This window comes from Bos indicus, chromosome 26, assembly GCF_029378745.1.
Source record: "Bos indicus isolate NIAB-ARS_2022 breed Sahiwal x Tharparkar chromosome 26, NIAB-ARS_B.indTharparkar_mat_pri_1.0, whole genome shotgun sequence".
Taxonomy (NCBI): Eukaryota; Metazoa; Chordata; class Mammalia; order Artiodactyla; family Bovidae; genus Bos; species Bos indicus.
Genome location: NC_091785.1, coordinates 28,897,670 through 28,969,758, shown reverse-complemented (window position 1 = coordinate 28,969,758; position 72,089 = coordinate 28,897,670). Strand labels below are relative to the sequence as shown.

The 72,089-nt window shown below is 37.8% G+C and overlaps 1 pseudogene; it reads right to left on the bottom strand.

Annotated features, from left to right (window-relative positions):
* Window positions 1-33,864: 33,864 nt before the first annotated feature.
* LOC139179908 (nucleolar protein 56 pseudogene) lies at window positions 33,865-45,609 on the bottom strand (annotated as a pseudogene).
* Window positions 45,610-72,089: the final 26,480 nt, after the last annotated feature.

Here is a 72,089-nt window from a genome sequence, read left to right as displayed (position 1 = left end):
GACGACCCAGAGGGAGGGTAGGGGAGGGAGGAGGGAGGAGGGTTCAGGATGGGGAACGTGGGTTTACCTGTGGCGGATTCATTTTGATATTTGGCAAAACTAATACATTATTGTAAAGTTTAAAAATAAAATAAAATTAAAAAAAAAACCTCTGTACTACTTCTGATATTCACTGAATCATTAAAAGGATTTGCATTTTTACCACAAGACCTTAACTTTCCTATTGCCTTCTAGATAATCTCATTCACAGACAAAAACAGGTAGTCTAGGGGAATGAGAAGGATAATTACCCATCATAAGAATATTCAAGTACCTTGGTTAAAACAGCTTTTTATTATCACTCACTACTCAGGGAAGACTTTTATTATGCAAAACTAACATCCATAGTATTAGAGTTTAAAATAATTTCAAAAGAAATAGTTGTTGTTCCAACTTCGTGTTATAATACATACCTTAAAATCCATCATGTCTATTGAATCTTTAAAGGAACTGTGTTACTAATTCCACTTTATCCAGATAAGACACTCAAAAATGCCAGATCAGAAAGTTTGTGATTCACCAGCGTTCAATTGTTTCTAAACTCCATGTTTCTTCCATTTTGCTATTTTGTGTCCCACTAATAATATTAGTTTTAAAAATTATGTAATAGTAATAAAAATATAATAATGATATGCCTTAAAGGGTGTTATGCTGACTTTTTTGTCCTGATTTATGCAAAAGACACCTTCCCTTTACCCCTAAAAATAAAGTCCATGTCTTTGATTTCATGATCTAGATTTCTGGTTAAATTTGTACTCAAACAACTCCACTTACCACATGAAATATTTTTCAGTACTGTATTATTGACATTAAATAAAGTTACAGAAGGAAGTGTTCAACCATTATAGCCACATTTTACCCTTAAAAAATTCTGAAAGAGATGGGAATACCAGAGCACATGACCTGCCTCTTGAGAAACCTATATGCAGGTCAGGAAGCAACAGTTAAAACTGGACATGGAACAACAGACTGGTTCCAAATAGGGAAAGGAGTACGTCAAGGCTGTATATTGTCACCCTGATTAGTTAACTTATATGCAGAGTACATCATGAGAAATGCTGGGCTGGAAGAAGCACAAGCTGGAATCAAGATTGCTGGGAGAAATCTCAATAACCTCAGATATGCAGATGACACCACCCTTATGGCAGAAAGTGAAGAGGAACTAAAAAGCCTCTTGATGAAAGTGAAAGTGGAGAGTGAAAAAGTTGGCTTAAAGCTCAACATTTAGAAAACGAAGATCATGGCATCCGGTCCCATCACTTCATGAGAAATAGATGGGGAAACAGTGGAAACAGTGTCCGACTTTATTTTTCTGGGCTCCAAAATCACTGCAGATGGAGACTGCAGCCATGAAATTAAAAGACACTTACTCCTTGGAAGAAAAGTTATGACCAACCTAGATAGCATATTAAAAAGCAGAGACATTACTTTGCCAACAAATGTTCGTCTAGTCAAGGCTATGGTTTTTCCAGTGGTCATGTATGGATGTGAGAGTTGGACTGTGAAGAAAGCTGAGCACCAAAGAATTGATGCTTTTGAATTTGGTGTTGGAGAAGACTCTTGAGAGTCCCTTGGACTGCAAGGAGATCCAAGCAGTCCATCCTGAAGGAGATCAGCCCTGGGATTTCTTTGGAGGGAATGATGCTGAAGCTGAAACTCCAGTACTTTGGCCACATCATGTGAAGAGTTGACTCATTGGAAAAGACTCTGATGCTGGGAGGGATTGGGGGCAGGAGGAGAAGGGGACGACAAAGGATGAGATGGCTGGATGGCATCACTGACTCGATGGATGTGAGTCTGAGTGAACTCTGGAGTTGGTGATGGACAGGGAGGCCTGGCGTGCTGGGATTCATGGGGTTGCAGAGTCGGACACGATTGAGTGACTGAACTGAACTGACCCTTAATATTAGAGGAGTTAGTTGAACCTGGAGAGTCATCAGCTAAAAATTGTGTTTTATGTAAATGGTGAATATAATTTCCTTCATATATAATCCTTTGCAGTAGCGATGCAAATAAGGAGTAAGAAGATAGACTCTAGAGTGAAACTTCAAAGATGATTTCATTCTAATTATCTGTTCTTTTCTCATAGATGAGAAGAAAAACTATTACATTTTAAAATGAAGATATGTGTATATATTCATTTCCTTTCCAATTGAAAGAGGCAAACAGAATTTTTAACAAGACAAATCTGGCAGTATAATCAGGCCCATAGAGAAATGGGCCTCTATTCTTACTAGAATCTTACAGTGAGTTCTTACTAGACATCTTACAGTGACTCTCTACAACATAGAACATGTCTCTATGAGCTATAGGAATGAATTCAGAAGAACTTTACTTTTGCCCTTTAATTTTTATTTTTCTAGCATGTTATACTAATCATCTTTTTCAATAGTAATATTGAGTTATAATCTACATAACCACAGAACATGTCCATTTCAAGTGTAAAGTTCTATGAGTTTTAGTAAATTTAAACAGCTGTGCAACCATTATAAAATGCTGTTTTAGTTTCTATCCCTCCAGAAAGTTCTAATCCTCTTTTTGCTTTCTAATTAATTTTTATTTTATTTTTTTAAATTTTATTTTATTTTTAAACTTTACATAATTGTATTAGTTTTGCTAAATATCAAAATGAATCCGCCACAGGTACACATGTGTTCCCCATCCTGAACCCTCCTCCCTCCCTCCCCATACCATCCCTCTGGGTCGTCCCAGTGCACCAGCCCCAAGCATCCAGTATCGTGCATCGAACCTGGACTGGCAACTCGTTTCATACATGATTTTTTACATGTGGAGTATAGTTTCTTTACAATGTTGTGTTAGTTTCTACTTTACAGCAAAGAGAATCAGCTATATGCATACATATATCCCCTCTTTTTTGGATTTCCTTTCCACTTAGGTCAACACAGAGTACTGAGTAGGGTTCCCTGTATCTATTATATACATGGTATTAATAGTGTATGTCAATCCCAATCTCCCAATTTATCCCACCACCCCCTACCTCCCTTGCTATCCGTACATTTGTTCTCTACATCTGTGTTTCTATTTCTATCTTGCAAATAAGGTCAACTATACTATTTTTCTAGATACAACATGTATGTGTTAATATATGATGTGTTTTTATCTTTCTGACTTACTTCACTCTATATGACAGTCTCTAGGTCCATCCATGACTCTGCAAATGACCCAATTTTGTTCCTTTCTATGACTGAAATAATATTCCATTGTATATACTTCACGGTCCATTCCTATGTTGATGGACATTTAGGTTGCTTCCATGTCCTGGCTGTTGTGAATAGCGCTGCATGTGCATGCACTGAAGTGCATGTGTCTTTTTAAATTTTTTTTTTCTGGATATATGCCTTGTAATGGGATTTCGTTGGGTCACGTGATAGTTCTATTTTAAGTTTTTTTTTTTAAGGAATCTGCATCATGTTCTCCATAGTGGCTGCATCAAATTCTATTTTAAGTTTTTTTTTTTTTAAGGAATCTGCATCATGTTCTCCATAGTGGCTGCATCAAAATTACATTTCCATCAACAGTGCAAGAGGGGTCCCTTTTCTCCAAACCCCCTCCAGCATTTATTGTTTGTAGATTTTTTTTAACAATGGTCATTCTGAGGGGTCTGATACCACACTGTAGTTTTGATTTGCATTTCTCTAATAATTAGTGATGTTGAGCATCTTTTCATGTGTTTGTTAACCATGTATGTCTTCTTTGGAGAAATGTCTGTTGAGATCTTCCACCTATTTTTTTATTGGGTTATTTGTTTTTTTGATATTGAGCTGCATGTGTTGTTTGTATATTTTGGATATTAATTCTTTTTCAGTTGCTTTGTTTGCAAATATTTTCTCCCATTCTGAGGGTTGTCTTTTTGTCTTGGGGGAAAAACACTCTGCTATTCAGATCCCATCGATTTATTACTGACAACTCAGAAAACAGGAACTTGTATATATATGAAAGATGACTTTGGCAAGTATAAAACATCTTTAAACCTCACTTTATCTGTGAAAGTGGTTAAATCTTTGCTTCACTTTACTCATAAAGTTTAAATGTGCTTCTACCATTTTGAGTGAAGTGTAGAAATCTTACTGTTCTTTGGATCTCTGTATTCTCCTCACTCTAATAATATAAGTATTTTATATTATTTATTCTATAATCATATATCCTCTACATAGATTGAGCAATATGTCATATGACATTACATTCTTGTTTCAAGAATCAAATATTATTCAATAAGCTTATGAGAAGTAGATTAGGATATTTACCCTAACTTTTGCCCTTCCTAATGTTCTTTCCTTTCTGAAATTCCATGCCTTCTTCTGTCCCTTCCTCTTTCTTGGAGAACTTCTTTAGCCTTTCACTGAGGGTAGTTATGCTAGCAGCAAATTCTTAGTCTTGTTTTGTCTGAGAATGTGTTAATATTCCCTGCATTTCTGAGATATAGAAATCATGACTGATAGTTTTATTCTTTCAGTACTTAAAAAATATTCTATATCATTCTTGCATATGTGATTTCAGATCTGAAATCCTCTGTTTTTCTAATTAGGGTTTCCCTATACATGATGTGGGGGCTACCCTGGTAACCCAGCTGGTAAAGAGTCTGCCTGCAATGCAAGAGACCCTGGTTCAATTCCTGGGTCAGGAAGATCCCCTCGAGAAGGGATAGGCTACCCACACCAGTATTCTTGGGCTTTCCTGATGACTCAGATGATAAGAATCTGCCTGCAATGTGGGAGACCTGGGTTCGTTTCTTGGGTTGGGAAGACATTCTGGAAGAGGGTATGTCAACCAACTCCAGTATTCTTGCATGGAGAATCCCCATGGTCAGAGGAGCCTGGTGGGCTACAGTCCCTAGGGTCACAAAGAATGGGACATGACTGAGCAACACACACACACATGATGTGCCAGTGTTCTCTGACTTCTTTCAAGAATTTTTTTGTCTTTTGCTTTCAGAGTTTGTTTATTACCTTTGAGTTTATTCTATTTGTAGCTCACTTAGATTCTTAAATCTGTAGGTTTATGTATTTCACTATATTTGCAGTTTTCAGCCATTATTTTTTATAATACATTTTCAGTCTAATTCTCTCTCTCCTCTACTACTGAGACTGATGATTTGAATATTAGCTCTTTCTTTATCCTATATAGGTCCTTTTACTCTATTAATTTTTTATGATCTACTTTCTACTTTTTTACTTTGACTTGGTAAATTCTATTGTTTTATCCTCAAGTTCACTGTTTCTGTCCTTTATCATTTCTACTTTACTTTTGAGCCCATCCAGCAAGTTTTATTTCTTTTTCTTTCTTTTCTTTTTTTTTTTTTGCATTTTTCAATCCTGGGACTTCTATTTGGTTCTCTTTTATAACATGATGTTTGACTGAAATGTTCTACTTATTCATTAATTTCAAGTTAATTGACTGTTGTTCATTGAAGCATTTTTATAATGGCTGCTTTAAAAACAGTCAGATAGTTTTAACATTTGATTCACTTCAATGTTGGCATCTGTTGATGACCTTTTTTCATCTAAGTTGTGATTTTCCTGGACTTTGATGAGTGATTTTTTTATTGTATCATGTATAGTTTGGATATTAGGGGATTCTTAATTTTACATTAACCCTGTTGAGGTGTGGTGTGACGGTAGGTGAACATATGCACACAACTTTCTGCTGCACCCTCCCCCATCCCACTGGCAAAAGTGTGGTGCTGCTTCATTTTAAATGGATTAGGTGGAAATTTAGCTCCTATCTCTATCCACTAGCATCTCCCTGGCAAAAGTGGGTTTCCTATTTAAGCTCTCTGCCATGCCCAGTTGCCAAAAGGGAAGGGGAAAACAGAGAGCTGACTTACATCACTTTACTGCTGCGGGTTGAGGGCTGAAAGTCAGCTGTGCCATACTGAGGCACATGCTGAACCCTCTGCCAGATAGAGGGTTAGGTGGAAACAGGCAAGCTGATTGTAATTCTGAGCCACAGAAGCTAGAACATTACTTCAAATAGATGATTTTCCTAGAGGTTTGGGAATATGCCAGGTACATGAAGAGAATCTTAAGCATAAATAATTCCTCAATTTATAAACATTTTCATGAGTAGAAAAATCTAATTTAGAAAGTCAGCTTTAGGAAATGTAACTTAAGAGAGAAGTATTTAGTAGGTAAGATATATCTAGTTAAGGTGGAGGGAATAAAATTAAATGAAATGTAATATTTCTACAAATTCATATTTTTCCAGTTTGAAAATTCATGAGGTAGGGAATTTGGGGCTGTGACTTACCTAGTCGTGCTCTTGTGTACACTTTTTATGAGCTCTAAAAGCTGATGATGCAACATAGTATTTTATGGGTGAAACAGGAATGTTCAGGATCCTGAAGATGGACTGGAGAAGACCTGTACTATGTTCCTGAAGTTAATATACATCTACTCTAGTAATCAGTTTGCTTTGGAAATCTTCCCTGTGCCCTTCCTGAAGATGAATGGTTTTAGAAGTAGCTACTATAAAGGTTCAACTGCTTTGTCCTCTGTACTGTCAGTTTTTGGGGATTGCATTTCAGGTGAAGTTTCTGGGGACCACAGTAAATATTTGGAAGTTACCCATGATTAAATTTACTATGCACAACACTGAAACAAGTATTACACTTAGTATTCTTCAGTGAATTACTCTGATAACTTTAATAATATTTAACTCATTTTGTGTTAGCTGATGATAGATCTAGTTATCCTGTGGTAGAGAAATAAATTCACACAGAGCATTTTGTACCAAGGGTCTGAGTAAATATCCATCGCAATGGCAGAAATAAGTTTCTTCACTAAAATATTTGTAAACACCTTTAAGCCTTCTTGGAATCTTAGTACTTATTTTTTTTTAATACTTCATGACATTCTTATCACCAACTCCATTATTGCCATCTTCCTTATCACCATAAAAATAGAAAAAATAAAAATACATATTTCATATAAACCAGACACTGACCTAAGCACTTAAATTTTATCTCATTTAATTCTTTTGAACAATACACACATACACACACAGATGAAACAGAGAGTTTAAGTAACTTGCTGAAGACAACTCAGCTAATAGTGCCAAAGTCAGGACTGTCTGGTATTTTGTTGTTGTTATTGTTGTTGTTTGTTTTAATAAGTCTGAGACCTTACTCACATGACTCATCACCTCTAATCTGTAAGCAAACCTGAAATATTTAAAGCTGAGATCTCAGAACCTGTCCCAGACATCAATTAATTTCTTTCTTTGTCTTTCTTTTGATACTTGTATAAGCCTACAGAGGGTAGAACTAATCTTTTAATGCCCAAGTCCTTTTGGTTTCTGCAAAAACTTCTAAGTACAGGGGAAATGAAAGCATTTATTTTAGCACTTGTGATGTACCAGGCGTTTACGTAGATTCTTTTATCCTCAAAGCAACCCTGAAAGGTGGTTATATTTATTTTGGAGATGGTATGACTGGAACTTATAGAGGTAAAGTGGCCTCCCCAGGGACATACTAAAACAGCAAATACTAGATAGAAACCCAATTTTACTGGGTTAACCTCTAACTGATCCTATTTATGACACAGTTGTTGTCAGTCATGACCTTTGGCATGAAACCTGAGATGAGGTCAAGATACAGAGAAATAAAGGGAGGTTTGTGCAGCCAAGAGCAGTGAAAATTTAGTAGGAGAAAAGAAGTGGGGCTCAGGAAGAAGCGCATTGTGAGAGGTCCAGAGGAAGACAGCTGGAATGTGGAGGGTAAGAGGGAGGGGAGAGTGAGAGTAGGGAACAAAGGCAGTGCAAGAAATGCTTTATTATTTGCCTCAGGGTGACTCTAGAAACGAAACCAAGAGGGAAATAAAGAGTGGCGAGATGCAGCGCTGCTTGTCCCAGATGTAGATATGGCTTCTGCTTCTCCATTTAATGGCTGAAGTAAGGCTCATCTTTAACTAGTTGTGGGTATCTCTCAGAATGCCTCTGCTCTTGACTGAAGAATTGGAGAGAAGGGAATGTTATGCAGGTTCTGTTTGGTAGGATGGCGGTAGATTTACTCTTCTGATGTCTTCATTGTTTCTATTGTTGTCATTGCCATTGCTGCTGCTGATAAATCCTTCAGGACAATTTGCTATTTCTAACTGTGTATTTAAATTCATTTCAGTTCAGTCACTCAGTCATGTCTGACTCCTTGCAACCCCATGGACTGTAGCATGCCAGGCTTCCCTGTCCATCACCAACTCCCAGAGCCTACTCAAACTTGTGTCCATTGAGTCAGTGATGCCATCCAAGCATGTCATCTTCTGTTGTCCCCTTCTCCTCCCGCCTTCAATCTTTCCCAGCATCAAGGTCTTCTCCAATGAGTCAGTTCTTTGCATCAGGTGGCCAATTTTTTAGTGTTTCAGCTTCAGCATCTGTCCTTCTAATAATTATTCAGGACTGATTTCCTTTAGAATTGACTGGTTGGATATCCTTCCAGTCCAAGGGACTCTCAAGATTCTTCTCCAACACCATAGTTCAAAAGCATCAATTCTTCGATGTTCAGCTTTCTTTATAGTCCAACTCTCACATCCATACATGACTACTGGAAAAACCATGGCTTTGACTAGATGGACCTTCATTAGTAAAGTAATGTTTGATTTTTAATATGCTGTCTAGGTTGGTCATAGCTTTTCTTCCAAGGAACAAGCTTCTTTTAATTTCATGGCAGAAGTTACCATCTGCAGTGATTTTGCAGCCCAAAAAAAATAAATTCTCTCACTGTTTCCATTTTTTTCCCATCTATGTGCCATGAAGTGATGAGACCAGATGCCATGATCTTGTTTTCTGAATGTTGAGTTTTAAGCCAACATTTTCACTCTCCTCTTTCACTTTCATCAAGGTGCTCTTTAGTTCCTCTATGCTTTTCACCATAAGGGTGGTGTCATCTGAGGTTTTTGACATTTCTCCCAGCAATCTTGATTCCAGTTTGTGCTTCATCCAGCCCAACATTTTGCATGATGTACTCTGCATATGAGTTAAATAAGCAGGGTGACTATATACTCTTTTCCTAATTTGGAACCAGTCTGTTGTTCCATGTCCAGTTCTAACTGTTGCTTTTTGAGTTGCATACAGATTTCTCAGGATGCAGGTCAGGTTAACTGGTATTCCTATCTCTCGATACAGTTCCCTTCTCTTGATACAATACAGTTTGTTGTGATCCACCCACTCCAAGAATTTGGCATAGTCAATAAAGCAGAAGTAGATGTTTTTCTGGAACTCTCTTGCTTTTTTGATGATCCAATGAATGTTGATCTCTGATTTCTCTGCCTTTTCTAAATCCAACTTGAGCATCTGGAAGTTCATGGTTCACATACTACTGAAGCCTGGCTTGGAGAATTTTGAGTATTACTATAATAGAAAAATAAAAATCCCAATAAAGAGGTAAATAAGGAAGCTAGTCAGAAGAAGATACAAAGCATTTGCTCACTAAAGAGCCTTCCATTCCAGAGATGAGTCTGGACACCTTTGATGAGCTTATCTAGTGATGTCTCATGATTCGTTTTTTTTTTTTTTCCTTGACATATGGCTGCTGAATTCACCTTGTCTCTTTTTTGAAGGGATGTATAATACCCAGATTAGTTCTCCCTGGCCACCCAATCATTTTTCATCAGACTTTACCCTGTTTCAGTCACACAAATGTCATATGGAAATGGAAGTGAATTTTATATAATCTGAAATAAGCTCAAATTGGGATAATAAATTTGCTTTAAATAAAGAGATTTGAAACTAAACATGGACAACATTATGATTTATCTGGTATCTGTCCTTTCCACCAAACAAACTTAATCAAACATGGAGTCAATGGATCATTAATCCTATCTACTTCTTGGAAAGAATATAAATGCTGGTTTTCTTAAAATAAGTATTGATCAATTATGTAAAACCATCAGGCTCACTTTAGAATGTTTTTTTCAACTCTATCCTTCATTCAAAATAGTGTGTATATGTATTCTGAACACAAAGTACATACATTTACTTCTGTTATAATTTATGGTTGAAAACAAGATTTTTTTCTAACATGATTGATATATTATAGATCAACTTGAGCATCACACATGCTATGTGTTTGATTATAAACACTTCTGTTTACTAGGTAAACTTAAGAAACTGCACCCAGCTGAACAGAGCTGTGTAGGAACACACACACACACACACACACACACACACACACAAATACCCATGTACACATCCCAAATACATACAGGTACCTCAGTTCACTGTATTTATTTTTCCCTGCATCCAGGCATGCCTGGTAATATAACTTTTGTCTGATCTGAGGCAAAAAATCTACTTACATCACTTTACAATAACTCACAAGCTGCAATCTTTAAATGTCTACCCTTTCAAATAAAGAGTTTGGGCACAACAGAGTGACTAAGCATATACACCCACTTTGTAGGTGAAGTGCTAGATTTATGGGAATATTATGAATTTCTTAACCATTTAATATATGTGAAACTTCCACTGCTTTCTTATGTCTTTATATACATAGTTTTTGCACTCATGAAGTTTATGAATCTTGTGCCTCTAACCCCACTTCCCCCATAAGCCCTGTGGCATTTATTGTGTGATTTTGCATGGTATGGATATTTTTAAGAACACTTAAAAGGAGAGATTAAAGTGGTTCATTAAAAAAGACTCAAAAGGTTACTTTAAGACCCCCAAATGTATGTCATTGTAGATGTGTGGAATATTATTACTTTCAAGAGATGGGAAGCAATGGGGATGATACCAAATCATGGAGGGATTGCTGTGAGATGTTCAGATATTAAGAATGATAAAACACACCAGGCAGTCCACTTCTTTGTTATTCATTGTTTGATTCAAATAAGACATCTACCCACTTAGAAGAAACACTTTATCCTCCACAAATCCTGACAAATCATGATGTTAATATGCAGAAAAGAAACCAGCTATTATTGAGAAGCAGACAAAAGATGAGCCAAGCATAGTTTAGAAGCAGACAAGGTCTAGACATGGAAATAAATTGTTTTGAAAGTAATCTTGTACCTACTGTCTAAGAAACAAAGATCACCACCGTTGTGACCAACAGTAATCATGAAGGACTACATTGGAAAAGGCGTCAATATATATATTTGTTGAAATAAAGTAGAGCAAGGCCTGTTTATTTCATATTCTGGGCTACAATTTACAGATTTTACATATATTTCACAATAATCTTATGAGAAATGTTTTTATGCCCTTTCTAGAAAGGGGGAAGGAGAGTCTTAGAGAACTTAAATAACTTGCCTAAAGACACATAATTAATATGTGAAGATCAGTATCAAACTCTTTTTTCTCTCTAATTCTTAACACTCTCCATGTGCATGTCTGCTAAGTTGCTTCAGTCATGTCTGACTCTTGGTGACCCCATAGACTGTAGCCCACCAGGGTCATTTCTCCCTGAGTTTCTCCAGGTGAGAATACTGGAGTGGGTTGCCATTTCCTTCTCCAGGGAATCTTCCCAACCCAAGGATCAAATCCAGGTCTCCTGGCTCGCAGGCAGATTCTTTACCATCTGAGCCACCAGGTAAGCCCTCAGAACTAACCTAAAAATATAATAAAAAAGACAATTAAGCTATCTGCTTATATGCTTAAATGTCAATGTCTTGGTCAAGCTTCTAGTTTCTTGTCTATCACTCTCTCTTGGTCTCTTATCCTTATTTTATTTCTATTTCTTCTATCTCACCACATATGGACATCTTGTCATTCATTTATCTTTTGGCAAACAGCAGATTGATATGGACCAACTTGAGTAAATAATGTTGCACCATTCGTAATAATTTGTACGCTTGTAAAAATCTTGAAAACAAAGTCCTTGGAAAGGTAAGCTTACTTACCTTCTGAATGAATTGGTTTCAAAGTTGGCTTTTCTGACACAGCTTACAAATACGGATCCTGATATTTTGTCTGATTGGGAGCAAATAAAGCACCAAAGATTAACTTGTGGCTTCTCAGTGAGAGGAAAACTGGGGATTCCTAACAGTACTTGTGCATTATATAATGGATATGATTTGTATAGTAAATATATGATAATCATGCTTACAATGTGAAATAATCTCCCACTTTCTCTTACTGAGCATTGAAAATTGAGTTTCTTTTCTTACCAAGATTTGCACTGACTGTCTGCCTTCTATTAACATTAAGCCAGAGATATCTGGTCTTTTCTTTATCCTTAAATGTATTTTTAGAAAGAGAACTGGCATGGCAGTGACATTATAGAAGATAATGAATTTACTGGTAAAGTCAAAGGAAAATCATCCAAAAGTAGTCTTAAATGCATTATTTATAACTTTATATGATGATAAGAGGGAACAAATTGGGCTTGAGTATGTATGTTGTTTGGAAATCTAAAAATGGTATCTGAATATTATTTTAATAAAGATATAGAAGAGCTAAAAACTGGTCTCCATAGATGTACTTTGCTCTTTCATCTTAGAGTTGAGCAATTTGAGTAACATCCAGCAAATCTTGATTTAAGGAAAAAATACTTAACATCCTTCGATAGTGCTTTAAAAGTGTTTCAAATAAATATGAAACTTCAGTTAATGTCTATGGCTGAAAACAATATACAGTAAATTAACAAACTGAGTGATGGAAGAACATTCAGTAAGTTAATGTAGTAAGAACATGGTTAGACTGTTTTTCAAAAGTTACTTTAATTGTCTCATCTTTTTAATTAACTGTAGAAATATAAACTAATTGTGTTCCTGTAGTGAAATGTATAAAATTAATATACAAGGAAAATAAAGCTTTTTTAAATTTAATAATGGCCATTTATGACTGTAAGCAGACTCTCCAACTGATAATAAATGACTAACCTTGTATTTGCTCATTATTTTCCTCTGTTCCAGACTTTAGTCATTGACATCTAACTGTGTCAAACATTTGTGATTCATTAAGCTCTTGTTTTTCAAGATGCCAGTGCTGATGGTGGCTTTTCTGTGTGTGTGCAAATGCAGTTACAATGTGTGGATGTTCAACTGTATCTTCAGTACTAATCTTATTGACTGTCTACCAATCTCTGGTCAGTGCTGCTGTTTTCAGCAATATGTGAACCGTGAACTTCCAGATGTTCAAGCTGGTTTAGAAAAGGCAGAGGAACCAGAGATCAAATTGCCAACATCCAGCGGATTATCAAAAAAGCAAGAGAGTTCTGGGAAAAAATCTATTTCTGCTTTATTGACTATGCCAAAGCCTTTGACTGTCTGGATCACAATAAACTGTGGAAAATTCTGAAAGACATGGGAATACCAGACCACCTGACCTGCCTTTTGAGAAACCTATATGCAGGTCAGGAAGCAACAGTTAGAACTGGACATAGAACAACAGACTGGTTCCAAACAGGAAAAGGAGTACATCAAGGCTGTATATTGTCACCCTGCTTAGTTAACTTATGTGCAGAGTACATCATGAGAAACTCTGGGCTGGAAGAAGCATAAGCTGGAATCAAAATTGCTGGGAGAAATATCAATAACCTCAGATATGCAGATGACACCACCCAGAAAGTGAAGAGGAACTAAAAAGCCTCTTGATGAAAGTGAGAAAGGAGAGTGAAAAAGTTGGCTTAAAGCTCAACATTCAGAAAACTAAGATCATGGCATCTGGTCCCATCACTTCATCGGAAATAGATGGGGAAACAGTGTCAGACTTTATTTTATTGGGCTCCAAAATCACTGCAGATGGTGATTGCAGCCATGAAATTAAAAGACACTTACTCCTTAGAAGGAAAGCTATGACCAACCTAGATAGCATATTCAAAAGCAGAGATATTACCTTGCCAAAAAAGGTCCATCTAGTCAAGGCCATGGTTTTTCCAGTAGTCATGTATGGGTGTGAGAGTTGGACTATAAAGAAAGCTGAGCATTGAAGAATTGATGCTTTTGAACTGTGGTGTTGGAGAAGACTCTTGAGAGTCCCTTGGACAGCAAGGAGATCCAGTAAGTCCATCTTAAAGGAAATCAGTCCTGAATATTCACTGGAGGGACTGATGCTGAAGCTAAAACTCTAATACTTTGGTCATCTAATTTGAAGAATTGCCTCATTTGAAAAAACCCTGGTGCTGGGAAAGATTGACGATGGGAGGAGAAGGGGCAACAGAGGATGAGATGGTTGGATGGCATCACCGACTCAGTGGACATGAGTTTGAGTAAGCTCTGGCAGTTGGTGATGGTCAGGGAAGCCTGGTGTGCTGCAGTCCAAGGGGTTGCAAGAGTCGGACATGACTGAGCAACTGAACTGAACTGAACTGAAGGAATGTATATGATTTCAACCTCATATACACTTTGATACATTTTTTTGCTTTTTGATTATAACTGTCTTAGTGAATATGAAGTATTATCTTCCATATTGGCTGTTAGTCACAGCTATGGTCCTAGAATCTAAATCATTGTTTTTCCTGTGTTTTCTGATTCAATCAAGACTCTTCTTAAAAAAGTTATATTTCAGCTTTTCTTGACAAGTTCACAGTGACTCATATAAAGAGAAGATTGATTTCAATAATTGCACCAAACTTTAACTGAACATTCTCCCCGGGCCGGGCCCTGCCCTAAAACATATATTATCTCGTTAGATCTTCACAACTACTCTGTCCACCCTGACAGGAAAAAGTGACCGTGATCATCTGTGTTTCTGAAAAATTGTTGAATGAAACACAATGATTTTAAAATCTATTTGTAAATCTCATGTTCCCAACTCTTGTTTTTTCCAGAATTGTTGTTGCATTTCTCCCATGAATGCCCTTCAGATATTTCCTATTACAAAAGGAATTATCTTCCTAAAAGCCTTAGCACATTGCATAAACACATGATAAGTTCAATAAGCTCACAGAACCCCAGAGGGTAATGCAAGGGAGAAAGCAGGAGGTTTTTATATACCACTCAGTGTTGTTAGTCACTCAGTCACGTCTGACTCTTTGCAACCCCATGGGCTGTATAGCCTGCCAGGCTCCTCTGTCTATGGAATTATCTAGGCAAGAATACTGGAGTGGGTTGCTATTTCCTTCTCCAATACAACACTCAAGCTTTCAGCAAATTCTGTCCATATAACTTCTAATCAGTGGGTTTCTCAATAAGAGGTGTCAGGTATTGGTGGGAAATGAGAGAGAGGATTTGATGAAGTAATTTGAGGATTGCACCATCCAAGTTGGAAGGAAAGCTCATGAACTGAGCAGATGAAAGATCCCCTCGCTCCATTAATGAGGACAGATTATCTTCACTCCTGTAAGTTGCACACTAGACAATAATCATCCAAAAATGATTTCTCATTTTATATTTTTAGTTTATAAATGTCCAAAAGTCATTATGTGCAAAACTATTTAGCAAAATGCTACTGTGGTATTCATAGCTTGTAATTTAAAAAGAAAAAAGCAACAACCAAAGGCTGCTGCACCTCATACATTATGCAATAGAGGGTTTTGAGTAAGATTGAAACATAGGAACAAAACCTACACTCCCGGAAGGCAAAATACTGCTTGACATTTTTAACAGTAATGAAACCTAAGACCTCAGTGGTACAAAGCTAAAGCACATTTGCATGTCAAAGAATAGGTTCTATTTAATTTGTTTAGGTTTCTTTGTTAGCTTTTCTGTTTTTTATGGAATAATTTCAAGGTTACAAAGATTATATTAACTGTCTAAATGGTTGAGAGGAGGTATGAATCCAGATGAAAACTGATGGCTGATTTTCTAACTAGACTTTGAAAGGAGAGAAATATGGATGGGAGAAGTACTTCTCCCCTTGGCGTCTCTAATGTGGTTTTGCTTTATCTCCAGAGGCAAAAAAGAAACCGAAGTATTGGTTAGCTTATGTTTATATGATGTCTATTCTCCTGGTTGTGAATAAATTTAAGAGCTTATCCTGTTTGTCATCCTGAGGAGTCTTACACAATTGTCACATTTTTAACTTTTCTCAGGAGAAACACTTGACAACAATATCCCAAATTTTAACACTTTATGGCTTATTCACCAATTGCCATTCATTCTTTCTTCTGTTTAGGAAAGAAAAGCTGGGGTTGTGATTTATAGTAAAATTGGGTTTCACAGGTTCAGATTCAGAATTCAGGAGACATATTATGTAAACTATGGTTAACCTAAAAAGTTTTAAGGTATATTAGAAAAAAACAAAATCTTTATTACAATTTTAAAAAATCAGTCCTTTTTGCTTTATAATTGGTCTTTTATTTCTCACTTAGTAAGATGAAAAGTAGTTTTAATGGCTGGTAAATCAATATAAAGGGACAAAAATGTTTCCTATAGATTTTTCTCATTTAATTAATGCCATAAATCTTTTTTTGGTTGAAAAAGACTTTGAGGCAGACTAATTTGTGCTTAAAAAGTATTTTAATGTATCAGAAATGCATCATGTGGACCCTTGGCTAAATAATTCAGTTGGTTGTAACAATGTGTGAAAGAGAGAACTCAGTTTTTCAAGAGTTCGCACTTTACAGACAAATATTTTCCAAGATTCGGGTTTTGTGGAACTGACCTTTCATGCACAGATGTTTAAATACAGCTTGGAGGCATGTGGGATATGAGCTCTGTGTTTGTCTGGGTCTCTTCTCTTGAATGTTATCCTGCTAAGGTGAGAGATGTTCCTCCAGGGCAAGGGAGAATGTGCCCAAGTGCCTGACATTTACCCAGAACTCAAATATTTGCAAGGATGTATGTGTGAGTGCACATCGGGCTGGATGGAATGAAATGATGACTAACCCTGGTTTCTTGGGAGGAACTGTGTTGATTTCTCCATTGTGATGGCGTTGGTAGAGATTTATGCAGTTGGAAACTCACAGGTAGCAAACTCTAGGTTATGGACCAGAGTTCATTTACAGAATTTGAGTTGACTCATAAGTGAATCAATTTAAAAGGGGAACTTGGGTATCCTTTGTTTTGAGGCAAAGTTATGTGGAATCATTCTTAATCTTCCAGTTTCACCATTTCTCCTAACAATCTCCTTCTCGCGCCTCCACCGTTGAATTTTTTTAGTGCTATGTCCCCAGTAGCGCTTCCCAGGTGGTGCTAGTTGTGAAGAACCCGCCTGCAATGCAGGAGACATAATAAGATGTGGGTTTGATCCCTGGTTCCGGAAGATCCCCTGGCGGAGGGTCCGGCAACCCACTCCAGTATTCTTGCCTGAAGAATCCCATGGACAGAGGAGTCCATAGGGTTGCAAAGAATCAGACACAACTGAAATGACTTAGCACGCACGCATGTTCTCAGTACAGCTGGAGGTTCAATTTTGAATCTACCTCTTACTGTGTTATTTTGGGTAGATTTTCTACTAGTTCCTAGATGAAGTTTTTCATTTTTAAGAGAGTGTGCAAATACCTACTTTTCAGTGTTAGAAGTTTTTCAAGCAGTAATGCATATCTTCTACTGAGTAGAATGTGTAGCAAAAATAAAGTACCTTCAATAGCAGCAGAACTGTTGCCAACGCTGCCAGTAAATAGCAACACATTAAAAGGGCAGTATGCATTAATGTGATAGCCCAATCTAAGTCGGCCAGTGTCTTCTCTGACCACTGGCTGATGCCCCTCAAATAGTAAAATGCCTCAACTAAGGTTTAACTATATATTTACTCAAAAAAACTTTTCAGTGAAGGGAACTGTAAATGTCAGCATTATCTCAAGTCATGTGTTGTTTCTGTGTATTAATATGGCAGTAGAATGTTATTCCATAAGAAAGAAATGTTTTGACTTGATCATGTCAAACCCTCCTAGACAAAATGCGAATCTCTTAATATGTTTGTAAAATATTACTAAATAGCTTTTACTCTTGTACCATTATGAATATCTCCCAAACTATAAAGTCGATTTTTTTTGTTTTGATAAGATTATTTTAATTGGATTATATTTAAATTTAAATATAAGATTTTTAAAGTCTATTAGAAAAAAGCTAGTGTCTGTATAAGGATTAGTTACCAAAGGCATTTTTAAATGTTTTATTAACTAAATGTTTAATGATGTTTTAATATTAAAAAAAGTACTGGAAGGACTGTTAAAAATATAATTTAGAATTTCTTTTGAAGTCTAGGATGTTGAAAAAGAGATCACAGGTGGTACAAATATCCTCTTCGTACCCTTGTCTATCCCTATGTGTCCAATATATAGTTCACCATAGTAAGAAAGTGTATAGAATATATATTTAAAGTAGCAAATAACTTAAATTTAGTAATTTTATAGGTGATTTTTTAATTCATTCTTTTTCTGCTTTATTGAGATTTAAGTGACAAAACTATCAGTTTTAAAATTTCCTCTATTGCTTCTTTCTAAAGTTTTATTATTGGAGTGTAATTGCTTTACAATGTTGTGTTAGTTTTTGCTGTACAACAAAGGGAATCAGTTGTATATATACACATATCCCCTCCCTCTTGTTTCCCTCCCATCCCCCTAGCCCCCTCCATCTAAGTCACCACAGAGCACCAAGCTGTGCGATCTCTGCTATGTAGCAGCTTCCCGCTAGCTATCTATGTTACACATGGTAGGGTATAGTATTGCTTCTTAATCTACTGAAAACAATTTCACAATGTGCACTTTTAAGCAGTTTCTTCATTAACTTCTTTGGTTTCTACCTTTGGCAACAATAGCTCATCATTTTTTTTTTAATTCAGTTATAGTTGACACCCACCATTATATTTCAGGTTTCAGGTGTACAAGATAATGATTAGAAATTTGTATATATTGCAAAATGATCACCATGATGAATCTTGTTAGCATCTACTAACCATACATAATTATAATTTTTTTCTTGTGAGAACTTTTAAGATTTACTCTTAGCAGCTTGCATATATACAATATGGTATTATTAATTGTAGTTTCCATACTTTAATTTACACCCTCATGACTTACTGATATTATAGTTGGAAGTTTGTAACTTTTGATTTCCTTCACCCACTTTGCACACCTGCCACACACACACACCTCACCTCTGGCAAGCATCAATCTGTTCTCTGTATCTATGAGTTTCCTTTTTTAAAATATTTCACATATAAATAAGATCATATGGTGTCTGTCTGTCTTTGTCTGACTTATTTGACTTAGCATAATGCCCCCAAGAGCTTCCCTGGTAGCTTAGTTGGCAAAGAATCTGCCTGCAGTACCGGAGATCCAGGTTTGATCCCTGGGTCAGGAAGATCCTCTGGAACAGGAAATGGCAACCCAATTCAGTATTCTTACCTGGAGAATCCCACGGACTGAGTGAGGAGCCTGGTGGGCTACAGTTCATGGGGTTGCAAGAGTTGGACATGACTTATTGACTAAACCACCACCAATGCCCTCAAGGTCCATCCAGGTTGTATCAAATGGCAAGATTCCGTTTATTTTTTATGGCTGAATAACATTCTATTATGGAAAATACCTCATTTCCTTTATCCATTCATCTAGTGCTGGACAACAATGATTCAGTCATTAGTAACAAACCTTCAGTTGCTGAACTTCTATGAAGAATTTTCCATACCATAAAAGATCGCCAACTCAGCAATCTGTGCCTACAAATTAATTGATAACTACTTGCAGACTGACATCTATCTGGTCACTTGACATATCCAGGTTTGTTATTTTTATCTCAAAAATGTTCTCCCTTTCTTTATCTACCTTAATTTCAAATCCACTTTTTAGGAATTCAAGCATTTTGTGGATGTCACAGCCAACGCAATTCATATCTAAAGGGTTCAAAGTGATGATTTTATATATTAATATATTATGAAAGAATCCCCATTGCCTCATCATTGATTTAATTAACATATCCAATACCTTATTTATTTACATTTTTTGTGTATGAAATATGTAAGTTCTACTCTCTCAGCAAATTTATATTATACAATACAGTGTTCAACTAGGGTCACTGTGTTACCTATTAGATTTGAATAGACCTTATTTATCTTACAACTGAATGTTTGTGCCCTTTCACCCCATTTTCTTTTACCCACCTCATTCCTGAAACCCACCACACTATTCTCTACTTCAGCAAGTTCAACTTTCTAAGACTCTATACATATGAATGACAGCATACAATATTTTCTTCCCCTGTCTGGGTTATTTCATTTGGCATAGTGCAATGCAGGTTCATCTATATTGTTGCAAATAGCAACATTTCCTTCTTTTATAAGACTGAATAATATTTCATTGTATATGTGTGTGTGTGTATTCCATTGTTTGTGTATATATATATTTCATGGTATGTATGTGTGTATATATAAATATCACATATATGTATATTCCACTGCATGTGTGTATATATATGTATATAATCAAATTTTCTTTATCCATTTATTCATTGATAGACACTAAGATTGTCCTTATACCTTGAATATTGTGAATACAACTATAATAAACACAGGAGTACAGATATCTCTTCAAAATAGTAATTATAGTAATTACATTTTTTTGGATATACAGGTAGTAGTGCAGTTGTTGGATTTGTATCATATGGTGTTTCTACTTCTAATTTTTCAAAGAATCTCCATACTGTTTTCAATAGAGACTGTGCCTACCAGTTTACATTCCTACCAATAATGTACAAGGGTGCTCTTTTCCCCACATTCTCACCAGCATTGATTATCTTTTGTCTCTTTTATGATAGATATGCTAACAGGAGAAAATATCTCATTGTGATTCTGATTTGCATTACCCTGATGTACCTTTTTTGTTGTCTTGCAAAAATTCCTTGTCAACAGCAACAGCAAGTAGCCTACTTCTTATATTTTCTCCTAGTAGTTTTATGGTTTCAGGTATTGCAGTTTAGTATTTAAACATATTTTGAGTTGATTTGGGGATATGGTGTAAGACAAGAGTCTAGTTTCATTTTCTTGCATGTAGATATGCAGTTTTGCCAGCATTATTTATTTAAAAGACTATCCTTTTTCTACTGTGTATTCTTGGATTATTTTGGTCAAACTTAATTGACCATATACACGTGGGTTTATTTTTGGGCTCTTGATTCTTCTTTTCCATTGGTTTTTGTGTCTGTTTTCAATGTTAATACCATACTATTTTGAATCTATAGCTTTATAACATAGTTTGAAATCAGGAATTGTGATCCCTATAGCTTTGTTCTTTTTTCTCAAGGTTGCTTTGGCTATTTAGGGTTTTCATGCTTCTATATGAATTTTAGATTGGTTGTTCTATTTCTGTGAAAACATTGTGAGAATTTTGATAATGATTGCATTGAATCTGTACATTGCTTTGGGTAATATGGACATTTTAATAATGTTAATTCTTCTAGTCGATGAACACAGAATATCTTTCCATTTATTTGTGTCTTCTTGAGACACAAATAAATGTTTCATAATTTTCATTATGCAGATATTTTACCTCCTTGGCTAAATTTATCCCTAAATATTGTATTTTTTGGTTGTTGTTGCTCAATAAATGAGATTGTTTTCTGAATTTCTTTTTCTGATAGTTCAGCATTTGTGTATAGAAACACAACTGATTTTTGTAGATTGATTTTGTATGCTCAAACTTTTCTGAATTCTTTTTATTAGTTCAGACAGTGCTACGGTCAAGTCTTTACTGTTTTCTGTATATAAGATTGGATCACCTATAAACAGATAGTTTTACTTCTTTCTTCCTTTCTGATTTAGTTAGTTTTTTGTTTGTTTGTTTGTTTGTTTTTTGCTTGCCTATTTTCCCTGGGTACATGGCTTTTATTGTGTTGAAGTTACGCAATTGAGCTTGGATGTATAGCTATGGTGAGGGATGGGGGGGTGCTTTCTACACCCATTTAAAAACTATTTTTTGTTCACCCTTATCCTGTGGGACTTGAGATTACAAGCCCCATTGCTTATCAGAGTTGGCTGACTAGGGAGGCCGTCACTTTGGTGGCAACCATAAATTTCGGGGATGCTAGATAAGTGGATAATCTCCTTTCAGAGCTGCTGATGACCTGACTTAATGTTGGAGTAATCCTGAGAAAGTGTTGGAATTGCCCACTGGCTCTTTAGAGTGGAGGGAGAATCACAGTGTTTAGATGTATGTAAATTATATGCTGGACCCTGAGGCAGCAGTTTGCAAAATGTGTAGTCATTCCCCTTCCAGGGAAAGACTGGAAGGTGGACTATTTCCACATTAGTCCCTGGGTGGCGACTAATTTTCTCTGCATTAGTCCCTGGGTGGGGATAGCAAGAGTAAATACACTTCTGTTAACAACTGCTTCTCCCTTTGTTAAACTAGTCATTTTAGACTCATGAACGCAAGCCCCATTGGCTTTTAGAACTAGATACTTTGGGGTCTCATCCCTTGGGCGGCAGTCTTAAAAGCTGGAGTGTTAGATGTGTGGTCCATAGCCTTCACTCCTCTGGGGGATGCTAAGAGTTTGGGTGTTCTCTGCTAAATGTATGGTACTGTGTTAGGGATAGGGCTTATGGGGAGAGTGTCTCAGGCTTGCTGACTTACTTCCATGTAGGCATGCTCTCAGTCTCTTGCTTTCTATCAGAAAGCATTGCTCTGTGTGTAGCTGTGTATTTGATGTACTTTTGGGAGGAAGGAAATTTGGAAACTCCTGTGTCACTGTCTTCACCCAGAGTTTCAAAGATACTTGACAAATCAAGTTATTAAATGAAAGAGTATGCTAATTTTTACTGTTGAGTAGATAGATATCAGACACTAGGTATATCCAGTTAGTGCAAAGTTCTAAGAATGAACACTTTGCTTAGAACAACTGAAAATTCTTTATGAGATAAGCCAATGTAAAAAATACATCTCACCTGGTTCATTCCTTAACTCATGTGTGGGTGTGCATTTTTTACTGTTAATTTTACACCAGATGGAAATAATGATCAATTATACCCCTCAGCTTCCTGTCCTTATATAAATGACTTTATAGTTAGGGATAGGAATGGTGCTCTTATGGGGGAATAAAGATATAAACAAGGAAAGACATAGATAACTAAGGCAAATTCAGATCACGGAATATGCTTTGTAGAAAATAAAACTATGACCATGTGAGAGAGGCTTGCCATGGATGCAATTGTGGATTGCATCATCAGGGAAATTTTCCCTGAGGAGGCTAGAGACATGTGTCTTATCTTGAAATGATGGCTAATCTCTCTAATACTGTCCAAGCCCTTCCCAGGAGTAAGGGGTAAAAATGGGGTTACATTCAGAGAAATATTAGCAATGCCCTTTTTGCTTATAACTTGTTTAAAAAAATGACTAAAAATTCAATGCTTTATATGTCATATCAAAATATCCTCATGGGAGAAGAGTCATAAAAAATCATGTAATTATATTACAGAGAGAGAAAAGTTTGGTAAACTTGAGTGCTTTAGAAGGTCAAATGGAGAAAGGGACTCTGTCCATGAAAGAGGGAAACAAACAAACAAACAAAAACAAATAACCAAGGAAAAATTAAAGGGAGAAAAATGACAATCTCCAGCAAAGTTGAGTATGCTGGAGAGGTTCGTGAGAACCCTGTGCTTTTGATTAAGAGGAGGGAGTTGACCCCTGTATCGTATCATTTGGTCTTCAGATGGAAAAATAAGTCACAGTACCTTAAGATGCAGCCAACACCAGAGGGAAGAGGAGAGTAATTTGAATCCTGGCTCAGAAGTTATTCTGTTGCCCTGTGCCCTTTAATATTAATACCTATATCAGTGTCTATGGAATACTGGGAGATCGTAAGTTCTCAAAAATAATCCCAAGGAAAGAAGGAGGATATCAGCTACTCTGGGTTTGGTAAATGGGCTTTACTGACTTTCTCAACATAGGAGGAATCCTATGTTTACAGTCTCTGCAGTTAATATAAAATATCTGATATGTTTTCTAGTAAATTATATTAATTACACAGATTACAATAGTAATCACATATTTTAGATATCTCCATATATTTTAGATATATCTAAAGATATATTTAGATATCTCTAACATAGATATGTAAAGAAAGTATTGCCATGTAACTAATTGCTTGGAGATCCATGATTCAAATAAGGATACAGAAGTTATACTTGGCTTTTTAAGATCTTACAGTCTGGGAAGGCAGGGGCTGTCAGTCATATCTCTTTTTAGATGAGATTTTTATTTCAAGTGGTAAACAGAGAGATATTTATAAGGGAATTCTTTTACCCAAGAATAGTGAAAGATGAAATAAACATTAGATCATCAACTTCTTGAAGACAGGTATATTGTCGACAGTTTTCCCACAGTTTCTCCATGATCAATAATTATTAAAAACATACTTGTTGAATGAATGAATAAATCAATGAACAAATGAATTGAAATGGGGGTTTTAATCCACACACCAAAAAAGAAGCCTGATGAAACTATGAAAGCCTAAGGGCTTGGGCTGTGGGGTATTGTTAGACACATTATGTTTGCCTTTGAGAAATTAATCCAGGAATAGTAAGTTTTAAGCAGAGAATTCAGTCCAATATAAGGAAGAATGTGCTATTGTGATTTTTGGTTTAGTGGCATCTCTTGCTACATATAGGCCCTCTGAGTGTATCCATGTATAACAGGTTCACTGCATAAGCAGAATGTCTGTCAAAAAGTAGCCTTCAAATACTTGTTTATACAAACGCATAAATAAATAATGATTAGAGCTGCCTAGCTGTACGAAAATAATGATCTCCTTATCACTGTAGGCATTCAATAATTGCTGAAATGACTATACCATATGAGTATGCCTAGGGGTTGAACTAGTTATCATAGTGTATCTTTCTGTCTAGTCCAACCTTGATCTTCTAAGATTCCCTTAAATTAGAACACGTGCTTTGCCTGCCTGTGAAGTACCTCTTTATCCAGTTGTTTTACCTTTCCTACATTCAAATTATTTCTCTGAGAAGAAGTCATAATTTCTTGATCAAAGGGGAGGAAAGGCAGTACTGCTGCAGTCAAGTAGGGAAGGGATTGTTTTTAAAATATATTGGAACTGAACCTAAAAGTCTTATCCTTTATTCTTTCTAGATCATTTTTATCTTGACTGCAAAATTCTTACTTAGATTTCAGAAGATTCAGGTTGCTCAGGGAAATAGTAGAAGCCTCATTTGAGAGCATAATTTCATGAAAACTTCTTCCTAAATGATGCCAGGGCATGAGGCTTCTGCAGAAAATTTGCTATGGAACTGATGCCAGGGCATGAGGCTTCTGCAGAAAATTTGCTATGGAATTGTCCAGGTAGATTAAGGAACCTCAAGATTGTTCTTAAATCAGATCTCTTCTGAGTAGAAATGGGGGATCCATGTTCTTTTCTGGGCATGTCTTCCAACTTCAAAATATTTCACGCAGGAAAAAAAAAAATCCAATTACTGTAACTTTGTCCCACAGATAAAAAGCTCTCTGAAAGGATGACAGATGCTAAGGACAGTCACTGTCAGCTTTGTTGATTTTTCTACAATGTCAGCATGTTTACACACAATACAGACATCAAAGCCATGCTTATCTTTTAGATGACACTTAGAAGCAACACTTAAGGAACACGTAACAATATGAATTGTATTAATTGATATTTAATAACATTAGTACTGTTGGAAGACATCCCCAGAGCAAGTACATAGCTTTCCCTTTTTACTCAGGTAAGATTTTCTGCTTTAAGAACAATCCATACTGAAGTTCCTTAATCTACCTGGGGGTTGTGTGTCACCTAGAAAACTGCAGGTAGCTGACTTCTCATTGGAACTCCCATCCAGACATCAATAGGCAGAAATGCAACATTAACTATTTCCATTTATTCCTAACTTACATCTTATTGGATTTTTGGAACATAATAAAAATAGAAATTTATGGAATGCAATGAGTACAGAATACTGAAAGATTGGCATAGAAGACAAATAGTTAAAGCATCAAAGTAGAGGCTCTAAATAACACTGATACAATGGAACTTGTCCTGAAGGCCCCTTGTGAAACTGTATATACAACTATGTAAGCTCTCTCTTCAGGGAAATGAGATAAAGAATGCTCATAACTGTTCAATTTTATATAGCCATTTATTTCATGTAATAGTCATCATTTTAAAAGTGCATCCTTCAAGCATTACATTATTTCTATTTGATAAAACTGTCAAGTAAGTCTCCCAGGGTCACCCAGTACATTTTGAGTAAAGCAGTGATCTTTAGGTTTTTTTTGGGTTCCTTACAACTCATCATATCCACAGCAGATATGCACATTTTAGTAAAAAAAAACATTGCTATTAGTGTCTAGGAATTTTCAGATCCTTAACAAGCTTATCCTTGGATTCCTTGCAAACATCCTTTCTTTACGTGAGGGTCATTTTCAAGTTCAAAGTTTTGATAGTGGTAATTTATTGGCTCAACCAATGCAGCAGCAAAAGTACAGTTCAGGAAAAACAAATTAAAGAATGGAAGCAGAGGGGATGTAATTTAGATACTTTTAATATGTGTTTGAAGGTCATTTGCAGAATGAAATATAAATAGCATCCTTAAAACACCGAGCATGCTTATGCTCTTGTTTTGGAGGTTTTAGAAAGTTAAGTGTAGGTTGAGAATTTAAACTTCCATTTTGCTGATGTCTTGGGATCCAGTGTTCCTGAATGTAGGGCAATGAGTCAGCTCTGGACTTTGACAAACCTTTCACCAGTGAATCAGAATAGCACATTAGTTTCTCGTAAAGTCAAATTAAGGATGTTCTGTAAGAGTGTTTTCCATGATTAATCAATGGCAACCCCATACAGAAATGTAAACATTTACCATAATCAAGGACAGCTTCATTTTGTCACATGACTTGCTTTAAACCCTAAATTGTATAACCTCAGATGTGCTATTTAGGGTCTATGGTTCTTAACTTTCTTCTCTGTAGAATGAGAAGAGTGGTACCTGTTACAGTCACTGCATGGACTTCGCAGCACTGTAATCTGGGGAGGAAAGATCTTATCGTGTTCCTGGGTCATGTTGCTGAAGCACACTTGGGTTCCACTTGCTCACATTCAGTAAAGCCGATCTACCGACACTGGGTTGTAAGGCAGGGAGGTACAGTGTTTATTATTGCAGGGTGTCAAGCAAGGAGAATGTGCATCTCATACTCAAAAGACCTGAACTCCCCCGATGGCTTTCAGCAGAAGGATTTAAAGGACAGTGTAAGGGAGAGGACCACAGGGTGCAGAATCAGCTCCTGCAGAATTCTGGGGTTGGTTGTCCTCAAGGTGAAGTTTCAAGCATCATCAACCTTCTGATTTCAATCAGTCGATTGTCTATGTCCTTGCATCAGCAGTTTTCACCTAGTGGGAGTCTGCTTCCTGTAAAAACAACTTCGGAATGCGTGTCAGGCCTTTATCTGGTTTCTCTCAGAATTGAGAGTGTGGTGACTCTGCTATGTGGCGGATTTATAGTCTAAATTAACAGTTTTCCTGCCCAGCTATTCTTTGTTTCTGTATCTTCACCTTTCCTAACCATTAACTCTTGCATCAGCCTTTTGAGACTCAAAGGAGGCCTGGAAGACTAAACCAAAAGTCTTTTACTTCAAAGGACAGAGATACAAGGGCTTGTATGTTGTTTCAATCTCCCCTGATCTTTGATACTCCCTAATTTTGAGGAGAACAGATTCAGGTAAAGAGAGTAAGGAAAAGAGACTAAAGTTCTGGATAGAGATCTTAATCATACACTCTGCAGAACTTTGTTTTAAGTGATTTAGTTTCAAAAACAATACTCAAAAATAATTATTTTTATGTACATGCCCAATGTTTTTCCAGCATATGTGATTTCTAGCACTTAAAGCACTTTACTTATCCTTTTAAAAAATGGCTCTTATTTTGTGTATCACTCTGGTCATCCTGTTTTCTAATTACCAAGAAGGGCTGACTGAGTTTGGTTAGAGCTTGGCTGGGGAGACTTGAGGAAACTGGTTTGGAACTAGAGGCCTAAGTTTATGACCCCGGATCCACAATTTATTAGCTCTGTTCCTTGAGTGTCAGTTAACTTCTCTAAGCTTTGGTGGTGGTTGTGGTTAAATCACTAAGTTGTGTCCAACTCTTATAATCCCATGGACTGTATCCCATCAGACTCCTCTGTTCATGGGATTTCCCAGGCAAGCATACTGGAGTGGGTGGCAATTTCCTCCTCTAGGGGATTATCCTAACCCAGGAATTGAACCCCTATCTCCTGGATTGCAGGCAGATTCTTTACTGACTGAGCCACCAGGGAACCCTCTAAGATTTAGCTGCCTGAGTCCCTTGGACTGCAAGGAGATCCAACCGGTCCATTCTGAAGGAGATCAGCCCTGGGATTTCTTTGGAAGGAATGATGCTGAAGCTGAAACTCCAGTGCTTTGGCTACCTCATGCGAAGAGTTGACTCACTGGAAAAGACTCTGATGCTGGGAGGGACTGGGGGCAGGAGGAGAAGGGGATGACAGAGGATGAGATGGCTGGATGGCATCACTGACTCGATGGACGTGAGTATGAGTGAACTCCGGGAGTTGGTGATGGACAGGGAGGCCTGGCGTGCTGCGATTCATGGGGTCACAAAGAGTCGGACACGACTGAGTGACTGATCTGATCTGATCTGGTGTAAAGTGTATAAGCAGACCTGCTTCAGAGGGCTGTCAAATGGACTAACTGCAATGCCGTTGGGATGTGGCTGGTGCATTGCCCATCACATGGTAGGTATTCATTAAATGTTAGACTGAATCAAGAGACAGAAGAAGTATCCCCATGTCATATTGTCTACTAATTCTTTGGTAATGTGGACACCTCTTTGAATATGTATCACTCTCCCTTTTCTTTGTGGAATTTAAGATTTAAAATATTTGTGATTTATTACCAATGTTGGCCATCTTAAGGACTTGATTTTCACTGTAATTACACGTGGAATTAGAATTAAACCCTGAGGGTGCTGGTGGTGAAAATAGTCAGGGCTTTCAAATACCATGAACAAGCCCCCCACCTCCCTGCTTCCTGCCCCATGCAATGACAGAGTGTCTTCCCGTAGGGCCTGGGAGATACCTGGCCTTCCAGTGGAGTTTTTGGAGATTAAGAGTTGTTGTTGGGTTGGGTGGGCTGAGTCTTGCTGATAAGGTTATAGGTTCTGAATGAGAACTACCCCCAAATGGTCTATACCAACATTTCCTAAAAGATAATGTTTGGAGCGCTCATTTCAAGAAACATTGACAAGAACTGGCCCATTCCCTGAGACACCACATGACATCACCCTCAGAGGAGTTAGGAGCTCTGAGCTCCAGTACTAATTCATGTAGGGGCTCAGGTTTGATCTGTGTGAAAATCATTGGCCCTTATTTATTTATTTTGTATTATTAAAGGGTGGGGCTAGAAGAGTTGATGTTCCAAATTTTCCCCAACTTTACGTCTTTGCCTCTATGAATATGTTGTTGTTCAGTCACTCAATCATGTCCAACTCTTTGCAACCCCACAGAGTGCAGCATGCCGGGCACCTCTGTCCTCCACTATCTCCTGGTGTTTGCTTGCATTCATGTCCATTGAGTCGGTGATGCTATCTAACCATCTCATCCTCTGCCACCCTCTTCTGCTGTCTTCAGTCTTTCCCACATTCTGGGGCAGATTTTACAATGAGTTGGCTCCCTGAATATATATCCATCTATTTTCTGCTACAAGCAGTAGATAATGCATTGAATTTTACTGGCATGATGTCTATATTAGCATCATCCCAGCAAGGACATATTTAAAAGGCTTCTTTTAATTTTTTCTCCCATAAAACATTCAGTAGTTATTTTCTAAGTCTTCTCTTTCCTAACCTAAGCCTGTGCCTGCTGGAGAAAATACAATAATTAAATATAAAGAGGAAGGATGAAACTACCTTAAAATGTTAATTTTTTGTCTCAGTCATAGCTGATTACTTTTAGATTCTTCCCTTTACTTCTGATTTGTTTTTCCTATAGTAAAAAGGTGTTTTTTTATGCCTTAAAATCAAAATGAATAAATATAAAATTGTTAGTGTTCTGATCATTTATTGTCACGTGTTTCACTGTTGTTTTCTCACAGATGGCATGTTTTTAATCTTTACTGTTTTATCCCATTGATTTCTGTGCTATTTATCTTCTTACAGATTACAAGTTTCTTTAGGGCAGGATGATAGGTAGAAAAAAAGTTAATGCAGTGATGTATTATTGCTCAATTTTTTGCTTGTAAGTTGATGAGAATGAAGTTTCATCATACTTATTTAGCACATACTAAAAGCTCAGCACACTATAAATTTGTCGTTTAACTAAGACAAGGTATAGAATAATGATAGCCTGTTAAATTAGAAGCCATGGCTTGGAGTCACACAGTTTTAACTTGGTTTTGGTTCTATTACTTACAAACTATAGTTTTACAAGCAAGTATCTTTTAGAATTTCAGCAGACCTCAGCAGGGTAGATGTGACAGAATAAAGAAATTATGTACCTAATACCCTTAGCACAGTGTTTGCACTACAGGAAATGCTCAATAAATTGTAGCTGTTAACATTTTTGACATATTCTTACCATCATCATCGACACATCTCATTTCAGCCTGGCTTAATGCTACCTCTATGATATAACCTAAGCTGTGTGTGCAGGAAGTGCCACATTTAATGAGAACCATCTGTGTCAATTAACTCACGTGTGACACAGAGGAGGAAGCAACAACTGGGGGTTAAAGGAATTCAAGCATTCAGGGAAAATGGCATTTCATCAACTTGGCCTCACTTGATTTTCATGGAAATATACGATAAGGGTTGGCATTTTCCTCCAATGTCAACACCCAAATGCATTGGTTGTGACAGACACTAATACCTTATGTTACAGAATATTTTTCTTTTCTTCTAAGAAAATCTTTATTTTCTTTGGTTATTCCTGAAACATGCAGGGCTTCTCCAATGCCATGCTTTTTTGTTAATTTTATCAGTTTGACTTGCTAAAAATAAGAGAACAAAATTTTACTGTTCCAAATTACAGACAGTTCTAGAACTTTCTAGTTTTGAGGAGGAGTGTAATCCAAGGTTTACTTTATGCCCTTAGAACCTAGTCTCTCTCCCTCTAACTCCTGATCCTAAGTTCACACAAGTTTTAGTCTCAGAATTCACCATGTATCATGTTCCTTGACAGAAGCTCTTGATCTATGTGTTTTCAGGTTGAATCCAATGGCATGGAATTTATATTCTAGTCGCTTAAGATCCTCAAAGGCAACAAGTACCACTTCTCATCTTTGAATACCCTGCAGTCTAGCATAGAGTCTTACACTCAGCAAACACATAAAATTCAATTCCCCAAGCAGATGTATAAGCATCTAGATAGGAAAAACAACAACAAAAAATAGGTCTCAAAGAGAAAATCCATATCTTAAATTCTACAGCTGGTTAGTCGCAAAATGTAGAAAATGTTATTATTTGCCTACAAGACAAAGTAATCCAGTTTCCACTAGCAGCGAACGTCCAGCAATGTTATTGCTCATAACATGTGAGCAGAGAGCTGCTAGGGGTATGCTCTGGAGAAAGAGAGTTTTTCTTTTCAGCTTTTAGAGAGACCCCTGAGAAGAGACAGCCTCATTCTTTGGCAGTGTTTATCAGCAGGTGCCAGATGGAACTTCAGTACACATTACACAGCCAGGGAAGGGGCCAACACCCTGAGGCTGGCAGAGCGAAAGGTTAGGGGAGACTGGGCCATCATTATACTGTGGATTTAATGACCCCTGGATTTCCTTCCTACAGTTGTTCTTATTATACAACACAATAAATGTATCCATTATTCAAGCCAGCTATGATAGCCTATCTGTGCCTTACAACCAAAAGCATCCTTGTGGGTACCCATAAGAATCAGGGCTTTTCCCAAGAGACTGACTCACTTACAAAGACAACCTTTATTCTGGAACATAGTGGTGGCTTTTGTCTGGGCAAAGCTGATAGAGAACATTTTCACCTGGTCAGGCATTTCATAGATTCAAATCTTGGTCCCTTTACATACCCTTGAAGAAATACAGAAAGACTGCAAACATATCTCATCCTGCTGTTAATGAGCTTGCAGTCGCCACAGAGACTTGAGGACTGGCCTGCCCATCCTAATAAGAACTAGAGTAACCTGCTAGGACGTAACAGCACTGCCAGGCATGTGGTTGGCACACACCACAACACACAGATTCACTGATTGCTCAGGTGATCTGGGCAATGTGAACCCAGGAGCTATAACTCCAAAAAGGGAAAAGGGAAATGTAAGAAAAAATGTAAAAGTATGACCCTACTCCCTTTATGTTATAAAAAACTTATTTTGCTTTGAACTACTAGTAGGCTTGTTCTCAGGAACTGGCAGTGACTAGTACTTAGAGATCTGATTTTTTCGAGTAAGTGAATGAGAAACAGCAAGATCTTAGATAAAAAAGCAAGTGTTGTGTAATTACTTCCAAATCAACGTCTTAACATGGTGATTATTTTTGTGTACCCTGAACAATTTTTTCAATTTTTTTAAGTAAAAAAAAAGAAAAGCTGACTCCTTAACCATTCTAAGTATATAGTTTGGTAATGTTAAGTATATGCATGTTGTGTAACAGATTTCCAGGACAGGGGAGCCTGGTGCCCCAGCCCAGGGAGTCACAAAGAGTCAGACATGACTGAGCTCACACACACACAACAGATATCTGAAACTTTTCATCTTGTAAAGCTGAAATTCTCTACCCATTGAACAACAACTCCCCGTTTGCCCTCCCGTGCCCCCAGCAGTCACCATCCTACTTTGTATTTCTATGAATCTGATGACTTTAGATACATTATATGAGCAAACTCATAGTATTTGCCTTTTTGTTTTCATTTGGTTTATTTCATTAACATAATGTCCTCAAGGTGAATCCAGGTTGTAGCATGCTACAAGATTTCCTTCTTTAAAGGATGAAAAATATGCCAGTATATATTCACGGAGAAGCCTGGTGTGCTGCAGTCCATGTGGTTGCAAATAGTCGGACACAACTGAGCAACTGGACAACAACAAAATACATGGAAAAGGAAACGGCAACCCACTCCAGTATTCTTACCTGGAAAATCCCTTGAACTGAGGGGCCTGGTGGGCTACAATTCATGGGGTCACACTGAATTATAAACATGACACATTTTATTCATTCATTTATCCATCCACAGACATTTAGGGTACTTCCACCTCTTGACTACTGTGAGTAATGCCAAAGTAATGCCAAATCTTTGAGATTCTGCTTTGGGTTAATTTGTATAAACCCAGAAAAGGATTGCTAGATCATATGGTAATTCTATTTTTAATTTTTTGAGGAACTTCTGTTCTATTTTCCACAGTGGCCATATCATTTTACTTTCCTACTAGCAATGCACCAGGCTTCTACTTCCTCTCCCATCCTCCACAACACTAGTCACTTTCTAGGGTTGTTTGTTAATTGGTTTGTTTGCTTGTGTTTTCGTTAGTGGCCATCCTAGTGGGTATGAGATTTTGATTTGTATTTCTCTCTAGTGATTTTTGATGTTGAACATCCCTTAATTCGCTTGTTGAATAGTCATATGTTCTCCTGATAGAAATGTCTTTTCATTTTCCTGTTTATATATTCTGGATGTTAATCCCTTCTCCCATTATGTAGGATGCCTTTTTATTCTATTGTTTCCTTTGATGAGCTAGGTATTTGAGTTTGATATAGTCTCATTTACCAATTTTTTGCTTTTTATTTTAGTAGTTTTATAGTTTTTGGTCTTAGATTTAATCCCTTTTGAGTTAATTTTTCCATATGGTATAAGATAACTCATTCTTGGAATGCATGTGTCAAGGTTTCTTAGAACAGACTCTTTAACAAATGGTGATTTTATCATGGTGTAGTCTTGATACCCTGGACCAATTTTTTTTTTTTCTTGTGAGTTTGTTTTTATTTTTATTGGGCTCTAGGGAATGGGATGGGGAATACCTGTGTTAAGTTATGCCCCACTAGGGTCCATTCTAACTTTCTTGGGATAGCTTTCGGAGCTTTTTCTTTTTCTTGGAGCCGCTGCTCTTGCTGGCAGCAGCCTCTTCAGGTCCACTGCTGAGTGGCTCCTCCTTGGAAGACAATTTCCGCTTTTTCTTGGGGACCCTCCTGTTTTCTGACTCATCAGGGTCAGTAACTGGTTCCTCTTTGGGAAAAGATTTCTTCCTCCTGGGAAGACTTCCAGTACCAGCTCTCTCTTCAAGATCACTACTAACTAGCTCTTCCTTGGAAAAAGATTTCTTTTTCTTGGGTTTGGAAAAAGAGACAGAAGGGTCTTCCATTCCATTCTCCTGAAGAACCTGTGGGGGCTTTTGCTTTTTCTTCTTTTTGGGTCTTTCACTTGTCTCCTCACGCTCCTCCGGGGCACTGCTATTTTCTGAAGAAGCTAGGGCAATCGCAGCCAGCCTTTTCTTTTCCTTCTTCTCGTTTCTCGAGCTTCCTAGTAATCTCAGCAGCTGCTTCCTCTGCCTGAACCATTGCCTCCTTCATCACATCCAGATTCTTTTGGGAAATCTCTCCAGTCTCATAGAAGGACAGCCGCTCCTCAACTTGTTCTTGAAGCTTCTCCCCAAAAACACTGGTGGGCACCTCAGAGAAGCAATCGATTCGTGAGGCAATACTACATTTGTTTGCCAGGTATCAGGAGATGCGACCTTTGTTCTCGGCAGCTGCTCGGCCAATGAAAGTAGAGTGGAAAGTGAGTTCATATTTTGGGGTGTTACCCCTTGTCTTCAAGGCTCTGGAAACTTGGTCCCTTTGCTGGGCCCAGGGAATCACTCAGACACCAAGACTGGCCATGGACCAATTTTTTAAGTCATAAAGCAGGTTAAGAATTTGGGATAGGTATAAAGTTTGGATAAATATAATGTGTTTTGATGATGCATTTAAGGTCCTTAAATATACTATGTGTTACCCAAGAATGACAAAACCAGAAATGCCAGTTTTTAGGCCTTAAATTCTCATTTTTGTGTGTATGTTGTGTGATTTATTTCTCTTGTGCTATAAATGAAACTTTGTTTTTTTACAAGTCTGACCTCTAATTGAAATAGATCAATTAAATTAAGATGATTTAACTTATACAGATGTTGTTTACCATGTTTTTTATTTTTTTAAAAATAAAATATAGCTCTGAAGTTAGGGTTTTCTACTACCCTGATGAAACCTTATATGGTATTTTAAGTGTCAATAATTCAATTGACTCTACCTTTTAATGTCCTTTTATTAATGGGGTATGGGATAAATTAGTTAATTATATATTTATTGAAATTTGACTTTAGTGGTATATTTGATGAAAGATTAAAAAGATAGTTTTCTCCTTAAGGAGTAGATGGTTTAGCAGAAGTAATGCATACATTTAATTATCATATATGATAGAAAATAAATAGCAAGATATGCATAAAAGTAAAAGATGAGTTCAGAATAGGGGAGGTTCATAACCAGCTGAAAGCACTAGGAAAGTCCTCCTGAAGAATCTGCTTTAGCTGGTATTTCAAGGATATAGAAGTTGGGTCTATGTGATCATAACTAACATTTACTAACATACTGCCATCTGGTAGGTACTATTCTAAGGGTTTTAAACTTAAGGCAATGGCACTCCACTCCAGTACTCTTGCCTGGAAAATCCCATGGATGGAGGGGCCTGGTGGGCTGCAGTCCATGGGGTCGCTAGGAGTCGGATATGACTGAGTGACTTCACTTTCACTTTTCACTTTCATGCATTGGAGAAGGAAATGGCAACCCACTCCAGTGTTCTTGCCTGGAGAATCCCGGGGACGGGGGAGCCTGGTGGGCTGCTGTCTGTGGGGTCGCACAGAGTCAGACACGACTGAAGCGACTTAGCAGCTTAGCAGCAACCTTTATAATCATCTTATGACACAGATTCTATTATTATTTCATTTTACAAACAGGTGCACAAAGGCACAGAGTGGTTAATTCATTTGCCCAAGGGCACACAGCTGACAATTAATAGAACTAGGGTGTGAAATCCTGACTTTAGAGTCAGGGTTTCTGGCTATAGAGCACTCCATGTTAAGTCTGGTTATAGAGCCACAGGACTGGAAAAGATCAGTTTTCATTCTAATCCCAAAGAAAGACAATGCCAAAGAATGCTCAAACTGCCATAAAATTGCAGTCATCTCACATGCTAGCAAACTAATGCTAAAAATTCTCCAAGCCAGGCTTCAACAAGACAAGAATCATGAACTACCAGATGTTCAAGCTGGATTTAGAAGAGGCAGAGGAACCAGAGATCAAATTGCCAACATCTGTTGTATCATCGAAAAAGCAAGAGAGTTCCAGAAAAACATCTATTTCTGCTTTATTGGCTATGCCAAAGCCTTTGACTGTGTGGATCACAATAAACTATGGAAAATTCTGAAAGAGATGGGAATACCAGACCACCTGACATGCTTCTTGAGAAACCTATATGCAGGTCAGGAAGCAATAGTTAGAACTGGACATGGAACAACAGACTGGTTCCAAATAGGAAAAGGAGTACTTCAAGGCTGTATATTGTCACCCTGCTTATTTAACTCTATGCAGAGTACATCATGAGAAATGCTGGACTGGATGAAGCACAAACTGGAATCAAGATTGCCGGGAGAAATATCAATAACCTCAGATATGCAGAGGACATCACCCTTATGGCAGAAAGTGAAGAGGAACTCAAAAGCCTCTTGATGAAAGTGAAAGTGGAGAGTGAAAAAGTTGGCTTAAAACTCAACATTCAGAAAACTAAAATCATGGCATCTGGTCCCATTACTTCACGGCAAATAATGGTGAAACAGTGGAAACAGTGACAGACTTTATTTTCTTGGGCTCCAAAATCACTGCAGATGGTGACTACAGCCATGAAATTAAAAGACGCTTGCTCCTTGGAAGAAAAGTTATGACCAACCTAGACAGCATATTCAAAAGCAGAGACATTACTTTGCCAACAAAGGTCCATCTAGTCAAAGCTATTGTTTTCCAGTAGTCATGTATGGATGTGAGAGTTAGACTATAAAGAAAGCTGAGCTTTGAAGAACTGATGCTTTTTAACTGTGGTGGAGAAGACTCTTGAGAGTCCCTTTGACTGTAAGGAGATCCAACCAGTCAGTCCTAAAGGAAATAAGTCCTGAATATTCATTGGAAGGACTGATGTTGAAGCTGAAACTCCAATACTTTGGCTACTTGATGTAAAGAATCGACTCATTTGAAAAGACCCTGATGCTGGGAAAGATTGAAGGCAGGAGAAGGAGATGACAGAGGATGAGATGGTTGGATGGCATCACCAACTCAATGGACATGAGTTTAAGTAAACTCTGGGAGTTGATGATGGACAGGGAGGCCTGGCATGCTGCAGTCCATGGTGTCACAAAGAGTCAGGCATGACTGAGTGACTGAACTGAACTGAACTGATAGAGCATTTCATGTTAGTTCAAGGCATAAGTTTAAAAGCAAGGTCAGAAAAAAAGTGAATGGGAGATGGCATGGGATTCAAATTATAATGTAGAATCCACCTAGGGTTTGGTAGGAAAGGATATTAGAGATGAGGTTTAGGGAAGAATGATAGGGAACTGTAAAAGCTAATAGGTTTGTGCTTTATTCTGAGGACAATGAAGAGTCATGAAGGATGTTTGCATCAGAGAGTGGTGTGTTCAGAGCTGCGTATTATTTTAATTTATTTTTAAATTTTTATCAGAGTATAGTAGCTTTATAAAGTTGTTAGCTTCTACTGTACCTCAAAGTGTATCAAGTTTGCATATACATATACCCCATCTTTTTGGGGATTCCCTTCCCATTTATATCATCACAGAGCACTGAGTAGAGTTTTCTGCACTATGAAGTATTTTCTCATTAGTTATCTATTTTAGACATACTATCAGTGTATATATGTCAATCCCAATCTCCCAGTTTATTCCACTCCTTTTTCCCCCTTGCTATCAATATGTTCATTCTATGCCTATATCTCTATTTCTGCTTTATAAATAAGATTTTCTATGCTGATTTTTTCAAATTCCCCATATATGTATTAATATATGGTATTTGTTTTTCTCTGACTTACTTAACTCTTTATGACCGTCTCTAGGTCCATCCATTTCTCTACAAATGAACAAATTTTGTTCTTTTGTATGGTTGAGTAATATTCCATTGTATACAGAGCTATATATTCTTAAGATTAAACTTAAAATATAGAATGTACTCACAAGGCATCACTGATATGTTTACTTATGCTCATATAGCTTAAACAGAAACTACGGCTCAGAAACACCAACAAGGACTTAATTTTCAAAGTATAAAAACAGATCATGCAGCTCAATAACAACAACAACAAGCCATTCAAGAAATGGCCAGAAGGCCTAACATAAAATTTCTCCAAAGAAGACATATGTATGACCAATAGACACATGAAAAGATGCTCAACATCATTAATTATTAGGAAATGCAAATCAAAGCGACAATAATCTGTCTCCTCACAGTAGTCAGAATGCCCTCATCAAAAATTCTACAAACAGTAATGCTGGAGAGGGTGCAGAGAAGAGGGAACCATCCTACACTATTGGTGGAAGTATAAATTAGTGCAGTCACTATAGAAAACAGTATTAAAAAAAAAAAAAAGAGTTACATGATCCAGCAATTGCATTCATGGGTGTATATCTAGAAAAACTCTAATTTAAAAATATACATGCACACCAATGTTCATAGCAGCACTATTTACAACAGCTAAGACTTGGAAGCAACCTAATGCCCATTACCATATGAATGGTAATGTGATCTATATATGGAGAGAAAGAGAGAGAGAAAGATATTACTCAGCCTTAAAAGGAAATGAAATAATTTGATTTGCAGCAACCTAGAGTTTATCATACTAAGTGACGTAAGTCAGATAAAAAAAGACAAATATTATATATCACTTCTATATGCAATCTAAAGTTTGATACAAATGAACTTTTTACAAAACAAACAGGTTCACAGACATAGAAAACAAATTTATGGCTATCAAGGGGAAAATGGAAGAGAGGATTAAATTAAGTTTGGGATTAGCAGATGCAAACTACTATAAATACAATAGATAAAGAATAAGGACCTACTGTATTTAATATCTTATACTAAACTATAGTGGAAAAGAAAAAGAAAAAAAAAGGAAGACAAAAGCGAGTTGCTCATAGTAAAACACCAGAAATACATGTTAATATAAAATGATGAAGACTTGTATTCTAATTGTAGGCAAACTATATGTATATATATACACACACACACATATACACACTACTAAAATCATACACTACTACTATGAGTGCAAGTTAGTACAGGCCTATTGCTATTTGAAAGTATTAATATAGATGTCACACCTAACTTATCCATACTAACTGAGGCAGACTTTTTACTCTTGGTTTTACTGTGGGCAGGAATCCCTTAGATGAAATGCAGTAGCCATCATGGTCAACAAAACAGTCCAAAATGCAGTACTTGGATGCAATCTCAAAAATGACAGAATGATCTCTGTTCGTTTCCAAGGCAAACCACAATATCACGGTAAACCAAGCCTATGCTCCAACCAGTAACGCTGAAGAAGCTGAAGTTGAATGGTTCTATGAAGACGTACAAGACCTTTTAGAACTAACACCCAAAAAAGATGTCCTTTTCATTATAGGGGACTGGAATGCAAAAGTAGGAAGTCAAGAAACACCTGGAGTAACAGGCAAATTTGGCCTTGGAATATGGAATGAAGCAGGGCAAAGGCTAATAGAGTTTTGCCAAGAGAATGCACTGGTCATAGCAAACACGCTCTTCCAACAAAACAAGAGAAGACTACACATGGGCATCACCAGATGGTCAACACCGAAATCAGGCTGATTATATATTTTGCAGCCAAAGATGGAGAAGCTCTATACAGTCAGCAAAAGTAAGACCGGGAGCTGACTGTGGCTCAGATCATGAACTCCTTATTGCCAAATTCAGACTGATATTGAAGAAAGTGGGGAAAACCACCAGATCATTCAGGTATGACCTAATCAAATCCCTTATGATTATACAGTGGAAGTGAGAAATAGATTTAAGGGCCTAGATCTGATAGACAAAGTACCTGATGAACTATGGATGGAGGTTCGTGACATTGTACAGGAGACAGGGATCAAGACCATCCCCATGGAAAAGAAATGCAAAAAAGCAAAATGGCTGTCTGAGGAGGCCTTACAAATAGCTGTGAAAAGAAGAGGAGAAAAGGAGAAGCAAAGGAGAAAAGGAAAGATATTCCCATTTGAATGAACAGTTCCAAAGAATAGCAAGGAGAGATAAGAAAGCCTTCTTCAGTGATCAATGCAAAAAAAATAGAGGAAAACAACAGAATGGAAAAGACTAGAGATCTCTTCAAGAAAATTAGAGATACCAAGGGAACACTTCATGCAAAGATGGGCTTGATAAGGACAGAAATGGTATGGACCTAACAGAAGCAGAAAATATTAAGAAGAGGTGGCAAGAGTATACAGAAGAACTGTACAAAAAAGAGCTTCACGAATCAGATAGTCACAATGGTGTGATCACTCACCTAGAGCCAGACATCCTGGAGTGTGAAGTCAAGTGGGCCTTAGAAAGCATCACTATGAACAAAGCTAGTGGAGGTGATGGAATTCCATTTGAGTAATTTCAAATCCTGAAAGATGATGCTGTGAAAGTGCTGCACTCAATTCCCAACAAATTTGGAAAACTCAGCAGTGGCCACAGGACTGGAAAAGGTCAGTTTTCATTCCAATCCCAAAGAAAGGCAATGCCAAAGAATGCTCAAACCACCACACAATTGCACTCATCTCACATGCTAGTAAAGTAATGCTCAAAATTCTCCAAGCCAGGCTTCAGCAATACATGAACCGTGAACTTCCAGATGTTCAAGCTGGTTTTAGAAAAGGCAGAGGAACCAAAGATCAAATTGCCAACATCCACTGGATCATTGAAAAAGCAAGAGAGTTCCAGAAAAACATCTATTTCTGCTTTATTGACCATGCCAAATCTTTTGACTGTGTGGATCACAATAAACTGTAGAAAACTCTGAAAGAAATGGGAATATCAGACTACCTGACCTGCTTCTTGAGAAAGCTATATGCAGGTCAGGAAGCAACAGTTAGAACTGGATATGGAACAACAGACTGGTTCCAAATAGGAAAAGGAGTACGTCAAGGCTGTATATTGCTTATTTAACTTCTATGCAGAGTACATTATGAGAAATGCTGGGCTGGAAGAAGCACAAGCTGGAATCAAAATTGCGGGGAGAAATCTCAATAACCTCAGATATGCAGATGACACCGCCCTTATGGCAGAAAGTGAAGAGGAACTCAAAAGCCTCTTGATGAAAGTGAAAGAGGAGAGTGAAAAAGTTGGCTTAAAGCTCAACATTCAGAAAACTAAGATCATGGCATCCAGTCCCATCACTTCATGGGAAACAGATGTGGATACAGTGTCAGAATTTATTTTTCTGGGCTCCAAAATCACTGCAGATGGTGATTGCAGCCATGAAATTAAAAGACGCTTACTCCTTGGAAGGAAAGTTATGACCAACCTAGATAGCGTATTGAAAAGCAGAGACATTACTTTGCCAACAAAGGTCCATCTAGTCAAGGCTATGGTTTTTCCAGTGGTTATGTATGGATGTGAGAGTTGGACTGTGAAGAAAGCTTAGTGCTGACGAATTGATGCTTTTGAACTGTGGTGTTGGAGAAGACTCTTGAGAGTCCCTTGGACTGCAAGGAGGTCCAATCAGTCCATCCTGAAGGAGATCAGTCCTTGGTGTTCATTGGAAGGACTGATGCTAAAGCTGAAACTCCAGTACTTTGGCCACCTCATGTGAAGAGTTTACTTAGGACCCTGATACTGGGAGGGATTGGCGGCAGGAAGAGAAGGGGACAACAGAGGATGAGGTGGTGTGATGGCATCACTGACTCGATGGACATGAGTTTGAATAGGCTCCAGGAGTTGGTGATGGACAGGGAGGCCTGGCATGCTGCAGTTCATGGGCTTGCAAAGAGTTGGACATGACTGAGCGTCTGAACTGAACTGAATGCATGTATGTGTCCACCAAAATATTTGTATTAAATATTCATAAAAGCATAATTTGTAATATCCATGGGTAAGAAATTACCCAAACACCCATCAGCAGTGGGGTAGATAAATATACTGTGGTGCCTTTGCCGCGTAAAATACTGTTTGTGCTTAGCCACTCAGTTATGCCTAATGGTGCGACCCCATGGACTGTAACCCCCCATGCTCCTCTGTCCATGGGGATTCTCTAGGCAAGAATACTGGAGTGGGTTGCATGAAATACTAGACAACAAAACAAACTGATTTATAACAATGTACAACAATATGATTGAAATTCACAAATATAACTTTAGACATAAAGCAAAAAACAGACAAAACAAATCTGTGTCCTTAAGCCTCAGGATAACAGGTTTTCTTGGTGGGGATGACTGTTGTGGAACAACAAAGGGGTTTCTGAGGGAATTTAAAACTTTTGGTTTCTTGAGCTGAGTGCTGATAGTACAGGATTGTTCAGTTTCTAAAGCCGTTTGTGTTCTAAATGTGTATTTTATGTCCTCTTCCATATTATACTATAGTTTCACAAAGCTTTGGAAAACCTGCCCATGTTTGCTCAGGTCACTTTCACTTTTGTGCAGAAGTCCCACTACACCCCTGCTCTACAAGCCTCTGCTTCTAGCTCATCAGCTTTCCTACTGCCTTTCGTATTATCTGACCTCTCTAGGAGATCATACTTCCTTTTTGCCCCTTTCTTTCTAGCATCAGCTTTATGAAGGTTCTTTCCTAAATCATTCACACTGCTTCCCTTCTCCTCATCCTAGCAAATATTAACAGAAAACCTAACATTCTTGTAACTCTGTTTCTTTATATATTTTCCTATTTTTGCTTATTCTATATTTCCACACAGGAAGACATGGGTTTACAAGAATGATAACTCTGTACCCTACCCAGGTATTTATAAGGGAATATTTAGGATCAGGGGTTGTTGATAGGGACAAAGACCTATTTAAAGACCATAGATTCTTTGAGATCATAACCCTTCTAAGCTACTGGTGGAGGCAGAAGCCTATGACCACTGGCTCTTCTGTATAATCTAGACACTACACCCACTCTCTTTGGGTGTAGCCTTCAGGAAATGCACCTTACAACAGGCTGCTTGTATTTACAAAGTTTGGGAAGAAAGAAAGTGAACAAGGATAGACCTTTTCCCAATTCTTATCACCCGCCATGTTGACTTGGGTTAATTTGTCATCAGGTGATGTGAGTGCCACTCCCTTCCATATGCAACAGTTTCTTCACAGTCTTTGAAAGATACATCTAACTTGCATTAGCCCTGCTAGTTCAATTCATCTCAGTCAAACAATTTATTAATAACACAATGTGTAATCCTCAAATGGCCTGGATGACACTGTACTGACTGAATGTTATTTAAAAGCATGCTTCAGAGGAAAAAATGCTATATATTATGCCTCCCTGGCCATTTTAATTTTCTTTTATTGCCTCTTGGCAGGAGCTTAATAACTATACACTGAATAAAATGAGACGTTGCACATCACGTATTAATTACCACAGTGTTAAGAAACACTGTCTCTGCTCTCAGAGAAGGCAAATTGAAATAAATGGAATTTTAAGATATCACCTGCCAATTTCCCTTCATTCAAAATGCAAGTTACAAATACATTTTCTTGTTTGTTTGTTTTTTTCCTCCTAAGGGGGCAACATTGTTTTAGAGGAGAGGAATTGGCAAACTGCTGGAGAATCATAAAAATTCAGGGTCAAAGGGCTCTATCCTCACTTACATATCTGATAGAGACCTTGGCAGATAATCTTTCATATTCTGGCAGGAAAAGCAAGACGTTAAATGACTTTTTCAATTCACCATTGTCATTGCATCCTCTGTATCATCTTTCTACAACTGCTCTCTCAGTCCCTTATGTATTATGTGCTATAGGTGAAGAGTCCCAATAGCACAGTGATTAGTTCCCAGAACTTTGAATCAAATGCCTTGAGCTTATTTTCCTCTGGTTTTATTGAAGTATAATTGACACAAAATTGTACTTATTTAAGATGTACAATATAGTATTTTGATATATGTATTCATTGTAAAATGTTGAGTGCAATCTTGCTAATTAACACATCCATTACGTCACACAGTTCCATTTCTTCTATGTCTGGTGAGAACACTTAAGATGTACTCTCTTCGCAAATTCCAAGTATATAATACAGTATTATTAACTGTAGTCACCATGCTGCACATTAGACCTCTAGAACTAATACCTAAAAGTATTCAACATTTCACTAACATCTCTGCATTCTCCTCCCCACCATCATATTGTCTGCTTCTGTGAGTTAGACTTTTAGAATTCACACATAAATGAAACCACTCAATTCTTGTCTTTCTGTGTCTTGCTTGCTTCACTTAGTGTAGTATCTTCCAGGTTTACCCATGTTGTTGTAAGTGGCAATATTTTCTTCTATTATATGGCTAAAATTATATTCTATTGTTCGTATATACTGTATTTTTATCTATTCACCCATAAATCTAAATCCTAAATTACCTGCATACTTCATGACTGCATCATGTCTCTTAAAATTGCTTATCTATAAAATGGGGTCAATCGTGCTACAAAACCCCAAATGTTCTATGGATACTAAAAGAACGATTCATGTAAATACTTAAAAATATTACCAAACATTCTAGGCACTAGTACTTTGTTTATTGCAAAATTGTTTTCTTGAGTTAAGCAAAGCCCATTTATCATGTGTCTATCTACCCCCTCCACATCTATCAGAACATCATATGTGAGCTTATTTTAGGAATATTAATAGTATGGGTATGCTTTGACTGATCTAGGTTTGACTTTGCCTAGCACTATGCTGAGCCCTGCAGAATGCTTTTCTTCAAGAATGAATTATGATTGGTGAAAGTAGTTATAGATGATCTTACTACATTTGTACAAGTTTGGGGGCAGAGGATAATAGAATAGACTCTGTTTTTAATAGCGTAACCAGAGTTTGTGTGGCAAGGAATCAGTCTGTGGATTGGTTCCTTTTCCAATACGTCACTGGTTAGATAACTTCATTAACCAAGGAGAAGTGATACTAGTTTTGACTCCTCCACTGAGAAGTTGGAAAGATGTCAAAGATGAGCAATGTCAACATGTTTAGTGTCTCTGAAATGTCCAATAATCAGAGCCTAAAATAATTATGCTGGTTTTTACATGCTGTAAAACAGAGGGGGCAAGAGAACAAACTGAAATATGGAAAAAGGTGGTATGTATTATGGTGTCTGTTTTTGTAAGAATTTAGAAATACAAGCTTTTAAAAATCCAGCATCCACTAATACTTTTAACACTTAATATATGGCAGTAATTCATCATAGTTTGGTAGAATTAATACCAACCCTACTACAACTACAATAGTAATAATAATGAATTAAACATCTAATTTAAAGTTTACTTCATTGTCTAAGAAATGTATGTGTTATCTTAAGTAATTTTCGCTGATCTACAAGAGACTTCATTATTCCATTTTACAAAGGATGAATCTGAAGTTCATGGAAGTTATGAAACTCTCTTAGGTCACATAGCTGATGAGCAAAGAGCGAAGGCCATTAAGGCCTGGTACCTACGTTAAGCACCTACCTCTTTGATATCCAGGCTGCCCTCCTGTACAGAGGCCTTGTGTCCTATGGGATCAGGAATCATATCTACATTTAACTGTTGGACTCTTTACAACCTGTGGTTCTGTGGGTACCAGTTCAGAGTTTCTGTTGGTGATGTTGATGGTGTGTCAGGGCATGGTTAGACTCTCCAGCTAGCTCTCTCGAAGTTATGTGGCCTGCAATAATGCTGCTGCTGCTAAGTCGCTTCAGTCGTGTCCGACTCTGTGCGACCCCAGAGACGACAGCCCACCAGGCTCCCCTGTCCCTGGGATTCTCCAGGCAAGAACACTGGAGTGGGTTGCCATTTCAATAATGCTAGCCCCCAGCAAAACTGCCATTTCAGTCCAACTTGTCTTGAGTAATCATTCTTTTCCCTTTTGTAATACGTTTCCTAAGCCCATGCATAAGGGTAATACTAAGTGCATACATCACAGAGTGAGCATGAGAATTAAATTAGATAATAGAATAAAGAATCTAAACAGACATACTGGAGTGAGTTGCCGGGCCCTTCTCAAGGGGATCTTCCCAACCCAGGGATTGAACCCAAGTTTCTTGAGTCTCCTGCATTGGCACGTAGATCCTTTACCACTAGTGCCACCTGGGAAGCCCACCATGTTGTACACCAGAGCTAACATTATAAAACAACTATGCTTTGAACAAAAACAAACTAAAATTATAGTGTTGACAGAGGGTTTTTTTAGGGCAGGGAAAATATTCTGTCTGATGCTATAAGGATGGTTACATGTTATTATACTTTTAATTAAACCAAGAGAATGCACAATACCAAGTGAAACTGAAAGTCGCTTGTCATGTCTGACTCCTTGCGACCCCATGGACTATACAGTCTGTGGACTTCTACAGGCCAGAATACTGGAGTGGGTAGCCTTTCCCTTCTCCAGGGGATCTTCCCAACCCAGGGATTAAACCCTGGTTTCCTGCATTGCAGGCAGATTCTTTACCAGCTGAGCCAAAAGGGAAGCCCAAGAAAACTGGAGTGGGTAGCTTATCCATTCTCCAAGGGGATCTTCCTGACCTAGGAATCAAACCCTGGGGTCTCCTCCAATACAGGCGGATTCTTTCCCAACTGAGCTATCAGACAGCACCAAGACAGTACCTTAATATAAAGGATGGACTTTGGGTGGTGAAATGTTTTGATGCAGGTTCATCAACTGTGACAAATGTTTCCCTCTGGTGGGGAATGTTGATAATACAGGAGGCTAAGCATGTTTGGGGGCATGAAGGCATATGGGAAATCTCTGTACCCTCCCCTCAATTCTGCTGTGAACCCAAAACTGCTCTTAAAAAAAGTTTTACATTAACAAATACTTGTGGTGTTGTTGCAATATGAGATTGCCCAATTTTAGAAAAGCACATTTAAATCTTAATTATGAGATTGCCCTTCTCTACCCACTCTTTTAATTTGGGAGAAAAAAAACAAGTATAATAATTTATATAGCCTTTTTTCTCTCTACCCACTCTCATAGGGGTATGTGAGTGTTTGCATAAAACTTTTCTATATAAGGTTGAAAAATATCTCTTCAGATTGTCTGGTCATCATGATATTCTACAAAAATTAACCTCTCCATTTGTTAGTTTTCTTATTTGTAAAATGAATTCAATAAGCACTGCCATGTCTTATAAGGATATTAAAAATAAAATGTGTAAAACTGGTCTCAACAGCATATAGCTTCTTATCCTAGAAAAATAAAGGCAGGATGAAGAGCTGTGTTTAAAACTAAAAATTATAAAACATTCAGATGAGAACTCAGTCTTTTTTTAAACATTAATTTCTAAAATACAGCATCTATGGAGTCCCCTATGAATTTCAAGAGATAATTTTAGGATAGAAATAAATGAAGTAAGCATCAAGCTTGTTATTTTCCAGATCATCCAAGCAGTAACTCAACTAAAATAAATGATGATAATACAGCTTAAACAATGGATGGCAGACCCTGAAAGATGACACAACCATAGTAAATTCTTAAAAATATATGTTAATACTTAAAGAAGTTTCTCAGTTTTGAAAGGTTGAAGCTTCAGAGTCTCATATCTGTAAAAAGTCCTTCCAGGTGATGTAACCTAAACCCGTCTCTTAGTATCCCCTAAACAATCTGACACAAATTTTGTCAAGAATGATAATGTATCTCCCTACATTATCAAGGGAAAACAAGGGAGAAAACATCCCTTGTTTTCTCTTGAGGGGGAGAATCTGCTCCATTTTCTTCTACTGTGTTCCTTAATAAAGGACTTTGCAGGAAGTACTATGTTCTCCAAATACAAAATGACTGATACAAAATGACCCATATAACTAGTCACACTTTATAAAGAGAGTCACCACACTTAAAAAAAAAAAAAAAAAAAGTATACACACCATGGAACCCAAAACACACTTGTGCAAAACTTTAGACTATCATAATAAGTTTTTGAAAAACTGTACTTGACTGGGATCATTTGTCAAATCAATGGGTTTCACTATATCCTGGGAAAAAAAAATAAAGAATCCAATGCAGGGATTTATACTTTGTGCTTTCAAAGCTGGTTTTTCCCCATACACATTATTTCTCCCATCCTTAGCCATACTCTGGGAGTTAGGATTTGTATATACTTTTACTTCAAGGTGTATTTTTATTTTAGACATTTTTTTCTCTGCTATTAAATGCTGACCCTATGTTCTAAAGTCCCCTATGAACCTTCAATTAAGCCATATGTTTTTCGAGGACAAAAGCTATACCATATTATTGTTTTGCTGGTCTCAGCCCTAAGAAAAGAGAGTAGGACAAGAAAGAAGCTTTGTAAATATATATTGGCTATATTAAAAAGTGGGCTTATGAGTAAGTAGAGAGATCCTAATTTTTTAGTTAATAATTTTTTAAATTATATACAAAGTTTTCCAGAGGTAACCCATACTGAACTTCATTTCATCATTCATGTGTATTTCATATTTACTACTTATAAATCAATCTCTAAAACCTATGAGTGTTGCTTTTCTGTTTACAAAATATATTTTCCTCTGCAGCTTACTTTTTTAAACAATTTATCTTAACTGAAGCAATTGCTTTACAATATTGTATTTCTTTCTGCTGTTCAGCAACATGAATCAGCTATAAATATACATATGTCCCCTCCCTTTTTAGCCTCCCATCCACCCCCCATTTTACTCCACTAGGTCATCATAGAGCACCAAGCTAAGCTCTCTGTTATACAGCAGCTTTCCACTAGGTAGCTATTTTACACATGGTAATGTATATATGTCAACACTCACCCTGAGAAAGCCATAATTCAAAAAGACAAATGTACCCCAATATTCATTGCAGCACTGTTTATAATAGCCAGGACATGGAAGCAACCTAGGTGTCCATTAACAGATAAATGGATAAAGAAGTTGTGGGACATATATACAAAGGAATATTACAAAAAGGAATGAAATTGAGTCAGTTATGCTAACATGGATGAACCTAGAATCTGTCACACAGAGTAAAGTCAGAAAGAGAAAAACAAATATCTATATTAATGCATATATATGTATTCTAGGAGAAGGTGGGACAAAATGTAGCTTACTTTTAGTCAAGAGATTCTAATACATTTAACTGTTCAATAGTATTTTACTGTAAAAATATAGCATATTTCATTCTAATAGAAATTTGGGTTTTGCCTCCCAACTTACTTTTGACAATATGCTGCTATGTACACTCTTACACATACTTTAGATAACACAAATAAGTGGGTATCTCTTAGGAATAGTCCTAGGAGTAGAATTTCTGGGCCATAAGGTGTACATATATTCTGCTTTATAAGGGATTTCCAAATATCTCTTCAAAATGTTCATTCAATTTGTACTACTATGAATCTTCATTTTATAAAATTTCAGTTTTCCAGCACTATACCTATTGGGGCACCAGCTTCTCCAAGATGTTTTTTGCTCCCTGGCTTTCTCAAGTAGCTGTGTCTCAAAGCTCCTAAGAAATTCCTGCATGTTTAAGAAAATGAAATCAAATCTGCCACACCCTGAATGGGTTCTAATGACAACTCAGACTAGAAGACCCAGCAGTGCTCAGTGTCCAGAGGCTAAAATTTCTTTCCTTCTTACCCTCAACTGTTTGCAGCCCTCTTATTGTAAACACAGGTTCCAGCATAATTGAAGTTTACCATTAATGACAAAGAAAGCCTTGCATTTATCTAAATTGATTTGTGTTAACTGAGCTGATTGCATTTCTGGACTTCCTGAGTTCTAAGAGCTTTGGTATCCTGTTACATTGTGCTGTGGGATAATAGCACCACAAGGCGACAACATGACTGCTGAGGTTTTGGTCTCTACAGGTTTCAATTTACTATACTTACTATCTGTATGTTCAACTTATTAGATATCACAATGTCTCTGACTCAAGGCCAATTAAAAAATAAGATTAAAATATTCATTTGAATATTTTTTCTTTCGTGTCCTATGGACACTGAAGGGAGTCACCTTCATAGGATTACCATATTTCCTTCCATATATGGGAAAAAAAAGGCCATATTTCAAAGGGAAGCTTGCATTAGTAATCTTTTAATTAAGCTGAACTGTGGTCTTGGAGAAGACTCTTGAGAGTCTCTTGGACTGCAAGCAGATCAAACCAGTAAACCCTAAAGGATATCAACCCTGAATATTCATTGGAAAGACTGATGCTGAAGCTCCAATACATTGGCCACCTGATGTGAAGAGCCAACTCATTAGAAAAGACCCTGATGCTGGGAAGGATTGAAGGCAGGAGGAGAAGGGAATGACAGAGAATGAGATGGTTGGATGGCATCACCGAATCGATGGACATGAGTTTGAGCAAGCTCCAGGAGTTGCTGAAGGACAGGGAGGCCTGGCGTGCTGCACTCCATGGGGTCACAAATAGTCAGACACGACTGAAGAACAACCCATTTAGATCCATGGTCACTTCTGAAATGTCTTTCTTGTCCTACACTTACTTTTCTCCTCAGTATCCTCTCAAAAGAAATGAGAAATGCAAGAGATTTCTGTGTGTTGATTTTATATCCTGCAACTTTACTATAGTCATTCATTAGTTCTAGTAATTTTCTGGTGGAGTCTTTAGGGTTTTCTATGTAGAAGATCATGTCATCTGCAAATAGTGAGAGTTTTACTTCTTCTTTTCCAATTTGGATTCCTTTTATTTCTTTTTCTGCTCTGATTGCTGTGGCCAAAACCTCCAAAACTATGTTGAACAGTAATGGTGAAAGTGGGCACCCTTGTCTTGTTCCTGACTTTAGAGGAAATGCTTTCAATTTTTCACCATTGAGGATAATGTTTGCTGTGGGTTTGTCATATATAGCTTTTATTATGTTGAGGTATGTTCCTTCTATTCCTGCTTTCTGGAGAGTTTTTATCATAAATGGGTGTTGAATTTTGTCAAAGGCTTTCTCTGCATCTATTGAGATAATCATATGGTTTTTATTTTTCAATTTGTTAATGTGGTGTATTACATTGATTGATTTGTGGATATTGAAGAATCCTTGCATCCCTGGGATAAAGAAAACAGAAAGAGAAGTTAAGGAAACAATTCCATTCACCACTGCAACGGAAAGAATAAAAACTTAGGAAAATATCTACCTAAAGAAACTAAAGACCTATATATAGAAAACTATAAAACACTGGTGAAAGAAATCAAAGAGGACACTAATAGATGGAGAAATATACCATGTTCATGGATTGGAAGAATCAATATAGTGAAAATGAGTATACTACCCAAAGCAATTTATAGATTCAATGCAATCCCTATCAAGCTACCAACAGTATTCTTCACAGAGCTAGAACAAATAATTTCACAATTTGTATGGAAATACAAAAAACCTCAAATAGCCAAAGCAATCTTGAGAAAGAAGAATGGAACTGGAGGAATCAACCTACCTGACTTCAGGATCTACTACAAAGCCACAGTTATCAAGACAGTATGGTACTGGCACAAAGACAGAAATATAGATCAATGGAACAAAATAGAAAGCCCAGAGATAAATCCATGCACATATGGACACCTTTTCTTTGACAAAGGAGGCAAGAATATACAATGGATTAAAGACAATCTCTTTAACAAGTGGTGCTGGGAAATCTGGTCAACCACTTGTAAAAGAATGAAACTAGAACACTTTCTAATACCATACACAAAAATAAACTCAAAATGGATTAAAGATCTAAACGTAAGACCAGAAACTATAAAACTCCTAGAGGAGAACATAGGCAAAACACTCTCTGACATACATCACAGCAGGATCCTCTATGACCCACCTCCCAGAATATTGGAATTAAAAGCAAAAATAAACAAATGGGACCTAATTAACCTTAAAAGCTTCTGCACATCAAAGGAAACTATTAGCAAGGTGAAAAGACAGCCTTCAGAATGGGAGAAAATAATAGCAAATGAAGCAACTGACAAACAACTAATCTCAAAAATATACAAGCAACTCCTACAGCTCAACTTCAGAAAAATAAATGACCCAATCAAAAAATGGGCCAAAGAACTAAATAGACATTTCTCCAAAGAAGACATACAGATGACTAACAAACACATGAAAAGATGCTCAACATCACTCATTATCAGAGAAATGCAAATCAAAACTACTATGAGGTACCATTTCACACCAGTCAGAATGGCTGCGATCCAAAAATCTACAAGTAATAAATGCTGGAGTGGGTGTGGAGAAAAGGGAACCCTCTTACACTGTTGGTGGGAATGCAAACTAGTACAGCCACTATGGAGAACAGTGTGGAGATTCCTTAAAAAACTGGAAATACAACTGCCTTATGATCCAGCAATCCCACTGCTGGGCATACACACCAAGGAAACCAGAAGGGAAAGAGACACATGTACCCCAATGTTCATCGCAGCACTGTTTATAATAGCCAGGACATGGAAGCAACCTAGATGTCCATCAGCAGATGAATGGATAAGAAAGCGGTGGTACATATACACAATGGAGTATTACTCAGCCATTAAAAGGAATACATTTGAATCAGTTCTAATGAGATGGATGAAACTGGAGCCTATTATACAGAGTGAATTAAGCCAGAAAGAAAAACACCAATACAGTATACTAACGCATATATATGGAGTTTAGAAAGATGGTAACAATAACCCTGTGTTCGAGACAGCAAAAGAGACACTGATGTATAGAACAGTCTTATGGACTCTGTGGGAGAGGGAGAGGGTGGGAAGATTTGGGAGAATGGCATTGAAACATGTATAATATCATGTATGAAACGAGTTGCCAGTCCAGGTTTGATGCACAATACTGGATGCTTGGGGCTAGTGCACTGGGATGACCCAGAGGGATGGTATGGGGAGGGAGGAGGGTGGAGGGTTCAGGATGGGGAACACATGTATACCTGTGGCGGATTCATTTTGATATTTGGCAAAACTAGTACAATTTTGTAAAGTTTAAAAGTAAAATAAAATTAAAAAAAAAAACAAAAGAAATGAGAGTTCATTTAAAATTTTATGTATCTTTGTTGTCTGTTTGCTTAGTTCCTATGCATTTATAGCTGCCTCTTCTTTTTAACCAATGAGGGTTTTAGGTGAAATTATGGGATTTTTTGTTGTTATCTATTTGGCTTTAAAGAAAATGTTTTTACTCAATAAGACACAACTAAAGAGAAATGAAAAATTCATAAGTATAGAGGTCAGTAAATTTTTCCCAATGTAGTTTGTGACCAGAGCATAGATCAATAAATAGAACAGTATGCACACCTTCAGAGGCTCCCTGGTTCTCTTTTCCAGGTACTCTCCAACCTCCAAATGAACTATTTACCTGAGTTTTAAATGCATACTGTACATCAAATAAACCTTTCATATTGTATGATATCGGGAAAACCCAGACAGAAGAAATAATTTATTCAAGGTCACATGAGTACAAGAATCAGTACCAGAACTGCATTGCTACATGTACCTTCAAACAGCAGTGGAAAAATTACAACAGAAATCAAGCACACATACATAATCTAAGACTTAACAACTTTCAGAACCTGTGATCAAATTTGGACATGTTTGATTCAACCAGAAACCGTGTCTTCAAGCCAAAAAACTATTTCATAACATCATATGTCAGTTATTTAATATTCTAGTGAATGGTGACTTATTTTGTTTTGCAGCACAATGAGCATGAAATATTGGAGACCAGCTTAATTCAAATTTCACTACATATATCTTTTGTTACCTTAGCTCATTAAGCTTTGCATTTATAGAATTTTGCATTCTATATCTCATCTGTGGAATGGTGAGAATATAACTGATCTTGGAGCACTGTTGATTGAATTCTTGAGAATGTAATCTCAGGGCTTGATGCCTTAAAGTATTCAACACTTGAAAGCTCTGTTTGATATCTAGAATGGGAATACTCATCTCCCTTGCAATCATCTCACACTCACATCCTAAACTTACTATAATGCTAACATTCTCTATTTTTAGCATCAATATCTTTTATGATTATATTATCTAGGATTAGATAAACAATGATACTGCCCTACAGGTATGTAGCAAGGACAGTTTCTCATCTCCAGGTGAGGGTTTGGCTGATGGCAAGGCAGGGGAATTTCACATATGGGCTAAAGCATGAATGGGCAATTCCTCTGGAGACACTGAAGGGAGTCACCTTCATAGGCTTGTCAACAAAAGCTATGGTTGGCTGGTGAGCATCCAGAGGCAGTGTCCGGTTTCTGCTCTGAGTGGTTTAAGGGTCACTTACCTGAATCCCAAGTAGAAGCCTGGTGTGCTGGGGCCCTCAACACTCTCCTCAGGACCTTATAGCAATGTCTAATTTTCAAAGATGGTTCCCTGTTGTTTGTCTGTATAAACAAACACCTAAATCAGGTCACTGGTCACAGATATTTTGTACACAGACCACTTCTTAATTTTTTCTGTTCTTTCCTCACCTTGCAGCCTCCCTGACTTCACAATTACACTCTTTTAACAGGCTTGTAACAAACAAGCCTGTTTGTTACACTCTTGTAACAAACAGCCCACAGGCTGACTAGAGGTCAAAGAAAGTCAAGAAACATCCAAAGGGACATATACTTAAGAAAGTCATTAGTTACTGACTAGAATGACAAAGCACCATTTTCCTCACTGAGTCTGAGATGGGATACTCATTTGACGCGTAGACAAGCCCTGCTGTGTCTCTGGGCACAATTCACAGCCCAGAGAAGGGATATGTTGGCAAGAGTTCAAAAAGGCCCCCACCGACTATTGTCTTCTGGGTGCTTCAGCTATCTCTGGGGCTCAGTTAGTACAGGCTATACTGAGAGCCTGAGGTATTTCTCAGTATTTGCTGTGTGGACTCTTCACCTACTAAGCATTTTCCTCTGACCAGATTTCCTTCCCTTTCAGGAAAGAGAGGGCCACCTCAGACCATCACCATTCTTCTCTCTGAAACTTGTTCTTCCTCATAATCTTCTGCCTGTGAACTCCCTTCTACAGTTAGGAAAACAAAATGAAAAGAGCCTGAATGTGTAGTTTGAGGATCAGGAATGCATCTAAACTCTGCCAGTAGCTTGATGTGGGTCCGTGGGGAATTTAATAAGCCTCTTTGAGTATCAGATTATCTATCTGTGAAAGATGGACATGTCTCAACCCACTGGGTAGTTATAAGGTGTAAATGATTAATATGTAACAGTCTGTCACATAAAAAGTACCTGAAAGAAATACCAGTTGAGTCACTTCTGTGCTCAAAATCTTATAGTGGCTTTTACTACTTACAAGTAGGAGCTCAAAGTTCTCCGCCAGACTTTTCCTGGTGCCCCCAAGCACAGAATATTTATATTATCTGAGGTTCACTTCTCTCTACTATATACACTCTTCCTCCCAGCCTAATTCCTCTAACTGTAAGGTATACATTCCAAACTCATTTCAGTGGCACTGTTCTGACTCCTGATCCCCTCCATGCAGGAAAACATCCCACCCTACCCTCACCTCTGGTCTGAATCCTGCCCATCTTGCAAAATCCTTATCGAACTGTCACTATGGAAAAATTATGGTGTTCTTAAACTAACAATATAGCTACTATATGATCCTCAAATCCCCCTCCTGGTCATAAATCTGGAGAAAACCATACTTCAAAGTCCATTGCAGCACTATTTACAAAAGCTAAGATATGGAAGCAACGTAAGTGTCTATAAACAGAGGAATGGATAAAGAAAATATACAACAGAATATTCGGTTCAGTTCAGTTCAGTCGCTAAGTCGTGTCCGACTCTTTGCGACCCCATGAATCGCAGCACACCAGGCCTCCCTGTCCATCACCAACTCCTGGAATTCACTCAGACTCACGTCCATCGAGTCAGTGATGCCATCCAGCCATCTCATCCTCTGTTGTCCCCTTCTCCTCCTGTCCCCAATCCCTTCCAGCATCAGAGTCTATTCCAATGAGTCAACTCTTCGCATGAGTTGGCCAAAGTACTGGAGTTTCAGCTTCAGCATCATTCCCTCCAAAGAAATCCCAGGGCTGATCTCCTTCAGAATGGACTGGTTGGATCTCCTTGCAGTCCAAGGGACTCTCAAGAGTCTTCTCCAACACCACAGTTCAAAAGCATCAATTCTTCGGCACTCAGCCTTCTTCACAGTCCAACTCTCACATCCATACATGACCACAGGAAAAACCATAGCCTTGACTAGATGGACCTTTGTTGGCAAAGTAATGTCTCTGCTTTTGAATATGCTATCTAGGTTGGTCATAACTTTCCTTCCAAGGAGCAAGCGTCTTTTAATTTCATGGCTACAATCACCATCTACAGTGATTTTGGAGCCCCCCAAAATAAAGTCTGACACTGTTTCCACTGTTTCCCCATCTATTTCCCATGAAGTGATGGGACTGGATGCCATGATCTTAGTTTTCTGAATGTTGAGCTTTAAGCCAACTTTTTCACTCTCCTCTTTCACTTTCATCAAGGGGCTTTTTAGTTCCTCTTCACTTTCTGCCATAAGGGTGGTGTCATCTGCATATCTGAGGTTATTGATATTTCTCCTGGCAACCTTGATTCCAGCTTGTGCTTCTTACAGCCCAGCGTTTCTCATGATGTACTCTGCATATAAGTTAAATAAGCAGGGTGACAATATACAGCCTTGACGTACTCCTTTTCCTATTTGGAGCCAGTCTGTTGTTCCATGTCCAGTTCTAACTGTTGCTTCCTGACCTGCATACAGATTTCTCAAGAGGCAGGTCAGGTGGTCTGGTATTCCCATCTCTTTCAGGATTTTCCACAGTCTATTGAGATCCACACAGTCAAAGGCTTTGGCATAGTCAATAAAGCAGAAATAGGTGTTTTTCTGGAACTCTCTTGCTTTTTCCATGATCCAGCAGATGTTGGCAATTTGGTCTCTGGTTCCTCTGCCTTTTCTAAAACCAGCTTGAACATCTGGAAGTTCACGGTTCATGTATTGCTGAAGCCTGGCTTGGAGAATTTTGAGCATCACTTTACTAGCGTGTGAGATGAGTGCAATTATGCGGTAGTTTGAGCATTCTTTGGCATTGCCTTTCTTTGGGATTGGAATGAAAACTGACCTTTCCCAGTCCTGTGGCTACTGCTAAGTTTTCCAAATTTGCTTGCCTATTGAGCGTAGCACTTTCACAGCATCATCTTTCAGGATTTGAAATAGCTCAACAGAATATTATTCAGCCATAAAAAATTAAATGATGTCATTTGCACAAAATGGACGGACATAGAGTTTATCATACTAAGTGAAGTAAGCCAGACAGAGAAATAAAAATATCATATGATATCACTTATATGTCTGGAGAAGAAAATGGCAACCCACTCCAGTATTCTTGCCTGAAAATCCTATGGACGGAAGAGCCTGGTGGGCTTCAGTTGTCTCTGGGGTTGCAAAGAGTGGGACATGACTGAGTGACTAACATTTTCAATTTCACTTTCATCATTTATATGTGGAATAAAAAAAAAAAAGATACAAATGAACTTACATACAAGACCGAAACAGATACACAGAAAACAAATTTATGGTTACCAAAGGGGAATAGACAAGGAGGGATACATTAGGAGATTGGGATTAACACACACCCACATAAAACATAAACAGACACAAAACAGATAACCAACAAGAACCTACTGTACAGCACAGAGAACTATACTCAATATTGTAATAATCTATAATAGAAAATAATCTGAAAAAATAGATATGTATGTATAACTGAATCACTTTGTTGTATATCTGAAAATAACACAACTTTGTTAATCAGCTACTTCAATAAATATACTTTTTAAAAAGTTTCTACTTTTCCATAAAAGTCCACTCAAATAGTTTAGCCAGCACCCAAGTATGTTCTCTGAAAAAATTTATTTATAATGGTCAGAACACTAAATATGAAATTATCAAATTCTCAAAATTTAAGTGTACAATGATACTGTTAACTATACACACTATGTTGCAGAGCAGATCTTAAGAACTTTTTTACATTGCATAACTGAAACTTTATGCCTTGAACAACTCCTCATTTCTTCCTCTTCACTCTAGCCCTGGCAACTACTTTTCCACTCTCTACTTCATTCAATTTATTTTGTCTTACAGACAACTCCAAAGATATGCTTACTTATCAATTGGCTAATTATTACAGATGTGTTCTGCATCTTGTCACCATACTTTTTTTCAGAACAAAGACATAATCAATTTATATTCCCCCACAAATATTCTCATTTCACTCCAATAGTAAAAAATGATTTAGTAAATCTTAACTTTATAGGTCCTTGACTAAGAGACTGGAATATCAGAGGCTTCAATCATTTTGTTCATTTCCATAGGTGGATGGTGTCTTTCCTATTTATTTATTCCCTCACCAAATTCTTTTTAGCCACTTCCACATGCCAGACATTCTTCTGGGAGCACAGATATAAGCAAGGTGAACATAGTCACTTTTCTTATGTAACCTATAATCTACTACGGAAGATAAGCAAGTGGAATGGGTTGGATAAAACTGTTAATTTAGCAGTAATTCTAGGATTTCTCTTGCAGAGAGAAATTTGTTAGATATTTGGATAAGAACTTCAGAAATTGGACCTCCCCAATCCTACCCAAATTGTAAAACTGCTGTCCAATAGCCAGGTTTCACAGGGAGAAAGATGCTTTAAAAAATGAGAGAGATCAATTTGACTTTTTAAGACCAGATGGAGAGACAAGAGATGAGCAGAAATATGCTTTGCCTGTAAGCCATTCCCAGAAAATCTCTCTCAAAAAGTCAGTGAAATATGATATACACATAAATGGTTCTTGCTGTTCTGTTGATGTTACAGCTGAGCTCTGGTATGGGCTTCAACTCTGGGCCCAGGTAATGGCACAGTTATCCCTTACTTTCTTACCAGCTTTAATCCAGGAGAATAAATGCCCACTCACAACCCCTTCACTTCACCTTTGTAATGAGCAGTCAACCTGTGGAGGGATGTGTTTTCTCAGGGCATGGCACCAAGAGGTTCAACCCAATTTTATCCAGATTCCAAGAGGCAAGGCTGACCCTAGCTGACATCATTACACAAGCAGATCAGCAATTTAGTGAAGAGTAAATACCAGTACGTATTATGTCAAATGGGCTTCCCTGGTGGTTCAATGGTAAAGAATCTGTCTGCCAATGTAGGAGACACAGATTTGATCCCTGGGTTGGGAAGATCCCTGGGACAAGTAAATGGCAACCCACTCCGAGATCCTTGCCGGGGAAATCCCATGGACAGAGGAGCCTGGCAGGCTACAGTCCATTGGGTCACAAAGAGTTGGACACAACTTAGCAACTGAGCACACACGCATTATATCAGATAATATAAAGTGTAGTCTGAGGAATGGGGAGCTAGAGGAGTGGGTTGCTGAGAGGAGACAGAACTTGCCAGAGGAAGTAGCATTTATACTGAGGCCAGAAGGATGAACAGAAGTAAACAGAGTAAAAATGGATACACTTTTGACATGTTTATATTCTCATGTATCAGAGTCAAGAGAAGAATTGAGAGAGAGAGAGAGAGAGAGAGAGAGAGAAAAGGGTCAGGAGGAGAGAGAAGATGGAGAAAGAGAAAACCGAAAGAACAAAGTCCACCCCCGTTCACTCCAGCATAGCCTAATTCACTACCCTAATGGGTAGTGTGGTTTCTCTAGAAAAGTCCAATAAAAAGGGACATTTGGACTGAAATGTGGGAACTTTCTAAAGCATCCAAATTATGCCATTCTATAGACAGCACCCTCTTCCAACAACACAAGAGAAGACTCTACACATGACATCACCAGATGGTCAACACCGAAATCAGATTGATTATATTGTTTGCAGCCAAAGATGGAGAAGCTCTATATAGTCATCAAAAACAAGACCAGGAGCTGACTGTGGCTCAGATCATGAACTCCTTATTGCCAAATTCAGACTTAAATTGTAGAAAGTAGGGAAAACCATTAGACCATTCAGGTATGACCTAAATCAAATCCCTTAGGATTATACAGTGGAAGTGAGAAATAGATTTAAGGGACTAGATATGATAGACAGAGTACCTGATAAACTATGGACATAAGTTTGTGACATTGCACAGGAGACAGGGATCAAGACCATCCCCATGGAAAAGAAATGCAAAAAAGCAAAATGGCTGTCTGAGGAGGCCTTACAAATAGCTGTGAAAAGAAGAAAAGTGAAAAGCAAATGATAAAAGGAAAGATATAAGCATCTGAATGCAGAGTTCCAAAGAATAGCAAGAAGAGATAAGAAAGCCTTCCTCAGCAATCAATGCAAAGAAATAGAGGAAAACAACAGAATGGAAAAGACTAGAGATCTCTTTAAAAAAATTAGAGATACCAAGGGAACATTTCATGCAAAGATGGGCTCGATAAAGGACAGAAATGGTATGGACCTAACAGAAGCAGAAGATATTAAGAGGAGGTGGCAAGAATACACAGAGGAACTGTACAAAAAAGATCTTCATGACCAAGATAATCATGATGGTGTGATCACTCGCCTAGAGCCAGACATCCTGGAATGTAAAATCAAGTGGGCTTTAGAAAGCATCACTACGAACAAAGCTAGTGGAGGTGATGGAATTCCAGTTGAGCTCTTTCAAATCCTGAAAGATGATGCTGTGAAAGTGCTACACTCAATATGCCAGCAAATTTGGAAAACTCAGCAGTGGCCACAGACTGGAAAAGGTCAGTTTTCATTCCAATCCCAAAGAAAGGCAATGTCAAAGAATGCTCAAACTACCGCACAATTGCACTTAAGTCACATGCTAGTAAATTAATGCTCAAAATTCTCCAAGCCAGGCTTCAGCAATACATGAACCGTGAACTTCCAGACGTTTAAGCTGTTTTAGAAAAGGCAGAGGAGCCAGATCAAATTGCCAGCATCTGCTGGATCATGGAAAAAGCAACAGAGTTCCAGAAAAAATCTATTTCAGCTTTATTGACTATGCCAAAGCTTTTGACTGTGTGGATCACAAGAATCTGTGGAAAATTCTGAAAGAGATGGGAATACCAGACCACCTGACATGCCTCTTGAGAAACCTATATGCAGATCAGGAAGCAACAGTTAGAACTGGACATGGAACAACAGACTGGTTCCAAATAGGAAAAGGAGTACGTCAAGGCTGTATATTGTCACCCTGCTTATTTAACTTATATGCAGAGTACATCATGAGAAACGCTGGGCTGGAAGAAGCACAAGCTGGAATCAAGATTGCTGGGAGAAATCTCAATAACCTCAGATATGCAGATGACATCACCCTTATGGCAGAAAGTGAAGAGGAACTAAAAAGCCCCTTGATGAAAGTGAAAGAGGAGAGTGAAAAAGTTGGCTTAAAGCTCAACATTCAGAAAACGAAGATCATGGCTTCTGCTCCCATCTCTTCATGGGAAATAGATGGGGAAACAGTGTCAGGTTTCTTTTTGGGGGCTCCAAAATCACTGCAGATGGTGATTGCAGCCATGAAATTAAAAGACGCTTACTTCTTGGAAGAAAAGTTATGACCAACCTAGATAGCATATTCAAAAGCAGAGACATTACTTTGCCAACAAGGGTCCATCTAGTCAAGGCTATGGTTTTTCCTGTGGTCATGTATCGATATAAGAGTTCGACTGTGAAGAAAGCTGAGTGCCGAAGAATTGATGCTTTTGAACTGTGGTATTGGAGAAGACTCTTGAGAGTCCCTTGGACTGCAAGGAGATCCAACCAGTCCATTCTGAAGATCAGTCCTGGGATTTCTTTGGAAGGAATGATGCTAAAGTTGAAACTCTAGTACTTTGGCCACCTCATGTGAAGAGTTGACTCATTGGAAAAGACTGTGATGCTGGGACGGATTGGGGGCAGAAGGAGAAGAGAACGACAGAGGATGAGATGGCTGGATGGCATCACTGACTCGATGGACGTGAGTCTGAGTGAACTCCAGGTGTTGGTGATGGACGGGGAGGCCTGGTGTGCTGCAATTCTTGGGGTTGCAAAGAGTCAGACACGACGGAGAGACTGAACTGAACTGAACTGAACTGATAGACAGTACCCTGGTTTGGCCTCATTCCTGAGGTACAAGAAAGCTATATTTTTGTGAAGTGAGATAAGGAAAGTTAAGCCTTGGGGAACGTGGAATATATGAACAAAAACTATAATATTAAAATGCGATTCACTTAGAAGACAGAACTGGTACCCAGAAATACTGATCACTTGGCAAAGTTGGTTTCTGGTTACCTGTTGCCCAAATCCCTCCTGAGTAGTTCCCAGTGCTCTGCATTTGTTGATCAGGAGCTCAGAGTATATAATTCCAGACTGCCCTCTATCAGAGTTTTCATTAATCCTGGTATTTATTCTCATTTGTTGGAAAATACAGATTATTTGGTAATTATACTCCCCTTCTGGAGAAGGAAATAGCAACCCACTCCAGTACTCTTGCCTGGAAAATTCTATGGACAGAGGAGACTGGCAGGCTCCCGTTCATGGGGTCACAAAGAGTCAGACATGATTGAATGACTTCACTTTCATTTTCTTCGGTCATTAATAGCAGACTAAAGTATTCTATGTTGCCTGTGTAGGAAGTCTTAGCTTTCAAATATGCATGTCAGGTGCTGGGATAGAGATATGGAGAGGAAGCTTTCAGTGGTGGGTGTGGTAAGGAATTCCCTACATAGACAATCTTTTGACCACTGAGACTAAAAAGGAGATTCCTGCTGATTAAAGACACCTCCTTGTTCATGATAAACTGTGATAACACAAACACACACATGAAGACACATACTCTGTGTGTATTCTCAGTCATGTCCGACTCTTTGTGACCCCATGGACTGTAGCCTGCCAAGCTCTTCTGTCCATGGGATTTCCCAGGCAAGAATACTGAAGTGAGTTGCCATTTGCTATTCCAAGGCATCTTCCTGACCCAGGGATCAAACCCACATCTCTTATGTCTCTTGCATTGTTAGACTACCACTGAGCAATCTGGAAAGCCTGAAATATATGCATTACACACCCCAGAGGAAACCAGGAGTGCAACCCTCATTTCATAACAAACAATGTAGCCTGATTTGTGCCAGGGAGATCAGATCTAAAATTATATGTTAGAACTTCTCAGCCCAACTCCCTTTCTCCACAATCTCTAAGAAATTATTTGAAAGAAAGTTATAATATGTATTAAATAATTTATTTCCTAGACCAATCTCAGACTTTAAGTATTTAAACTGGCAATTTTTAATAAAGTAATTGTGGAATTAGGAATACATTTTTCACTAGGAAGTCATTATTTTACTTTGAACATAATGGCTTTTAAAAGAAGGAAAATAAAAAGTTTAACTGGGTCAAATGAAAGTTTCAAGCTTTATGGCTAAAAAATGACTAATTGGATTTGGATTATAGATTTAAGTGGTACTTTTCAATAAGGTCACATGATGAATTTTCAGGGGAATCTAATGCGGTTGGATTTTCATTAACATTCTCATGCAATAGAGAGTTGTAATGGGACTAATACAAAGTTGGTGTTTGTCCTTCCTCCTTTCCCCTTTCCCTCCTCTTCATACCTGTCCCTTTGCCCTCAGTTTGTCATCAAGGATTTGCATCTCAATTCCACCACAGTCTTTGCCAAAGCCCCCATTCATCTCTCATCTAGTCTGCTAGCCGGTCTCGTATTCCAGTCTTAGACCCTGCAATCATTCTTCATAGTACAAGAATGCTTCCCTTTCCAAATGTCAAATCTGACCAGGGCAGAGGAAGCTCACCTTCAGACCCTACAAGGAGTCCCCTTGTCCTTCAGATACAAGTAAAATATTTAATACGAAGAATACTATATTTCTGCCCTTCTGAAGTATTTGCTTATGTTTTGCCTCTACTCATTTTAGTTGGTTATGTTCTATTAATTATTTTAATGTGAGTTCAACCATTACTTCTTCAAAGCAGCCTTACTTTGAACCTTATGTTTAGGTCATGTCTTTCATTATATAATCTCTTTGCACCAGCTGCTCTCTTTGATAGCTTATAAGATGACAGTAATTGCTTTTTTCATTTTTCATGGATTACTGTGTCCAGAACTTCACTGTATACTGCATTTGGGCAGATTCAGTCTGTTTTTGCTCACCTTTTTAATTAATACAGTGGTAAGAATATAAAATATGCATAAAAGTCATAATATGAATAAATAAAAGGAATTTCAAAATAAATTAATAAATTAGTATTGTGTTAGTTCTCTCAGTGGCTTTTAATTAAGATGGGGATGTCAATATACTACTAGTAATAACTGGCTCTGAAGACCTCCAAGTATGTATTTTAGGAAGATATCATCATCCTTGGTATCAACATTAAAGGTTAAGTATGTCCTCTCCTCTTCTACTCTACAAACAGTTTTATATATATATATATATATATATATATATATATATATATAGTGCTCATCATTTATTGGGACATGTTATTAAAATTGGAGTAAAATAAGTAATGATACTTCTGTCTTTCATTCACTCATTGTGTATTTTATGGGAGTCATTTATGCACACCAGAAACTTTGATAGGTCCTGGGAATAAAAATGTGTTAAAGATTTAGTTCTTGGCTATGTAAACACATACCAGTTCTTCACTGCCTAACATCTGCATCCCTTTCCTATATTTGGTCTTGGAAATGAACCAAGAGTGGGTTGCCACTTCCTTCTCCAGGAGATCTTCCCAATCCAGGAACTAAACCCAGGTCTCCTGAATTGCAAGCAGATTCTTTACCATCTGAGCCACCCGAGAAGCCTTCCATCTCCTGCTTGACCACAAATACACAGAAGAGCAATAGAAAAAAAGTTGTAATGACCTGGATGTAATGACCACAATGGTGTGGTCACTTACCTAGAGCCAGACATCCTAAAGTGTGAAGTCAAGTGGGCCTCATGATGCATTACTATGAATAAAGTTAGTGGAGGTAATGGAATGCCAGAAGAGCTATTTCAAAACCTAAAAGATGATGCTGATAAAGTGCTGTACTCAGTACATCAGCAAATTTGGAAAACTCAACAGTGGCCACAGGCCTGGAAAAGGTCAGTTTTCATTCCAATCCCAAAGGACAGTGCCAAAGAATGTTAAAACTATGGAACAATTGTGCTCTTTTAATTGCTAGCAAAGTAATGCTCAAAATCCTTCAAGCTAGGCTTCAACAGTATGTGAACTGAGAACTTTCATATGTACAAGTTGCATTTAGAAAAGATAGAGGAATCAGAGATCAAATTGCCAACATTCACTGGATTACAGAAAAAGCAAGAGAATTCCAGAAAAACATCTATTTTTTTTAATAGACTATACCAAAGCCTTTAACTGTGTGAATCATAGCAAACTGTGGAAAATTCTTCAAGAGATGGGAATACCAGACCACCTGACCTGCCTCCTGAGAAACCTGTATTCAAGTCAGGAAGCAACAGAACTGGACATGGAAAAACAAACTTGTTCAAAATTGGGAAAGGAGTATGACAAAGCTCTGTATGGTCAGCCTGCCTATTTAACTTCTATGCAGAGTACATCATGCACAATGCTGGGCTGGATGAATCACAAGGTGGAATCAAGATAGCTGGGAGAAATATCAGCAATGGATATGCAGATGATACCACTCTAATGGCAGAAGTGAAGAGGAACTAAAGAGCTTCTTGATGAGGGTGAAAGAAGAGAGTGAAAAAGCTGGCTTAAAGCTCAACATTACCAAAACTAAGAATATGACATATAGTCCTACCACTTTACAGCAAACAGATGGGTAAAAAGTGGCAACAGTGACAGATTTTATTTTCTTGAGTTCCAAATTTACTGTAGATGGTGACTACAGCCATGAAATTAAAAGACACTTACTCCTTGGAAATAAATCTCTGAGAAACCTAGACAGCGTAGTAAAAAGTAGAGACATCACTTTGCTGACAAAGTGTGTGTATAGTCAAAGCTATGGTTTTTCCAGTAGTCATGTACAGATGTGAGTTGGACCATAAAGAAGGCTGACAGAAAGACAAAGGTTCATTCAGTCCTGTCCAACTCCTTGTGACCCCAAAGACTATACAGCCTGCCAAGCTCCTCTGTTTATGGAATTCTCCAGGCAAGAATCCTGGAGTGGGTTGCCATTCCATTCTCCAGGGGATCTTCCCAACCCAGAGATTGAACCTGGGTCTCCCACATTGCAGGCAGATTTTGTTACCATCTGAGCCACCAGGGAAGCCCAAAGAAGGCTGAGAACAGAAGAACTGATGCTTTCAAATTGTGGTGCTGGAGAAGACTCTTGAGAGTCCTTTGGACTGCAAGGATATCAAACCAGCCAATGCTAAAGGAAATCAACCCAAATATTCATGGAAGGACTGATGCTGTAGCTGAAGCTCCTATACTTTGGCCACCTGATGCAAAGAGCTGACTCATTGGAAAAGACACTGTTGCTGGAAAAGATTGAGGACTGGAGAAGAAGGGGGTGACAGAAGATGAGATTATTGGATTATTGACTCAATGGACATGAATTTGAGCAAATTCCAGGAGATAAAGGAGGACAGGGTAGCCTGAAGTGCTGTAGTCCATGGGGTCACAGAGTGGGACATTACTTAGCAACTGAACAACCACAACCTATATCTGGCAGCTTCCTTTAACGCATGAGTGTTGGTATGAGGCAGAGTTTGCCTCTGTCTCTAGAAGATGGGAATGCAAGATACTCATGCTCCGACCTTCTTCTACAGGTTACAGATTCCTGACCTGAGCTCTGCTAATCAGAAGAGCCCACCTTGAATATTGAATCGGAAGTTAGAGACTTTGCACAATTCATTCTGAGGACTACAGAGATCAGAAGCCACTGATTCAAGTCTCTTTAGAGGTAAAATAATCTGCCCTGCTTTCCTACACATCATATAAGACTTGGCAACAATAGTTCTGCATCCTATCCTGCTACTGAGATGCAGAGGTTCATGCAAGAGGTGAGAAGTGCTGACATTTTGGCTTGACAATGTGATTAGTCATACAGACACATTTTTATTAAATTTACTCTTCCTTGTTATAACTAGTCAAAAATGTACTTTTTATGTAAAGTGATAAAAAAGGCATCTGGCCCAAATGAAAGACTTTATAACAGTTTTGGCTAGTTTCTCTATATATTTTATAATTACATAGTGTTTCATTGTTTTAAAAATTTCCAAGTTCATTATCACTTTTATTAGTTCACTTTTCATTTTTTTCCTCAACATTTTGTATGTGTGTGAGAGAGAAGTGAAAGATGCGTTAGGTCTTGGTGTTTAATGAGAAAATTAAGACCCAGGAGGTTGAATAAGTGTGTCCTGATCAGATAGCTGGGGGCTTCTGAAGCAGAAGTTAAAAGTCTTTCTGGTCTTCTGATTACTGGGCAAAGCAATTCTCAGTATATATCTTCACCCAAGGGGCTGAAAGAACAAGGCATGGATAGATCTGATAAATGATTTTCCTAGTTAACTGAGGATGTATGTCTTCTTTAACTTATTATTATATATATCCATGGCACATCAGGATAGAAGGCCTTGATGGTAGGCAGGATTCTGAGATGCACCCCGAACTTCCTGCTTCCTCATGCAAACTCCCTGTAATCACCTCCTTTTGAGTGTGGATGAGACCTCTGCCTGTAATTATACAGTCAGTCTCCTGTAACTTGGTCATGTTATGTTAGATCTTGTAGGAGACTAGAGAGACTTTCCTGCCAGCTCAGAGGAAGGATACTACCATATTATGAGATGACCACGTGAGTATAACCCAAGAGCGGGCTCTAAGAGTTGGGAATGACCCCTGGCCAATGGTTAGCAAAAACAAAATGAGCTCCTCAGTCCCATACTCACAAGAAACTGAATTCTGTCAACCTGAATGCAGTTGACAGAAGATTCTGATCCTCAGATGAAAATTCCATTTTACCAAAACATTAATTTAAATTTTTGACACTCTGAAAAAAAGGACATAAATAATCTGTGCTTGCACTTCTGACCCACAAAAACTGAGACAATAAATGCCTATAATTTTATGCCACTAACTTGATGGCAATTTGTTACGTACAACAGAAAACTTGCATCCTTAGAGGCCCTCATCTCAGTCTCAAAGATAGTGATGATAATGATGATGATACTTACTGCATTAGAGAGCAACACATGGAAATGTGGGAAGTCTGTTTATACTAGAATTGTGCTCAGATAAATCCTAATAACCCCCAAAACAACAGCATACTAGGGTTCCGCCTTCTGTAGTTACACTAGTGATAGAAGCGGAGGTAGATGACCCCCACTGACAAGTTACTGGTATTCTGACAACTATCATTTGTATTTTATATGCATTGTGTCTTATATGTACGTGTTGTATAATACTGAACAAATGACTCCTACAGTATTTCATAGTCTTTAAAATTTATAACATATTATAAAGCAATATTATTTTATAAAATTAAATAAATTAAATAATTAAATTAAATAATATTAAATAAAACATTTTTTGTGAATAGCAACAAAATTTGTACACAGATTTAAGGGAGAGAAGTTATGGTGTATTTGAGTGCATTTTTAGATGATATTCTATGGACATTACTATTATGACTGTTCCCAGTAACAATTATCATGGTGCTTTGTACGAATGGAGCATAGTACAGTCTAAAATTCCCTTGTATGACCACTGACCTACATGTGGTTTACACAGAAGCATTATGAGTTAGCCACTTCCCCCCTGCAGCTACTGATGTTGAAACCATACAAAGAGTATGGGGGTATGATATATGTCTATATTATGAAATGGTTACACAATCAAGATAATTAACACAAAATCACTACATCACAGCTGCACAATCTTAATCAAGGCACTTCACCATCTGGGCTTCAGGTTATTCCCCTGAAAAGCAAGGAAGTTAGATGATAAAATCCTAATTTTCATCTATCTTTGAAATCCTGAGTTCTTTAGATCCAAGGAAACACTAATTTATTGTGTTACACTCAAGGTCATAATCTCCTAAAATGTTGCTGAATACATTTATACAATAGTTAAGTGAATAAACTAACTAATATTAATCAAGCCCACCATGCTTTAGATAGTTAGATATTTAGATATCAAAAAAGTAATAGTCTAGTTAAGTAGATGAGATAGCACTTGAGGAAAAAGTGAAAGAAACTAGTCAGTTCAGTTCAGTAAAGTCACTCAATCATGTCCAACTCTTTACAACCCCATAGATGGCAGCACGCCAGGCTTCCCTGTCCATCACCAACTCACAGAGCTTGCTAAAACACATGTCCATTGAGTAGGTAATGCCATCCAACCATCTCATCCTCTCTTATCCCCTTCTCCTTCTACCTTCAATCTTTCCCAGCATCAGGGTCTTTTCCAATGAGTCAGTTCTCATCAGGTGGCCAAAATATTGAAGCTTCAGCTTCAGCATCAGTCCTTCCAATGAATATTCAGGGCTCATTTCCTTTAGGATGGACTGGTTGGATCTCCTTGCAGTCCAAGGGACTCTCAAGAGTCGTCTCCAACACCACAGTTCAAGAGCATTAATTTTTCAGTGCTCAGCTTTCTTTATAGTTCAACTCTCACATCTACACCTGACTACTGGAAAAACTGTAGCTTTGAGTAAGGGACCTTTGTTGGCAAAGTAATGTCTCTGCTTTTTAATATACTGTCTAGGTTGATCATAGCTTTTCTTTCAAGGAGCAAGCGTCTTTTAATTTCATGGCTGCAGTCACCATCTGCAGTGATTTGGGAGCCCCCAAAAATAAAGTCTGTCACTGTTTTCCCATCTATTTGCTATGAAGTGATGGGACTGGATGCCATGATCTTAGTTTTTTGAATGTTGAGTTTTAAGCCAACTTTTTCACTCTCCTCTTTCACTTTCATCAAGAGGTTCTTCAGTTCCTCTTCGCTTCCTGCCATAAGGGTGGTGTCATCTGCATATCTGAGGTTATTGATATTTCTTCCAGCAACTTGATTCCAGCTTGTGCTTCATCCAGCCCGGCATTTTTCACGATGTATTCTGCATATAAGTTAAATAAGTAGGGTGACAATGTATAGCCTTGAAGTACTCCTTTCCCAATTGGGAACTAGTCCATTATTCCATGTCTGGTTCTAACTGTTGCTCCTTGACCTGAATACAGATTTCTCAGGTTAGGAGGTATGGTATTCCCATCTCTTTCAGAATTTTCCACAGTTTATTGTGATCCACACAGTCAAAGGCTTTGGCATAGTTAATAAAGGAGAAGTAGATGTTTTTCTGGAACTCTCTTGCTTGTTCTATGATCCAGTGGATGTTGGCAATTTGCTCTCTGGTTCCTCTACCTTTTCTAAATCTGGCTTGAAATCTGGAAGTTCACAGTTCATGTACTGTTGAAGCCTCACTTGGAGAATTTTGAGCATTATTTTGCTACCATGTGAAATTGAACATACTTTGGCATTGTCTTTTTTTTTGCGATTGGAATGAAAACTGATCTTTTCCAGTCTTGTGGCCACTTCTGAGTTTTCCAAATTTGCTGGCATATTGAGGGCAGCACTTTCATAGCATCATCTTTTAGGATTTGAAATAGCTCAACTGGAATTCCATCACCTCCACTAGCTTTGTTTGTAGTGATATATCCCAAGGCCCACTTGACTTCACATTCCAGGATGTCTGGCTCTAGGTGAGTGATCACACCATTGTGATTATCTGGGTCATGAAAATCTTTTTTGTACAATTTTCTGTGTATTCTTGCCACCTCTTCTTAATATCTCTGCTTCTGTTAGGTCCATACCATATCTGTCCTTTATTGTGCCCATCTTTCCATAAAATGCTCCCTTGGTATCTCTTGAAGAGATTTCTTGTCTTTCCCATTCTGTTGTTTTCCTCTATTTCTTTGCATTGATCAGGTAACTAATGTGGATCAGTAGGTAAAGTTCTATTGTATTTTGTAGAATGAGAGTAGGCCAAAGGGAGGCAAAGAATTCTCTATGCAAGTGGTGGAGGCTGCACTGAGTTTAGAGAATAGACTGGGTTTGAAGGATGATGATGAAGAGAAAGGCATTACATGGCTTACAGTGAGCAAGGACAAAAATGGTCCTTTTGAGGCAAAGCAGGGGAACAGGTTTGACTAGACCAGACAATGGAGCTAGAAATAGTAGCAATTAACCATGGTTTGATGCAAAGGTAATTGCTATCAAGTAGAAATCTTATTTTTCAATGTTTTGTTGTTGTAAGCTGACATGGCACGAAATTAAGGCAGCACCACTTTTTTTTTATTGTTGTTTGATTTTCTCCTCTAATAACAGAGTTTAGACAGGGTATTGCTGTGGTCAGTGTGCATCAGTGTGGAGTTGTTATTTTTTCCTGTGATGAAATGCAGATGAGGTTGCTTCTTGTTTACCAGCTGAACATACCTGATTATTCATGTTAGCCTCTATCTCAAATTCCCCAGCAGAGAATCAGGCTTCTTCTCTGCCTCCTTACAGCACTCTGTAGATACCAGTCCTTCGTTAATGTCATTCTGGAAACCTTGATTAAGAAAAGAAAGGGGCAGTAACTTCAGTCATTCATAGCTCTTTTGTTCTCAGACTGAAAAGGCAAACTGGAGGGAGGACTGTGATATTATGCTTCAAGATCAAATCCCTTCAGTAATTGAAAGGTTGCCTTGGAACTTGGCTTGGAATTGGGGGTTTCTAAGCTTAAAATGTCCATAGATTCTGCCATCTAGTTCTCCCTACAGAGATGCATTATTGAAACAGTCTACTGTGATAACATTCTGTTAAAAAGTAAAGGGTTTGGGAAGTTCTGAGAGTAGACAGGATTTATTGGAACTTGGACATGTCTACAATGTCCACTTTAATACTCCCTGCTCCATATAATTAACAAGATTCAAAATTGGCCTAGTATTTGGGGGAGGTAAAAAGAAAGAAGCCGGGGGTTGGCAAAGGTAACTTTCACAATGCAGGTCTGAAACCTGAAAAAGCAGAAAAAGGAAGAAAGTGGGTTGGAAAGAACAGCTTCAAACTGAAGCATGGTTTTGAAAAAAATCTCAACAAGGCTTGGTTTCTGTAATGAAAAACAAGGAGTGACAAAAGCAAGATGGTGACTTTGATCATTCCTGACTTCATCTCTCCTAATAAGATGATCAA